This window comes from Mya arenaria, chromosome 9 (genome assembly GCF_026914265.1).
Source record: "Mya arenaria isolate MELC-2E11 chromosome 9, ASM2691426v1".
NCBI classification, from domain to species: domain Eukaryota; kingdom Metazoa; phylum Mollusca; class Bivalvia; order Myida; family Myidae; genus Mya; species Mya arenaria.
Window position 1 is genome coordinate 52446156 of NC_069130.1, and position 55240 is coordinate 52501395.

The following is a 55240-nucleotide window of genomic DNA, read 5'->3' on the forward strand; positions in this document are numbered from 1 at the left end:
TAAAGAACAAAGTGAGAGGATATTTCAGTGCATTTTACGACATTCAGTTCCGAAGTATGGCATTATGGCGTGTGTGTTACGTCCCGTAAATTGTTATTGAAAATATGTCTAACACAATATCATTATAAAAGCTAGCAGGCTAACGTTGAATTGCGTTTTCTGTTCGAAAATTAATATAAATAGAATCTGACCGGTTTACGCAATGTCATTATGTACGCTAAAGTATGTTGAGAATAAGGCTAACATATGATATGCTAGATTTGATGGTAGACTGTTATGATTCTATCAAAGTAATAACTTTTCGGTTTAAAATGTTGTAAAACTGACAGTATTCCTTATACAAAAGGCTAAATAATATAGTATATAAACATCGGTATTAATCAGTATCCAAAATGGTTAAAGCCCACACGTGAATATCATTCTATTACAAAGATCTTTGCCTAATACTATCAACAGTTCACCAGCAATAATCTCATATTCATCTCTGATTTGTATTGCCATCTGTTAAGCACAAACGTTTGTTCTCCTCTCGTGGCGGTAGATGTTTTCATTCATTAAATTTCCTCTGGCAGCTTGCAAAACTTTATTGCATTGAACAACAGTGTACCTGGCATTATATCACGGCCGCCTTATTGGTGTTGTGCTTATATTACATTGTATCTGATTAATAAATACAAATATTTGTTTTATCATATCGGATAGAAATACTCAATTAAAATTGTTTCATACGGCTCCACAAAAGCTTTTGAAATAGTATAGATTAACTTCCGTCTTCCCAGTAGCATACACATGATACATCAAACGATCAATCACGGCCGTTAATTATAGTGTTGTATACGGACATAAATTATATTCATCTCTTTTAATTTGGATTTGCTTCTGAATTATCACATTTCTTGAAGTAATAGCAATATTTGTATTGTCCACATTCTACAAACCGCTTAGAACGCGACGACACTCAGCGGAGCATAATATGCTAACTAATTCCGTTATACAAACCGTTCAAATCTGTGCAGTTTGCTCAAGAATAAACTGTATAAAATGGTGACGTATGCTTTTGATGCCTGTCATCTTAGCAACCTTAACGGACACACCTCCTGTATTATCTGTAAGCCTTGTTTGGATTGCGTATAAACTTCGCATTAAATGTATGATAATAAGGAGTTGATAAGAACTATCAGTTAGCAAAACACTGTCTACTGCACTTGTTCTTTACTGATAATTTCTATACTTTTCGAAAGAAGAGAGTGCATTATACAGTAATCAAACTTAATGAAACAACGAATACTACAAGGTCAGGGATAACTTTATATGAATTGAGATACGCATTTAAATCATCATTATCAAATTTCGGTAAACAGCTAACGGAAACGTATCAAAAAGTACATTAACTATGGTGTGACTCTTTTCTGTGTAATCTGTGTGTAAGCATATTATCCATATAAGCATTTTTTTGTTCATATGTATATAAGAGTTATTTGGATATACCATGTCAAATATTTACTTTATTTTCCAAGTGTACGATGGATATATGTTTATGGTTATGAAATTATATGACCTCAATTTATTTTGAGTGTAATGATCGGTGTTTGACCTCACTTTGACTTACCAATCGCGCAAAGTGAAAGTAAGTTAAAACACATGCAACCGTATAAAATTGTAAATTATGAAATGGATTCCAAAAATCAAAAGAAATGTTTTATTCTGAACTTAGTCGGCATGCTAACAAAAATATTTGTTTGTAACTATTGGTGCGTGTTGAAAAAAAATCAGAAACTAAAAGACGGAACAAATTACATAAATAACTCTTATAGCGACGACTGAAATAGATGGACTTGTTGTAACACATCCTAATAGAGTTTCCATAACATCGTTAAAGGAACACTGACATATTTATACATACAGCAAGATTGATAAATTCATTTCCTCACAAAATTGATATGTCGCGCGGAGTAACTGATTTGATTTAACTGTATGAAAGAAATATCCCCGATGAGATTCTGCTTGAATATAATGTTATTAACATCTAAACTGTAATAAAAAATGCCCCTTGTTTTGTGTGTCATTGTTGTATGGCGACAACGGACGTCGTATTTTTTTAACTCGATTAATTCTATAGAAAAGTAATGATGTTGTTCAATTACTGCACTGTTTACCGTCATAAAAATCATCTTAGTAATTCAAGAGTTGTCGTTGTTTTCGGTTGATCTTGTATGGGTTGGAAAAATGATAAATCACAAAAATATGCAGAATATATACTGCCTTATATTCGGTCATTTTATACAAGCGTTGTTGATGTGTCAGCATACAAGTGATTATGGCATGTACTTATGACGTATGCCGTGATGTTTATTATTATTGACGTAGGCGTCAATGTTCATTTATAAATCATACTTTAAAATATATGGTTTTTATCCAAAATCTTATTTCTTAAATGAACGAGAAGAGTTGGGAACAACATTTTACATATTACTTTTGTGTCTCAAGCGTCTGATCGTCTGTAAACCTGTCAAAAAATATTAAATCTGTCTGAAGTTGTGCGCATCTTCGCTAAAAGCGTTGAAATATTTATGCAGAAATACAACGGAAGAGATCTTAAAGCCTGTATCGATGCTTTTATCTGGGGACAGACTGATTACTTCTTCTTGTATCGTCTTAATTCTTTGTGAGCAAATAAATCATATTTATGCATCATCTAAAAAAAGGATGCATCAACCTCGTAAACTATAAAATAAACAGAGTTTCAACAGTTTACACAATATAAATAAAGATTTCTGCGATTTCTGTCACGCAACGTATTAAGAGCTTGGAAATCACGTGTCTATTTATTATGTGCGACAAGACGTAGTTTTTGTAGTGGTTTGCGCCGCATTACATTCAGTGTTTTTATTTTATGTTGCATCATTTAAGGGATAAATTGCGGGATTGCTATTAGTATCGGGGTATACATGCAGTGTGTGTTGTTAAAATGTGTGTAGACGGAGTCCAAGCGTACTCTGACCACCCCACTTGCGTGTATATACCCGACAATGATATCAATCCCGCAATTCATTACTTATATTTACACGAATAGTTCATTATTTCATTCAATAATTGTTTAAAAAATACTTTTCATTTCGTTTAAGAAAACCTAACTTTATAACCCGTCCTGTAAATATAATGACCCGACCTTTACCGGCTAAACAAATCACATCGACAAATATTTTAACAATATACAATAATATTTATTTAAAGTTGGTTAAGTGATAGTCAATAATATAAAGGCTTTTGTATTTAACAAGATAAGTTTGCGTAACCTTTCTTTTCAATTGTAAAAAATATATGGAACGACAGCATCCAATTTCCTGTTGAAGCTCTCTTATAAAACGCCTTAATGGTATTAGTGGGGCGCAAAAACGCCATAACGACAAAAACAGGGAGCCAATACAACAAATAAATGGTTTTTGTCGAAAAAGGTATCACAGAAAGGGGATATCATACAGAATTGTTTGACGGTTATAATATTACATAATGCCCAATTAATGATAAAAAAATTGATACTTAACGACGAAAATAAAAGACGTTACGGCCCACCATCGTATTTCTTTGTTATGAAGTCTAGTATGTTTGTATTTGTCTTTCCTTTTACATTGCACAAATTGCTGATAACCGCAAACATATTGAACTTAAATTCACATTTTTTTTATATTTGGGTACATATTGCAATAGCTCGGTTAGAAACGGAATGAATTTGAAGTAGACTGCATGTTTCCATTGAGTTTTATGCCCTACTTTCTTTCTCATAATGCCTAACTTAGTCACTTTTATTTCTCTTTTATTAGTATTACATACAGATACCTACATGTTTGACAATATAAAACAACAATGTAGTGTTTATTTGTGGAGAGGTCGTCTAAAATAGGTCGGATAGTGCCAATTTACCGGTCATCATTTCTGTGTTGATTCAATGTTTTGTTTATTTTTACATGATTACAATTTTAAAATGCTGAACACATTTCATCAAGGAAATAACTGAAGGCAATTCACCTTCAAACATCGTATGAAAAAAATATAATTTATTATCGAAAATAACCAATTTGTCAAATAAATTGAAATAAAACCATGATTGACGATCTAATTTTCAAAAGATAAACATGAAATATGAATTGATGCCTAGAAGATATCTGCAGTGTAACGTTCGTTTAATAATTTCACGAGCACTGGCTAACTTATTTACATTCCATGTGACCTTATTATATGATATGCGATTTAATGAACAATTTTGAAAATATTCATGCTCTGGTTATAAGGCTATTCGTATCCTGCAAATGGTAATCCATCACTTTAATATCCTTATTAGTACACAATTATTTCTAGGATATTGATATAGTAAGTGATTATCATGTCTCAATATTAAAGTTTCTTTTAATAAATTGGCAAATTTGGCAACAACGTTTGAAAAAACTGGCATTTGACACTGTTAACGCCCGTACCACTGATCATGATAATATTTTAGCTCAGGAAATGTTCAATTACCTTTAAAGAGCAAAATATAAAACATATTGCTCTTGTACTGCATCGAACAATTAAACAATTATTCACTTGGCAAAAACATGTGTCTGTCAATTTATAATGTTACTCTTACAAAGCAGCCGTTGTTATGGTGGTTTTTATCAAGAATACAGTTAAGTTATTTAACTTATCATCGATAAAGACAATAAAACTAATAGTTTACTACTCTTATGTAAAGGATCAGATAATGACATATCTCAATTTTGCGTTTATTAAATAGTGGTAACACACACGAGAGATGTTTACAAATCTAGATATTCAAATAAAAAGCACATTAGCTTACATAGTCGTCAGACTGAAAGGTTAAGTCAACCGCACGTCTAGGCTTAAGCAACAAAAAACTGAACGTAACGAGTTTACAAACCTATTTCAAATCAGCTCATAAAACGTAATCAGCGATGTCGCGTCAAACATTATAATGATACATGGCCGTGGACATTCTAGTTTAAACATAATGTGTACAATTGTATATAAGTAGGACCTTTAAAATTAAATATAATTTGCAACTGTAATGATGGTGTATACTTAATATCTTTAACAACACCCAGGAAGTATTTATACACGCAAAATCATAACTCTTAACGTTTTTATATTTCTTAAATGGGAAAATTGTCTAGGAGAGGAAAGCAAATAATGACCTTCATGACACTCCTCGAATGGTCGTATTTAATGTACATTTAATCATGAATTCTTTCTAGGATGCATTTGAATAGAAATAATAATAATAAGACTTTGTCCAAAAGTATTCGAAACTTCAATATTTGTTAAGTGTTTAATTATATGTGACTCAATCAATCGCATGTTTTGTCGATGATAATGCCTTATAGAAATGATGCGTCGGAGTACATATAATTTTAGGCTGATTGAGGGAATATTTTAGCCCTGAATTTCTCACCTATCCCCAAATCTCTGATAATATCGGAAAAGACATATAGTTCGAACATCATAAATTTTCAAGAACTGTGAAATTATTAAAACAAAAATATATTAATTTAAATTAAACTCGTGGTCATTGAATACTTATAATTCCACTCATGGCTATGCCACTCGAGAAAAAGTGTTTTTCTATGACACTCGTGAAATAAAAAACGATCTTACACTGTAATCAACAACTATCCTGTAAACATGTGAGCTTTCTTCTTGTTCATGTCAGAACGGCAGCCAGATGTACTGTGCGAATTGAAGAGTGGTGATAATACCGATATATAAATTACACGAGCAACCTTTTTGAACGTTTTCCTTGAAAATAGGGTTCATTATTTCGCTTCAACAAAACCAAATCTGTTAATGTTTCAATTACTGGTGTAAAGGGTGTTGTAATGTAGACCCATTACTTGTACTTGTACCATACGATGTACAAAAAAATCTGAAGCCTTAAACCTTGGCTTGGACCAGATTTATATACCAGCCAAATAGCGTTATATAATCACTTTTTTGTATTCAGTTAAAATTTGTAAACATTTTTAACGAGCGCCATTATAAAGACACTTGGACGCTAATTTGAATCATCCTTGAGTTCGTTTTCTGGGTAGAAACCAGTGTATTGATGAACAGATGAATATACCATGAGAACGTTCTCGTATTGGGATCATATCATCAACTGTTTTCAAGCCTTGTCGTACGTGAGTTTAGTTTGTGTCACAAAGCCGGACATGTGAATTTACTCCGAGAAGTCTACTTTCCCCAACAATGCAAGATCACATTATAGCAGTAAATATAATGTTGTAATAACTTGTTTCACAATCTTTATCAAATAAAAACATTTGAACTTAACTGTTTTAGTGAAAGGCTGACATATAACTCCATTAAATTGGATTATAAAAGTAGAAACAACAATATTTGTACCTCTGAGTCGTTCGGGATTTTTCATTAAACATTGTGTGGTTTACACCATTTGCCAGAATTTATTTAAAGTGCAATGCTTGATTGATGAAAACCGTATATTCAGTACAAAACATAATTTAATTTAGTTTAATATGTATTTATTTATTTGCAGAGTCTGACAAGTGAGATGTCTGAAAGCATTTACAGCGTTCGCTGATGCAGAAAAAAGACTCAAGGAAGTTTATATAAAAATATCAGACTGACGTTGTTGATCTCAGATCTCAACAATGAAAATCTCGGCGATGGTTTCAGATATGGAAATGCTTTCGCTGTTTTCTATTTGAGAAACAATTAAAAATTCACTCGTTCTTTACGTTTACTCGCATAAAAAAGTCGACCGCGGGTATATTCATCATGAGCCTTGCAGGAACTAACATACTAACTTGTTTGTTAGTTATGCCCTTTACAAGAGCTGTCGTTTACCTAAATGAGAGGGTTCGATTTGACGTTGCTAGGAAAATTTACATGTTCTTTATAAAATGCAATGTCAAAATCGCTTTGTTCAAAACGATGGCAATTGCAATTGACAGATATGTCGTCGTTATCGTGTCGTGCATCTACATTTGGAATTATCGCATCAAACTGTCATACGGTACTCATACGCGCTGAGTGCATCTTATCAAATCCTTGCTAGCCGAAGTGCAACTATGATTTTAAAGTGAAAACTATATCCAAAACGACACATTTACTGCTGGTAAGAACCGTGTGTGTAAAAATTGCCCAATGGAATTATGGACAATCATGGGGAGGTTCATGTACATAACAACAACACAACAGACACACTGGATACAACCTTTTTCATACTGTGATAACAGAATGGGCGCGAAAGTATTACTGTAAGATTTTGTTAAACTGAGTATTTTTTAGCAATTATGAAATGAAAAGATTAGCTATTGGTTAAAAAATGAGTAATGAATTGTGGGATTGTTGGCATTTTCGGGCATATGAACGCAGTTGGGCTTTTAAATGTACGCCTGGAGTCCTTCAAACACTATTGCCAGCACAGCCGCGATCATACCCCGATAAAAACACCAATCCCAGAATTAATTTCTTAAATGTACCGGTAAATACACAAATACCCATCTATAAGAAGCAAGAGAAAGCGTTCCAGTCTTAATCCGTCTTTTGTTAGTCATGTAACCAACCTGTTTCCTACTTGTGAAAGTCAGTTAACATTCTGTCCTTTATTGCATTAAATCTATTAACCATCTTTGCATAGACGAATAATAGAGATGAATACGACTTTTGTATCTTATTCGAAAATAACTGGCTCCGTACGTCTGATGCAAGTCAATAATTACAATAATCATGTCAGAGTTTGCAGACTAAATTGTGAATGCTATCTTATTATATATTAATCAGCATCATTCAATTCAAAACACATTTGACCGTATTCCACCTAGTGCAATACGGTTGTTTTACGACCTATCAAGTATCTTTGAACAGAGTTACTTTACGTCATTAATTTTGATTTATTTTTATTTCACCGGTCTAGCGCCTTGTGCAATCCGAATCAGTATAATTTCACTCGAAATTTATTAAACCATCTGTATGCAAAATAAATATAAATTGTACTTAATTTGTCTCACAACGTCTGATATAAGCTATGTTTATCCGCTGTAATTAATATTTTAAATTATATTTAACCAGTTCTTGCCTGTCTTACCTGAATAACGTGTACTATTAGTTACACTGTTAGTAGCTGGGAGGGCTCTCGCATGGTATGAATCCACTGGGGGTGTACATCACATACCCCCCCCCTCCAGCTTCTTACAGTGTAACGAATATATCTCACCGAGTACCTTTAATAATAAGAGTATATTAAGATATAATGTATTTGTTTTGAAAATGTTCAGTAACGCTTAAATAATTATTGTCTCAAAATAATATTTTAAGAAATACAAAACGTGTATGTAATCAAGTTTATTTGGAATAAATACAGTAACAATGTAAATACAGTAATAACATTGTTTGACAACATGTATATTTTCTCAGTAAAGTTAAATTAAATTATAACTGTACAAGAAAGATGTATCACAGTCAATAAATGTAATACTATGAAAAACAACAACAGTTTACTGTTTTTAAAACTTATTTTTTAACAATTTCTTGAAGGTATCCCTAAGCACATTTGCAGATTTCTTGTTGCATCGAAGCGTCTCTTCTGAATTTAATTTAATTTTAATCTTTTCTGAGAGATTCGTCACTCGTTGTGCTTTTAAACCGTTTTTAGTCGCCATTTTGTAACCATTATCTCATGTAAACAGTCGGTTACACACAACAGATTGCTTTAATACAATGGATATTCACTAACGTGCATGAGTTAGCTCCCCTACAGTGAAAAGATAATTTGAGAGAGAAGTTATAAATTTTTCGGCCGCCATTTTATTATGTCTTTTGCGGAGTATCACAGTTACAGGGGTGGTATGAAACATACTGGAAATAACAGGGGCGGGAGGGGGGGGGGTGATGAATTATACACGTTGTGCACGTGACCGATCTAGGCCAATCGAATAGCGTCATCTAGGAGGTGAGATATACATCTATACTATATATATATATATGTGAAGCTATTTCCAGTCATAACATCAAGAAGCTAGTCAAAATTAATAATATTGGTGGTATGTTTTATAATAATTAGAAATGCGACAGCTAGTTCTATTTTAGTATTTATTTAAGATGTTCTTATTTGACATATATTTAGAGAGTTATTTTTAAAAAAAAAAACACGGATGGTAATACAAAGTTGGATGGTAGGTGTCGCAAAAACAGACGGGAATGTAAATCAGTTTGCCGATATTGTCTTAAAGTCTGCACGGGAAAAGAGGTATTGCTATTTTTTAATAATAATATGATGAAAATGTGAAATGAGGAGAGAAATATAATTTGACTTCATGTTGAGTTCTCGAACAAAAACATTACGTTTACTGCCGTGACTCACGTTAATCCTTACAGTGACAGGCGGAGAGATTCAAATCTTGAAAATGATGGAATTACGATAATAACGTCGAAACGACAGAGGGATGCAGCCAATGAGACAAAAACCATTGAAGCGACCGTGGACAATACCAATCAAAGTGAATACGTGATTGACAAATATTCAGACAGCTGTCATGTTGTTTGTTGTTACCGTTGTTTTCTTCTTGTTGCGCTTTGTCTGGTTGGCTCATGGGGTTGTAAGCGATAGAGTTTTACCTCGTGATGTTCTGCATGCATTTTGTATTCATACTGCGAATCTTTTCATTTACGCATTCATGAACAAGTCATTTAGAGACGACATTGGATAGGTTCTCAAGTGCCAGAGCATACCCTTGGTCCGTTGAACATTCTACAAAAAATTCAGCACTTGTTTCTGCATAACAATCATGTAACATAATACATTGAAACACAAATAAACGAATATTTAAATTATTAAATTTCAATACAATATCATTAAATATCATATGCATATTATGTTTATTACTTTTTCAAACCCAGACATGATGTATTTCCATCTCAAAAGATGCCCTTCATACCTAATGCTTTTGTTTAATGGATAACTACATTGACAATTATCTGTCTTTTTAGTATATGCATATGTTTCATAACACAACCACTAAATGAAGTTTAATGTTTTTTTGCTCCAGAATTAAGGGAAATGAAGTCATCCAATATAAAACAAACTGTTCTGCATTGTTTGCGTTCACATTTTTATAGATAAAAGGGTTTAAGACAGTATAGACAATGAAATAATATTTTGACAAACTCCATGTTTATAAGAAAATATTATTTTTCTATACGGTGCTGCAAACTGCATAGACTGAACAGATTTCATGGAAGTAGACGGGTTATTCTCACGGTATTGCAAGATTTTCCATGTGTCTGAGTGTAGATTTATGTGGCTATAGCTGTAAATTGCGGCAAAGTTATTGTCTGCATTAACAGGTTCGCAGGAATAGTGGGGTTATTTAATTTCTGGACGAGGTATTTTAAAGCGCTAGATTAAGCCCAGATTTCTACGCCGTTTATTTCGTCGTGGAGTTGAGTTTGTTGACACAGACAGGATTTTAAACTCGGTCAACAGCACTTTTGCCGTATATTGACTTCTACAAATATATCAACCGACGGCACGTGTCTTTACGCTTTTGACAGCGCGTATGAATACATTTTCTGCAATGCCGAAACCTTATTTGCCTATTTACTTCATTTGTTATAAATAAACACATATATTGCATGGGTTTTATTTCACTTCAGCGTCGTAAGTTATGTTTTAAAAGTTTTAAATAATAAATTTCCCCAACAAATCTTCAATCAAAACCTGATTCAATAATACTAGTTTTGAATGAATACACTTTGTTTAGGAGAGCATTACGTTAAAACTAAGTTAAGGGTGTTTATCCGATGCTATATTTGCATCAGTAAGCAATATATCAGTATATACTGTTATTAAACGGATATCTCTGTGTTACGTAAAACATTAATATGACTGTATCGATGGTGATAAGTCTAATTTATGATAACATATATGTGATGTATTGTAACAGAACATAAAACCTCACAAAATGTTCTGACAACTGTCAGACTTGAAGCACTACGATGTCAAAGGTCGTAAAAGATTATCACAAGAAATCACGGTAAATATCTAGTAACCTCACAGCAAGTGGCCTGGATCAAACGTTTCAAACGGTATTATTTGGGTTGTTCCATACGTTACCTTGCCTCATGGTTTGTAGAACAACTTCTTGTTATTTGTTGTATCCATCAATCTAACAAGATTTGTTCTTGTGTATTTAAGCACATGGAATGTACGAAAACGACATAAATATATTGATTGCCATCCCGGTTGAAACCCGCTAGTGGTCATCCGACATTATGTTAAGTGTTAAATGTCTTATCATTTTAAAGATACGTTTATTAAATCCACGTCAATAAACAATGTTATCCGGAATAGAAATGAAAGTAATGCTCACTCCAACCTCTACCCGAATGGTTTTAAATATGCACCGCTTGAACATTCTATGCAAGATTTATTTCACGAGGGTTGTTTGAGCAATTGCAAAATCAAGATCGATGATGCGAGAGCTTTTATTTATTGTAGCAGAACAGGTCATTTAACATTACATTCTATCAAGTAGCAGGCTAAAAACAGTAATTGTAGTTATCGCAGAAAAATTTAATGATACGAATCTGCAGATCGTGGCCATTGCCAAGAGTGTTGGCAATAACTGTTTGAATGATTTGATAGGGCAGCATTAAAACGGATGGGATTTCTAGTTCGAATTACATTCTGTTAACGCACCTTGTACTTAAATTGCACATCAGTGTTGGAGAACAAAGAGCATGTCATTGTATTATTGAAAATATCACTGCCATTACATTATAAATACATGCATTGTGTTATGAATTCGACTGTTATGCACACACAGTGTTTTCACACCACGAGAATTATAATACACTCTGATTGTAAATCACATAAACTCTCTTCTTCTCCCTGTGCAAATATAGCATTTCACCTTCTTTCTTTGAACTTGAAGGCACAACCGTGCTTGCTTAAACTTTCATCGTGAAATAATTTTACTTAAGTTCTAATATAATCTTTAGGCCCCAATTCTACTTAATATCCAAAAATTGGAAAAACTAAAAGTCAGTATATAAATATGATAAAGCATCATATAATGTATGATGAACTCCGGGTGTTCACACGATGCTTAATGAAAATGAAATGTATGGGAAATAACAACGAAATTCTTAACAGGACCACTGACTCACTATACGTCTATGAGGTAGATCAGTGGGCGGAGCATTGCTTGAACAATGCTTGAAAAAAGACAGGATTAGACTGGTGAAAAAAACTCGGGAATTACTGAACATTTCCAAATGCTATTTCACACAAAATATAATTTTAGGCTGATTGAAGAAGGACAATTTTTGGATTAAATACTTCACCTTTCCCCAAATCACTGATGATACAGGCAAAAAATTCGAACTTCCTAATTAACAAGGACTGTGAAATCACTTAAACAAAAATATATTAATCGCTCTCGTTAGTAAGGGTTTGTCTTTTTATTGAGTACTTGGAGTTATCCTGCTTGTCCAGTTTGATGACCACACACCAAATGCTCATCCTTCATGGCTAGGAATCCAAGGCGTCCGTGTCATGCAAAAACTTTATACAAAGAAAGTATTATAAAGATTAAAAATTGAAAGAAATGTTACAAACGTAATTGAATTTAGGAATATAAAATAAAGATATTCGTCCTCCATGATATTTCAGGAATGTGATTCTTATTAGACAAATTTCATGATATATTTAATAAGACCAGATACATTTACGTCATTGAATTGTTTATTTATTTTAAATCGCTCCCGGATGTTCATTAACTATTTCGAAAACAATACGACCTGCATGTAAGTCAATGTTAATCATATCATCTTACTTCAATTCAATGCATTCATTTACTAAACTATATCTAAATTACAATTATACTTTGGCCTTTTCATGTTCGTGTTTTTTATAGCGTTAAAGTCTCTTTAATAACCATTCATACAGGAGAAATAAGCATATGCCATATAAGGTTGTTTGCGTAGAGTTTTGTTTCCGCAAGTAGTATGCATAACCAGCATAACAATGAATGATAAACATATATAGCAACTTTTGTATTCATTCCAAAAGCGTTAACTTTTTATATTTCTTCAAGCGAAAAACATACTCGATAGCGCCACCACTAGGGCAACAGCGCCACCACTTTTATAAATATGTGCGTTTTTCTTTTTAAGAAGTGCTTATCAGTTTTGTTGTGTTCGGCATAGGTACTATACATAACAGTTGTGTTTGCATGCGTGAGAATGTTCTTACGGGGTGTGAAAGCACCGAAATGTACTTGCTTTGCAATCAGATCTCACAATATGCACAAGTCCGATTCGGGAGAAAAGCTGCTGGCACCACAGTTTGCACAATGTTTAAACGAAATAGTAACCAGCCTGCAGTAGAAGTGTTTTTACACGGTACCACATTCTCCGATTGTCGAAATATGTCCGTTAAATGAAATTATCAAATAAAATATAAATCATACTCACGTTTGTTCATGTAAACATAGGGCACAGCTCCACCACGGAAGTGTCGACAGCTCTTTTTCTTTGCACCACCGTAAGGTGGTGGAGCTGGCGTTTAGAGGCCGTGCACCAAGCTGGACAACTGAATTTCCTCCCTGTATTTTGTTCCCCTACAGCACATGACCACATTCTAGCAATTAATATAATGTTTTATTAAGTTTTTTAAACAATCTTTTTAAAATATATTAATATCAACTGAACTGTTTTGGTGAAATGCGAACACATAACTCAAATAAATTGGATTATAGAAATAGAAACAACACTTGTTATATAGTTCGTAATTGTATGCGCTGCGCCGATAGTGAAAGGGAGGAAGACTGCGTATATATGTTTGACAAAAGTTTTACTTTGTTCCAAACCTCTAAGTCTTTGATTTGTTATTAAAACTTTAGTGGTTTAGACAATTTGCCAGATTTAATTTTATGTGCAATATGTGATTGATGAAAACCGTATTTCAAGACATAATATAATATGATATAATTTAATTTAAAATGTATCGATTTATTTCAGAGTCTGACAAGCGAAATGTCTGAAAGCATTCACAGCGCTCGCTGATGCAAACAAACGTCTCAGGGAAGTTTATATATATATATATATATATATATATTAAGCAAACGTTATTGATCGCACATCTCAACATTGAACGAACCTGCAATGGTAACAGTTATGATGATGTTTTCTATTTGCGGAACACTCGGAAAATCACTCGTTTATTACATCTACTCGCATAAAAAAGAGAAGTCGACCGCGGGGATATTCATTATGAGCCTTGCAGGAACGGACAGGTTCACTTGTTTGTTAGTTATGTCCTTTACAGAGGCTGTTGTGTTACCTGAATTAAATGGATCGATATAGCGATGCCTGCAAAATTTACATGTTCTTTATAAAATACAATATCCCAATCGCTGCGTTCATAATGATGGCAATTACAATTGACAGTTACTTGTGCATATGACATCCATTTCTACACGTGGTCAATGTATTTCGGCCAAAAGTTATCGTGTTTTGCTTACTGCTGTTTGCATCTACATTTGGAGTATCTCTGTCATATGTTGTTAACACCTACGAGTGCATCCTCAAGAAAACCAAGCTAGCGAAGTGCAACTAACGACACAATTGTAGCTGGTGAAAACCGTGTGCGTACAAATTGCTCAAAGGTATTATGAACAATGGATGATGCGGGGGAGGGGGGGGGGGGGGGGTCAGGTATATAACGTCAACACAGTAGACAGGCACACTGGATACAACCTTTATTATAGAGGGATATACGCTCTAATGATGCACGCAATTTCCTCGTATATGTTTGGCTCGCGGGTCATCACATACCAATATACTTGTAATTTGAAAATTGTTGATCTTGTTATTAATTGAACTGTGTTAGTTGCTCCGAAAAAAAAATTAACATGTTAAACTGTTGATCTATCATATCTTAAATGTATTGTTGTCATTAGTGGCTCAATTTGATATATAACAGATATTTGAAATGATTGATTTTCCGCGTTTTTTTTTACGTCATTTGATAAACTGTTATCGGTTATAGTCCTTTTGTTCATTTGCAAAAATGGGTGAAAAAAAATTACTGTACGTTTTTTTAAATGAAATGAAGTATATATTTTAACGATTTTGGAATGAAAAAATAAACTACTGGTGAAAATATAAGTAATGAATTGTGGTATTGATGTCATTATCGGGGATCTGAACGCAGTTGGACTGGTTTAAGTACGCGTGGAGTCCTTCAAACACTATTACCAGCACAACTGCATTCATACCCCGATAATAATATCAATCCCAGAATTTATTCCGGAAGTATACCGATCTATACACAAACACCCATCTATAAGAAGTAAGAGAAAACGTTCCAGTCTTTATCAGTCTGGTGTTAGTCATGTAATTAGTCTGTTTCCCACTTGTGAAAGTCGGTTAACATTCTATCGTTAATTGCTTTAGATTTATTAACCAGCTTTGCATAGACGAATAATAGGGTTGAATACGACTTGAGTGTCTTATTCTAATTTTACTGGCTCTGTACGACTAATGGAAGTAAATAATTACAATAATCATGTCAGCGTTTGCAGACGAAATTGTGAATGCTATCGTCTTATATATTACTCATCAATCAATTCAAAAAACAATAGACCGTATTCCATCTAGTGCAATACTGTTGTTTTACGCCCTATCAATACCATTGAACAGAGTTAATTTACGTCATTAATTTTGATTCATTTTTATTTCACTGGTCTAGGGCCTTGTGCAATCCGAATTCGTATGATTTCACTCGAAATTTATTAAACCATCTGTATGCAAACGCAATATAAATTCTACTAAATAATTGTCAGAAGCCATTCGTATATGGGTATATATGTACCAATATCCTTTAGTTTTATACATACTTTCACGAAAATATTCACTTATGTGCCATGCAAGTAGGATATATGAACGCTGACATTTTAAAGAGCAAAGTATGAGCACAAATATGAAAGGTAAATACAAGATAGTGTTGTTTTCAATTTAGTGTGTTGGGCATAATCGAATATGTCTTTGTGTGGACATATAACAAAGTACGATATATTTTGCGAAGATTCAGCAGGTTAATTTTGGTTAATGGTTAAGGTAAACGTGTTTATCATGTTAACCTATCGAAGTCATATTCACTGTCAGATATTACTGTTGTAATGATCCAGTTAAGGTCAATGCAATAAAAACCAACCTAAATGTCTATCTACTGGTCATGGCCAATCCGATTCACAAATTATTGCAATTAATTGGTCGAAAACCGTTGGACAGACGGATAGATTGTCCGATATAAATATGGCAAAAAATGCCTCCCTTTGTTGACATAAATATAAGAAACTTTCGTTCAAACCTCTCGGGAACTAAAAAGAACTAAAAAGAATAAATAATAATAAACGAACCATGCGAAGCGTCATGAAATTTGCATTCCAACATATAATTATGATAACAATAACAATGATAACAATGATAACAACAATAATAATAATAATAATAATAATAATAATAATAATAATAATAATAATAATAATAATAATAATATTAATAATAAGATTAATAACAAAGATAATAATAATAATAATAATAATAATAATAATAACAATAATAATTATAATAATAATAATAATAATAATAATAATAATAATAATAATAATAATAATAATAATAATTATAATAATAAAAATAATAATAATAATAATAATAATAATAATAATAATAATAATAATAATAATAATAATTATAATAATAAAAATAATAAAAAATAATAAAAAATACAATATTAATAATAATATTAGTTATAAAATAATAAGGACAAAAAATAATAAGGATTTTAATGATTAAATAATTTTTATTAATTTCTGATACTTTCATAATTGAATCGACTTGAACTTTAAAAAATACAAAGCTTTTTGGGTTTTTTAAAGACCTAAAATATAGCAAAAAATCGCATATTTATAATTTTGCAAACTGTTTGGTAGTACAGGTTTAGAAAACATACGCATACGTTATACTAACATATACGTATAAGGCATGAGTTATTTAAGTGGGAAAAGGAATTCGTAATATATTTTGCGACCCCTATATCGTAAAAAATCTTGCAGGGCTTTTCATGTATTTTGTAATTAGCTAAAACGATAATGTTTGGAATCAAGTAAATGTTTCCCCCGACATATGTTTCGAATCTTATTAATCATTTTATGCATTTCTTTATAAGCTTAATGTTTGTTATAATGTTTGGAATCCAGTAAATATTGATCCTCTGACATATGTTACAATTGCATTAGTACCGCCCCTGTGTTTGTTTCATCAGCAAGTGCTTGTTAATGGATATACCAACATAAACTTATAACAAAGTTTCAGCCTTAGTGTTATTTGTCTGAGGCATACTGTGGCGTTGTGTGTCTCGTAACTTGTTTGATATTTAACTGTTAAAATCATCACTGTTGTTCCGATTGGTCTATATATAGTTTTGCTTGAATATGTATACATTTTGCACACGACACTTTGTTAAAACTAGTTTCGTTTGCCAGTTGGCCTGTCCTTAAACCTACATCATTGCATTTTACTTGTAGTCCTTTGGTATTGAAAGTAATCTTTTTGCTCTGAGTTGTATAGTGATTTTTTCACTGTATTACATATTTCATACCTATTGAAGTGTGCATTGTTTCCTGACCTACTGGTTTTAATTATGCCCTTCGTTTAATCTTTGTTTTAATCTTCAAATGTCTACAGGCGTGCGTTAGCCCAACTGGAAAGTTCACAGGCAGTGAATTTGATTTATCTGTTTCATTGCTTATTAATGTTGTTTTCTGTATTAATCCTTGTGTGATCATCAGACAATGAGATAAGTAATATAAACACGAACTAACGGATGTTATACTTTATAACTTTATCCAAAGAGCATAATAGAAACATTAGCATTTTGAGGTTATTTCTTTTTTTAAATTGATAATGATACCAATTGGTATGGTCACGTAATCGTGTGTAAATGAAACTACGCTTTTAACCTTTTGTTTCGTTTAATATTTGAACAACGCATTAGATTGCTAATTCACATATTTGTATTTGGGTCTAAGTGTTCATGACTTTGTCTGAGCTTTATTTGTTTTGTTTTTTAAATTTATTTTCTTATAAACATATCATGTAATAAGGGATTTTAACAACCCAGAAATACATTCGATATGATCTTCGGAAGAAACGTGTTGTTGGAAAATATGCCCAACAACAAATACCAGGTTTCAATATCGGTCGGGATATGCATTTGGCCGATGAAAAACGAAAACATAGAAAATACAAATATAACATCAATTTACTAATACATATAAATGCCTTTACATTATATAAGAAAAAAACCTCTATTTATGGAAGTAACACAATGACATGAGTGCATCGTTCAAAAGCTTTATGCAGTCATCAACTTTGTCTTAATCCCTAAACATAAGCGAATTAGCAAACCGAGAGTGTGGTTTTTTTTTTGTATATTTTCAAATTGATGTTGACATTGATTAAGCTTCTTCTGTCTCTGTACTTCTTCAATAAAAAGACAGTGGATGCACGTGAACATTTTGGTCTTTAAACAAAGTAGTTTTCCAAGGTACCTCATTTAATGGACTATATTATACTACCATCGAGTTCCACATAACCAAATTTATTTTCTTATATGAGTGCGAAGAAATGTTAAAGCAAATTGGATTATTCGAGCAAGCTGTAAGCAATAACCAAACAAAATAAGCCAAAGCTAGCATCCAAGTTCAAAGCATTCAACATGATAATTCCTAAGATGGTGGACATCCCTGTAAATTCACATAGAACCCGTTTGTTGGACAAACACATTTTTGCCGAAGATTGTTTTAATACTTATGTACATGTTAGACATTATTTCGGGAGATTACAGTTGACTGTTGGCACTTCGTTGTATTGCAGGTATTTGGCATTGAATACTTGTAGCAAAACGAAGACTTTTAAAAAGCCTGGACTACTGTGGTGCAACTCAAAACGGATGAGTTTGTGATTTAACAAGTAAATAAAATAAGTATATGAGAGTATGCAAGTCCTCCAATTGACGCTGTTGTACCTTTAATTCAAACAAACGCTTGACGTAAGCAAACATCGCATTCGGGAAAAAGGTTAACAAACAGTGTGTAGAAAAGTATTGATTATTACTGAGTGCTTAGTTTAAAGTTTATTTGGCTTATTTTCGGACTGTGTAAATACCCCTTCTCGACTAGTCAAGGGCTTATGGCCTATTACCATGGTTAAACAAGCAATCAGCAAGTAAATGACTGATTTGCAAACTCATTACAAAATATCAAATATTAATATCATTCATTTCAATATAATTATATTTTGTCACGAATTGCCCTTTCAGTAGTATCAGACCAGGAAAATGATTGATCATGTATTCACTTAACATAATATAAGCATCCTATCATGCGAAATGAAACTGAATATTATTTACTGAATTTGACTACCGTTCAACAGAAATGGCACGTACGCACTTAATAAAAGTTGAATGTAAAGGTATGTATGTGTTATATATGATATTCATACCCTTAGGTACATTGTGTTTGGCATTGAACATGAGACTAACGACACGCATGGATGAATATGTTTTTCAGACATAACACACAAATATACAAAATACCCAGTGAAAAATATATTGTACGAGTAATAATCGCCTGGCAGCAAGTACAGTGCAAAAACGAACTGACGCGAAATATCGAGCCACCCGTCGTATTTCATCGATGTTCTGTGGGATTCATTCTGTAAACAACTTGGTTTCTGCAATGAGTCCCGAGACAAACATTACGTCCAGTTCATCCTGAGAGGTGCATTTTAATAACCCGTATTGTATTTAAAACTAGGCACACTCCGATGTGGTATGATCTTGGAAGTGGCAATTGAAAAGAGCCACGAAATATATGCGTATCTTTTCCAGTTTTTGCAAAAGTTTGACCATAGAGTGATTTATACCTAGACAAAAAAATAACAGCAGACCTTTGAAATATATTGTCATGATCAAGAATAAAAATACTAACTACACATATGCAATGAACTTGACCTGATAATCTGCCCCTTTTCAGGTACAAATATACATCCTGACCATCCAGGAGACAGGTATTCTGATAAAAGAGTTGGTAAGAAGCAGATTTGTTTAATTTTTAGCTTCTCATGCGCTGTAAAATTAAACGACAGCAAAAGAATCACGTAACGATCAAAAGGCGATTTACATGTTGTGTAACACATTTTCTCATGCAATGAGTAAAGTATTGTTTTTCCGCGTTTTCACTAAGTAAATGAGTAACTTCAAATTAATATTAAATTCGTGGCACATCTGGGTTTGCTGCTGTACTTTTTTATGCGCTGACGAATGCTGAAAGTACTATGTGTTAATCTATGGTAACAATTCCAAGACTAATCGCTCGTTCTATCGTTCTATTACTGGAAACAATCATAATTAACAAACAAACAAAAAACAGCAACATAACGTCGTCTAATAAAAGAATTATAGAAGGTTACAGAAACGGGAAGTAGTATAAGCAGGGAAATATAGGCGCTCCGATGTTTTACCCATTATATATCCAAACGTACATAGCTTATCCACTAGCTCTTTGATATTCATGCCCAGCAAAAAATGGTGGTCGTTCAAGTAAATTTATATTCTCGAAGACAGATGGTATAAAGACTTCAAGTAAACAGGTGCAAAAGTTGAAATATAATGTAAAAGAAACGTATGTTTGACGTAATTTTCTGTTGTGTTCCCAAATTGTACAAATTTGGTAGCACGCGTGCTTGTTTGCACCATGTTGTTGTGGGTTATTTGTGTACTGCCTAGCTTGATCCTTTACAAATTTTGACATGTTTGAGACACTACCCAAGTATAATTTTGATTCAGATACTTTTGTGAAAAACTACAGAATCAAGCTCAGTAGCCTAAAGATTAAACATAAACCCTGTTTAATGGCACAGGGTAAACGCGAAAGACACAAAAACAAAAAGTCAGAGACAATAAACATGGAACAACAGCACAAATCTCCACAAATAACATAGTGCAAATATACTATATAAAAATCAAGGTATGTTAATCAAGGATTGTTAGGTACCGCCGTCACAGTTGTTGTTTCTCAGTTTGTTCGTTAACCACATTTCGGTAATTATACTCGTATTTGGTGGTTGATTATTTTCAATTCTTTTTTTCAAATTATTTGAAGAAATACGAGGCAATCGAATACGAGCCAACGCGAATGTACTTTATTGCCGTGTACAGTTTTGTCTAAAAATGAAAAAAAAAATATTGTTTTTTTTTATAAATATAAGTAAGGAGTGTATCGTTTTGCATCATGTTTACCAATACTCAACATAAAGGTATACATTTTAAATATTGAAAGATTCATAAAGTTATGCAAAGCTTAGATAAATATTGTTCTTGGAAATAATTCGTATATTTCATATAAATCTAGACAAAGGCATCAGTATTGAATGCAATATCTGATATCAATAAGCGTTGGTAAAATTATGCAAATTTCCTATATAACCATTTCTCACAATCTTCAAACTACACTCTCGAACACAAAAATCTTTAAAATGACAAATGAACTTTTTTTAAGAAAATTAAACAGAAATGGGCTCTGAGAGCAAAGTGTTATCGGCAATAAATTAAAGGTTTTTAAATACAGCGTAAATAGTGGTACCTTTGCTGTGAAAAGAACTGTTCAATGTAAAAGATAAGATAAGCCGTACTGACCTTCTTGTTACCATTACCACGGTTAAGCATGTAAAATTGAATGTGTTTTATCGGTATTGATAATGTTTTTATGACTGTTTTACAAATGCAACGTAAACTCTTACATCATAGTTTTTGAATATTCAACTTTACTATCATACTGGATGTTTGTGTGTTTTGACAGATTGGTACTTCTGAAACAGTTACGTTTGTTGGTGCAATATAAATGTTATTTGGATTACCGCGCAATTTAGATATATTAAACTTAGATAAATATAATCGTTAATGTTGAAAACTGTAGCTTTACTTTATAGCTCGTTTTCAAATGATTTGGAAATATATTTCTTTAAATGCATACAAATCTCGATATTCTTAGAATAATCAAGCTAGATTCAGTATTTTTAAAAATCTTCTTCTTAAACGACAAAGCAGTATTTTTTTATTCTGATGTCTTATCTTCGCGAGTTTTGTTGTTTTATATTTGATTTGATTTTCTCACGAAAAATGGTCAAATTAACTGCGAGACAATAACAATAAATCTTTTGTATGATTATTTACAAGCTGTACACATACGTGAAAGAAATGCAAAAAAATCGATCATTAAACATTTGTAAGTTGGGTATATTTGATATTAAGGAAAACAATTATGTGCGATATTTTAGTCATATTGATAACAACCACACCAACCATGTATATTGTAGCCCATTGGCAAAGATATAACCAGGTAGCTAATTCAACAGTGTAATTAACTTCATCTTAACTAAAATTTAATTAATATATGTCAAATATCTAACAAATTATCATTATAGTGGGGTACTAATTGACGTAAAATATGTACTTAGAATAGCTGTTGATATTGTATTACGTTATTTTTTGTTATAAAACGGAATTAAACACTATGCAATAAATAGTTGAGGTTTCCAATCCTTAAATAATAAAACAATCGTAAGCTGTTGTTTTTCCGTTTTAACGTAAATTTATCCGATAACGTTTGGAATAAAATAAATGATCTTAATCTGACATATATTTTTAAATGTACAAGTTAGGCCCCTGTTTTTGCTGCATCATCAGACGCTAATTCATGTATAGGTCAAATTAATTTAATGTTTAATTTTATATGCATGTGTCATGTTGTTTTGTTGTGTGTCTCCCGACTCGTTTACTTTGTGACCGCCAGACGTCGTAAAGCTTGTATCATGTTGTGACCTTTGGATATATTTGCATCTAAGACATTATTTTGTCTTAAAACCATGCTGTACTTTTGCTCTATAGTTTGTCACTACACATTCCTTTAAGACTATAATCTAGTGGTCCTTTTGTGTTGAAGCTGGTCTTTACTTGGTGACCTTGGCATAAGGATTTCTAGATGTACTTGTTTCATAATTTGTTTTAATTATCTATTTTGCCTGCACTTCTGTTTTCATTACGACGTTCATTAATATTCTAATGAATACGAACGTTCACTATCTCCACAGGGATTTTACATCCCGTGCATTTCATTGCTTGTTTATTTGATCGTTGAATGAATCTCTTTGTTGTAAGCAGACTGTAAAGTTGTTACCAGAAACAAGATCTAATGTGTTTGTTATGTGCACAATTGATTACTAAGGACCGAAACCATCGCAAAATGATCATCGTAATGAAGAGTTGAGCGACGGAAGATTTTATCCAATGTTGGCTCATTAGAAATTAACATTCTTTCTGAAAATAATGTCGTCAATATAAAAAAAATTTAAAGTTAAAGAACAGAATTCATATGTCACTGTTTTTATCCTGTACCTTGCATACCAAGCGATTAATTAAAAACGCCGTGTCAAATTTGCTTCAAGAGAATAGTTGACAACGTGTTGTTTATCTAAAATTAGTTGGTCACATGTCCGCGAAAACGGACTTCTTGTCTATTCCGAAATGTCAGAGAAAAAGCGCAAAACGTCCTGCTGAATCGTATCAATAGTTCATAAACAATCGACATTAACAGTCACTCGCCAAGTACGTCCTATCACTTTTCATGAAAATGACACTCGCAAAGAAAATATGCATAGAAATATGCATGTGTACCTACCCCTACCAAATACTGAACATATTGCAAAATTCAACGCAGTTAATTCCATTTATCTAGTGAATGACAACATCTCACTTGCAACATAATTGAACAAAAGCTTTACCAGTGCAGTTTTGAACATTCATCACGTTGTTCTCATATGAACACGAATAAAATATACTGAAAAAGTCGATTGTTTGTAAATATACTCGTGTCCTTGAACTTGAACCATGTCCCTGACCTGCGGAAGGATTGATACACGAATCAATTATTTAAATTTAATTTAATTAAAATCGATCAACATCGGTTAACAATAATGTTTGAAACACTACAGCGGATTAAAGATACTATAGCTTATCGCAGTTACTTTCGCCAATTGAAAAGAAAATGTATTACACTCAAATCTTTAAATAATTTCTAACAATTAATTAATTATCTTTATTTTTGATGAAAATTGACCATTGTCTTTTTGAATCCATATTCACAAAAAAACAAATAATCAAATAGTTTGAAGGCAAACCCCAACATTTCATTGATAACGAATTTTGGTGTATGTAACCTATTCTATGTGTTATAATAGTGAATCGGGCGTCTCGTTGAATGCTTTGTTCCTCAAGTACGCAAGAAACCTCAAAGGTTACAGCATTTGCTTCTTCCCTGTAGTTTCAATGGTTGTTGAATTCAAAGCGGAACAAAGATACATAGCAACTTAGTTGTACCTTTATTGTCTCTTTTAAAGATATTTCGTTATAACACATGTTGCTTCTTTGTAACTTGTATGATCTATAACTGACCGATTTGTTTTATGGTGTTGTAGTCACGTAGGTAACTACAAGGTTTGCAAACAGTGCAATATTCATTATAATATGAACATCTCTAGTTTATCATGGTTTAGTGCTTATTTCCTTTTTGATGTCATTTCAAAGCAAATTCTCTGTAAATAACCGCACTCGGATAGGATTTTAGCGCATTTATTTGGGTTTTTTGTTGTTGTTTTAACATACCTCACCTATTCCGTTAAACCGCATGAATGCATGTTAGATCGTGATGAAATAAAATATCATGAATTTGTGTTACTCGTACTAGCAACCGTAATAAAGAAGCGCCACTGAAAAAAAATCGCTTGTTTTTCGCGAACATAAGTTATATGTGTACATTAAATAATGTGTAAAAATACCAGTTTTGGAACTATTTGCCTTGTCAGATATTATTGTTTAATGAATATATCGTAAAACATATATCCGCAATATATTAATTGTAATTATTTAACTACAATGCATGAGTTCAAATATATAAAAACCAACTTAACAAATACTAACATTTCATCGCATATTGAATATATTAAGAGTAAAAACATACTTGTGCAACTAAAGCAAACCATCTGCGATAGATATATGCAGCTATAGCATAGCTATTAAGAAAAAAATGTTGTAGTATCATAATTGAATAAACATATGGACATGAACTTTTTGTACAAACAATACTTCGAAGTAATAAGGAGTCCAAGGACGTGTCGTTTAATTGTTCTAATTATAACCTCTACCTATCGATTAAAAAAAGAAACCGGAGGTATGGACGAAATCGTATTCCGTGACATGAACGTTTATACCAAGTTTTCAACTCAACTGGCTTTTGAGATGATTCATAGTTATGTCGAACTTACATAAAGACATGTTGTTGTTTTTAGAAAACTTCATAATCTTTCTACTAACAGATGGACATATATTCAAAAATAATTTATTAAACAACACTCTGTATGTTACTCTTAATATATTCAATATGCGATGAAATGTTAGTATTTGTTAAGTTGGTTTTCATATATTTAAACTCATGCATTGTTTAATATTGAATTGTTATTCTGTTGATATGTCATATTTACCAACTGATACTCTTGATTTGCTTATTGTTATACAAATGAATTTCTCTATTTGTATATCTTTTCAATGAGAACCCGTAAGGGCTTAAGTCGAACAAATTGCGAGTAAGCTTATAAATACAACCGCTATCGAGGGTTAGATTTTAAGGAAACCTTTGTATAGTAATTTGAAGTTCGATTATTCTGACGGCACAATAGTTAAATGGTGTTCTTATTATTGTGTGGCCGGAAATGACTCACTGATTTATCAATTAATAATATCAGAGTGTCTTTTCTATTAATACAAAATTGCTTTTGAAGATATTTGGAAGTTATTTTTATCTTTCTAACACCATATGAACTTAAATAAAGAACAGCTTTTGACATATACATGTGGGTTTTAGGCTTCTTTATGAATGTAATTGTTTATTGAGTAAGCAGACAATATACACCAACATAAATGTCCCTTATGGACCACACCTCTGATAGCCCAAGGAAAAACCAGCTGCGGTAAATGTCACAACACTATACGTGTAAACCATTGCAACATTTACAGCCACCGTCCAATGTCCTCAAACCAAATAGTATATATTTTTTGGTATTAGTCTAGTGGGTACAACAGACCGGCTATTTATTTATTAAGAATAACATACATGTATATTCTGTCAAGTTCATGAACATTGCAAACACATAAAATGAACTAACTATATTTATTATGTATGAATAACAGCTTACATGACACAACATGTTTAATAAACTTGATATATACATGTTATACAAACATGAATACCAGTATGTTGAACATTTATGAAAAATAAATTTGTACAACAAAAAGAAGAGAACGTAGTATGCCAAATTACATATATTAAAATGCAAGTCATATTCTCAAATCTTTCACTCGTCATTAGCAACTACCGGACAAATAATGACAAATATCTACTAAACTTATAAAGGGAACAACATTTTTTTTACTTCAAGATATATCTTCAATATAAGATTTTACATTTATAATGATAAAATACACAATACAGGTGAAACCACTCGTCTTTTAACTTAAAATTTAAGAAATAAATAATTAACGTCTGTATACGGCTGTACCCAAAGGCTGAATGGAGATAACACGCTACAAATGCACGAAATCCTCGTGCTTTTCCTGTATAAAACTAGCGACACATATCAGAGGCATACAAACAAGGGAAATAAATATTTGTCTAATTCGTAAACTTAAACGACAAAAATTACATTTCCCTTATGGACCACACCTCTGATAGCCCAAGGACAAACCAGCTGCGATAAATGCCACAACACTATAAGTGTAAACCATTGCAACATTTACCGCCACCGTCCAATGTCCTCAAACCAAAAACAAAACAAAAAAAGTATATATTTTTTGGTATTAGCCTAGGGGGTGCAACAGATCGGCTGAACATAAAAGAACGGGCAAATGTAGTATGAATGAATCAAACTATATGTAATACTAAAAATCTTTGCCCTTATAGTCCTAATGACTTAGACACTCTTACGGCATTCTCAGACCGCCATCTGCCATGGCGCTTAAACAATCTATCAGGTATACCACGATTAGAAGCAGATGTAGCACCTGCACTCCTTAGAGAATGTAAACAATATTGACTTGTATCCTTAACATGAGGTCTAAATGCATCTTAAAATAAGCTTCTAAGGTTACTGTATGGCAAATGTTAACTATCATTTCTAACTTTGTAACCCGATTTAGTTGCTGTTAAGTGACAAAAAATAAACGTATCGGAATCACAATGAATGTTCGCCCATGAAAAATATCTTTCTAGATTCATAACTGGGCACAAAATAGTATCAGTTCTAGCAATAAGAATACACGCACCATCGTGATATTCATCGGTTTTACTAGACTCTATGAACAAACTCATGTAAACAGGATTAAACACAACATCGTGTCTACGTAACTGTAACAGCGCTACGTAAAATGCCAGCATACGCTAAAAGAAATGCACAAATTGTCCTCTGATTTTTAACATTGCCCTCCACAAATAATGTTTCATAAATCTTAGTTAACAAATCAATAGTAACCGGCTCTTTGTTAATAACTGGTTTAGCAAGCTTCCTCTTTGCTGCTTCTAGGATGTTTTTTACTAAGCTAGAATCCGTTGGAGAATGGAAATCAAACAGATCATGAAACCATTTTATACTATAGTATGCTTGAACAATCGGACTAGGTGTATTTGCTGACTGAACTAGAGAAGCTAAATACAAAGCCACATGAAACGTCTTAGCAGGCAAGGTCTTCTTACTGTTAAGTCCGTTACTCAAAGCCCATTTTGTCCAGCGTTTAAAACCTCTAGTGTAATGGGAACACGTATTTCTTGCTCGAGACTCTTTGAGTAAATCCGGCAGCAAGGAGATCTTGTCCACCAAGACGTCAGGTAACCCTTCAATATCTTCAGCATAACACTGAAAAAATAAATGTAAAAAAGAAAAGAAACAAATAAGTATTTCATAGACGAAATTAAGAGTTATACATTATGTGTACAAAAGGTAATAATATCCAATTAAACAACTGTTTCGCTTTATTACATTCATTACTTTATGAATAATTCATTATCTCAATACAATACATAGATATCCACTCATAATAACCAATGTGCCGATACCAGCTCATGGTAATAATTTAGCAAACGCCCTGATTTATAAAACGAATTGATTCATACATCTCATAAAAAGTATATACATGTACATCTCAGCATATAATAATCCAACAAAATACACTAGATTCACAATATGTGCAGATACCCGCTCATAGTAAACCAATGTGCCGATACCAGCTCATTGCAAAAATTTCGACATACATCTTTCAGAAAAGTTCACTAAACTTGATTAGGTAACTGTATTGTATCTATAAAAGCCAGAGCAGCCTTACAAGTCACGTTTAAACTGGTAACTGATCACGTGAATTTAATTTTCAGGGCCAACATATTGAACTTTAGGTTTTCATTCCCGAAAATACCTACTCCGTTTCTACAAGGAGTATAATATGTCTTATCAGTGGGCAAGAACATCCAATGCTGGACAATTGACCTGAAAATCCCGGACTTATCACATATCAAAGGCCAGTAACTTGCCGATTTCCATGCAGGGACAATCAGAACACCACTTGCTTTGCAACTGCGCATTTTTGTAAGCACCCTGGCAACAATTATGACAGGTGGAACAAATAAGCCAAAAACCGAGCCCCAGTCATAAGTAAATGCATCAACACCTGATGATTTATAACACCAAAATCTAGAATAAAAGACTGGCAACTTTGTATTCGAAGGCGAACAAATCTACATCTAACATTCCCCACCTAGCCTGAATCATAGATAAAATGGTATAACTGATACCCCAATCATCTTTCTCGATAACCCTTGACAAATAATCGGCCCTTTCATTCTCATTACGGGGAATCCATTCTAATTCTAAGTGAATAAAATGCCTTGAAGTGATGTTAAAAATCTTCATTTCCAAATCTTGCAAATCTTCTTTCATGGACCCCTTCTGAACTATACTGCAAACGCTAGTATTATCAGTGAGCCATTTAATTATCTGATTACTGAAATTATGTGCCCTTGATCTAAGCACCCTGTAAACAGCACACAATTCTCTCCATGTCGAAGATCGAACACTCTCCTCTACAGACCATGTACCATGGGATACCCCATTTACTGTGCCAACTTCAAAACCGGCATAACCTGTTCCTGACGAATCACTATATACAATTTTCAAACATACACCCGAATGATCAAGACTTTTAGTATTCAAAACCTTAATGGTATTCTCCCAAAATTCTAACTGTAAAATGCTATCCAGCGATAATTTGATGTATGAATTCCAGGTTCGAGCTTGCAAAACATTCATGCTTAAATACCTGGTCATAATTTGAGACACCGGACCAATTACTATGGTCATGGAAATTATCTGGCCTATAAAACTAGCAACAGTCCGAACAGGGACACGTGACCGATGATTAATCTCATTTAGTGTGACCAAGGCTTTATCTATTCTCCGACGCGGAACACAGATTGTATATTCAATCATGTTAAAAATTGCATCTAACCATTCAAGAATCTGCACTGGTTCCCAGATCGACTTATCAGATCTGGGCACAAGGCCGGAGTCCAGCAGATCTTGTTTTATATCAAAAGCTAACTGTCTAGTACTACCCAAACTACCTGAAGTTCCAAAACCGTCATCTTAGAACATAATCACCTTTTTTCCCTCGCCCCGCCATTTTGCTATTAGGGGACGAGTAAATTTTGTATATGAATAGGGTGCCACACCTAATCCAAATGGTAAAACTAAAAATTGTAGTATGAGGTATCACCATTTATGCTCAGAATAAATATCTAAAAAGTGATATGCAGAATGTATATCAAATTTAATCTTCCAGCTACCCTTTTCTAAATACATCAAAGCAAGCCTGAGATCTTCATATTTGATAGATTGTTTCCATACATGTTTATTCACCATTCTTAAATCAAGAATTAAACGTTTTTTACCGTTATTTTGAACGGATACAGAAAGAGGGTTTTCAACAGTAGGTACATGCAAGGATTTTTCAATCGAATTCATATCCAATAAATCATTAATTGCTTGTGCAACAAACGCACTCTCTTTCAATGCCGACGCATTATTTCTCATTATTGATTTTATAGGTAAAGAATAAATGGAATTTTGTGACCAAACAATATAGTGTCTAGAATAAACTGGCTTGCTCCTATACTCTCCCATAATTTAAAATGCTCTTTTAACCTATTTCTAACTATGATTTCTTTTTGACCTTTCTCGTAAACAAAAAAGTCATCCGTGAAACGGTCCCGATCATAAGTAAAAGTTCTTAAAATAGAAAACTCATCTTGAATCTCACTGTCAGGATTTCTTGGTATATGGGACGTCTCACTTTCTAGCGGGTAGTTCAGGTTGGCTGCTCCTATTGGTGTATGGACAATTTCGTCTTATGTGGTTGGCTTCTCCGCAAGCGAAACAGGGTCCGTAGGAGCCTCGAAAGGAATAAGGCTTCCCCCCGTACTGCTGTGTAGACTGTTGAAGAAACGGATGCCCGGTTCCGGTGACCTGTGAACCAAGCACTCTACTAGACCCAGTGCTATCAGAATAACCATAAGCAACAGCAGGTTTGGATCTTCTTGATGGACATGTTCTTCCTCTTTTTGATGGCTCGAGATTCAGCTTTAGTGAGACGGGATTCATCTTCCGTGTCACTTGCGAGAGGGTGCGACTCGTATTCACACACGGTCGTCCAACCGCCCTCACTTCCGTCGACAATGCGAATGTGTTTGTTCCGGACACGAAGTTTCTCAAGTACCTCAGAAAGCAGTTCCGAAGCATATTCGAGTTAAATATTTTTAACAGACCAATCCAACTGCTTCAAGTAATCGTCAATTGCCGAGTTAAATTCGTACTGCAAACGGTTTCCTTCAAACCTCCAATTAATGTCTTTTTCGGTTTTCAACGTTTTTAAATCACTTGCTGAGACAGAATTTTCACGTACCTCGTCTTTCAATGACGAAAGGTCCCTTTTAAGTCATCGTAACTCTATCAAAATTCCGTGTGAACTATCGTTTCTACCACGTGTTGGAGTTTCACCACCGTCTTGCTCCATTATCGATACGCAAAACATTAACGTCTGTATACGGCTGTACCCAAAGGGTGAATGGAGATAACACGCTACAAATGCACAAAATTCTCGTGCTTTTCCTGTACAAAACTAGCGAAACCTATCAGAGGCATACAAACACGGGAAATAATTTTTTGTCTAATTCTTAAACTTAAACGACAAAAATTTTCATATGTATATGTGTGTATGTGACATCAGATACGTATGTTTGCGAATTGCTCTTTGTTATTAGTCAATATGTCAGAAAATCAATTATGGCGTCATTGTATAAAGATACTGTCAATAGTATAACCAATTGAGGAAAGTCAACATGGTTTTTCTACCTAGCCATCTTTTCCTGAGCGTATCCACAAAAAAACATGATTGTTTTTGCCTCAATTTCAAACAATAAGACAATATTTTCATTATTCGTGTGGATAGTAATGAAATCAAAATGAATTCCTGCAAAAAATTGGAAACAATTTGTATTGTTCAGATACACAAATTGACGAATTGTATATTGGAACTAATTTATTTTGCAAATAAATGCGACCAAATGTGATTGAATTTGATCAATAAAGGCTAATGTTGTTAGCATACAGACCACCGGAAGAGATAATTTTCCTTTAGGAATATAATGTCAGACAATAAAACAAAACATAAAACATGTGTTATATTATCAATTAGCGTTTTAGGACTCTCAAACCATAAGGATCGCGGCAAAAGGGAGGATGCCCAGGATCTTCAACTATATTGACTTAAGACAGAGAAGTAAAGACAATCTGTTTCAACATAATGACGAGAACAAGAACGAAATGTCTGCAAATTTGGACACAATAGTCACTGGTAAAAAGAGTGCTTTCATCGCATTTTAGAACATATGACCCCAAGCTTAAATGTAGTAGAAAACAGAAAACCAAACAACACACTAACTGAGGATACGAAAGAGTTAAACAGGGCAATTAGAACATCATAAACAATTTTGGGCAACAAAGTCAGGGAAACATAAATATCTGGGGAACGTTTTGTTGCACTGAGCAAAGAAACTTTGAGTAGAAATGCAGACTATGACAGAGTTTCGGAGAAATTGAAATGGCAGGAAAACCACAATGCAAGAGAAGCTACAGGAAGCATACTTATCTAATCCAGAGTCTTAATCGGTCTGCTGAAACCAGGAGAAACCTTATCAAGAAAAAATAAAGAAAAACTGAAGATGCTGAGTGCTGACAGTGTTATTGACAAGATGTTTCAAGAATATATAACAAATTCAGGAAATATCTGTTGTAAGAAAATGTGGCAGGACTGACAAACATCAGGATAAAAATACAAATGTCCAGCCAATGACACTACTTGTGAATGCTGTAAAACGACTGCGGAGTTGATACTTCACAACATTGTGTTCTCAAATTAAAAAGCTGTTTAAATTGATAAGCAAAACAAAGATTATTGTGATTTTTAGGGAGGAACACATTTCTGTAAACTCTGATTCATTATGAATTGCTGCCAAAATATATATGTATAAAGCTATTGTCAAGTTTCCGTTTCTATCCATTTAATTAATATCTTATAACATATGTTCTCAATAAGTTTCATTACCTTGATTCAGGTGTCAAAATAGTTTAGGATATTAATAACCGTATTGTTAAAGTTGTAATGTAAAAATCCGTCATGATTTGCATCAATATTTAACCCCAACTTTATGTTTACGGCATAAATCAGGTCTGATAGTTTAATTATATAGAGAAAATATTTTAATTGCGAAGAATTGTAGAATTAAATTCGCTACAAACTATGAAAGGAACTTTTGTGCATATTTTACATAAATATATATAAAGTACCAAAAATACGTATTTGTTAATCCTATCTATACCTGCAAACAGGAATAAAGGGAATCAGGGACTTGTATAGCAACGACTGTGCATAACCGTACACTGTGCTAAAACAACCATATTGTTGTTCAATTGAAATATACGCAACGGTGTTTAAGGTTTAAAAGCGAAATTTACATATAAAACAAGACGGTAGACTCCATTTCCTGATGTAATTGATAAATCTCGTATATGATATATTCAATTCAATAATGGAAAATGAATATTCTACCATGGAAGTCTACTATAATAATAATACAATTAAACATTTAGTGAACAAAAAGCATAATGGACTAAAGTTAAATTAAGATTAATCGACTAAGTTGATATAAACAATAAAATTAAATTACAATTTGATATGATATTATATTATTTAGTGAAACATATATGTTCAATGCATTATTAAGAAACACAAAAGGAAGCGGCATTTGATTTTCAATTACATTACACGTTCAAAGTATATTTGACAGCATGATTGATTTGTTATAAAAATGTTTAGATAATGATATACGAGGTGGAAACACAAACATTTAATTATTGATCAATTGTTTGATTGCAACGCCAAATGTGTGTGTTGAATGGAGTTAAATAAAATTATGCAAATATATTAATCTTACTATATTCTGATCGTGTCAACAACAATTAAAATACCGATGATCTTCCTTTTTGGAATACGTATATATGTATATAATTAATTGTATAATGGTCAATGGACAGCCCTCCTTTGTAAAATAAATAAATTGTCTTAGTACTATTATCTGGGGACAACATTCAATATTTCAAGATTCTCACTCAAAAAGCGATACATTACCAGCATGCGATCAGTTATTTATGTGCGAATGGGGTACAAAAAGTATTCATAACGTCAAACCAACGTTTTCTACAAAACAAATCAACTATGCTACCTCTTAACTTGACCTATTTTCCCATCTGCCGCCGAAAAATGCAATTAAAAACTGTAATTTAAGTTGATATGTACATTTGATTGTATTAAGGGTAATTAAACTGAATGCAAAAATGCAAGGAATTCAAAATGGTGAACGAGATGGCCGCTATAAATTGGCCGCTTCGGTTGTCCGGTTAGCGCAGTGGTTAGCGCACTCGCTTCTCACCTAGGCGACCTGGGTTCGATTCCCGGCTTGGTCGCATGTGAGTTTGGTTTGTGGTCACCAAGCCGGACAAGTGGGTTTTCTCCGGGTTCTCCGGTTTCCCCCACAACACAAGACCACACTCTCGCGTAAAATCGTGCCAACGAGAGTGATAAATATAATGTTGTAATAACTTGTTTCACAATCGTTGTAAAATTAATATGTTTAAACTAAACTATAAATTGTAAATTATATTTTTGAATGTGGCAATTATAAATAAAGATATGGTTGAATATTAACAAAGATATTGCTTCTCCAAAATTTACTTAAGATTTACATAAAACAATGACCACATAAAGTTCAAGGTCAATGTGAATACAACGTTAAGGGACGACAATTACCTTAAATTTTGATTTTTTCCTTTGTCTTTATTCAAAGTTGATTTATGTTTATTTTGTGTGAAACATACCGAAATAATTATTAATAGTAAGTTCTTCATTTAGAATAAAAGTAAAGGTTTATTAATTTGTCTTCAACCACTATGGTATCCTACCATTAGGAGGTTGCAAAGACATGAGCACGATTTCATGAAACACAGATGGGATTTCCTAGTTTATTGTGTATTACGGCATTTTCCTTTACAACATGTTTACATAACATTATCATATTTCAGTTTTCAGAGAAACGTGTCAGGTTTAATTGCAACAACTTGGTTTAATACAGCTTACCAAATGTAAGTGCCAGTTTGCGTTACTTTTTTGTTTTAATGTTCAAACGAGATTTTTGGAATCAAATAATTGACACATCAATGATTTTTTAATCAAACTTTAAAGTACTTAATAAACTTTATAGTCTACTTCATTTTTTGAAGAAGATAGCATAATGAATATAACTTAAAGAACTGTGCTTTCTTAATGGAATACTGCATTATTTATGTAAAGATGTGCAATCTACTGTTTCTCAAACAGCATGATTTCGAAACAACATCATCTAGCAATAAAAAAAAAATCAAATGAGTAGCCTGCTAACTCACTGCTGAATGCACGCCTAAAGTCATAAGAATATTAAATGAAGGATATAATGAACAACAATAACTTCCTGACGTTTTGCATTAATCGTTTAATTTCATTATAGTTATTGTTTGTCCTGTTTTAACGATGCTATTATATGAATTGTTTTGTACGCGACGGTATGATTATACATCCCAAGGGAGGCATATATTAACCTAACCGTCTGTCCGTATCACCAAAGGTTTATTTTTTAAGCAGTCCAGTCATGACAAACAGGTCACCCTTTTGAGTTTGCGGTCATTTTGTCAAACTTCAAGGTCGTGGGACCTTGATATGAAAAGCCGTTTTCCATAACAAAAATGAAGAACGCTGCGGACGTGGAACACAAACTTCGTAGGCATGTTGGTTTTGACCATCATATAAACTGTATTGACTTTGGGAGCAGTTGTCCAACGGTTGATGTCAACTGATGAACGCTTGGCCTTTAGCTTACTTCGTACGCAGTCTTGACACTGCAAGCTGATGAAAACTTCCCAATAATTCTGAGGAAAGCAAGCGGAGCCTTCATTGTCTTCTTAAAACAGTTGCCTTAATTTGCAATTTAATAGAATCATCACAACAGTCATACTTGACATTTAATGCTTAGTACAATGTACTTATATTTCAATACGGTAAACATGATCAAAGTAGTTTACCTACATTATTTACTTATGATTTATCAAGTGCAGGATTTCTGCAGATACATACCTAATATAGTGTAAAATGTCCACGTAAATGAATAATCAGTTATGTCAAACAATCGCATATAATAGTTCATGAATTAACATCCACTACATTATGTGGTCATTTGATATATTCGTTTTCATACTTTGCTCTTTAAAATTCTAAGCTATCGATATGTCCAACATGCATGGCACCTTAGGGAACGTTGTCGTAAACACATGTAATATACCAGAGGCTGAATGACCATATCCGTCCAAATACGAATTGTTATCTGTCCAACGAGGCCTTTCAAATTCTCCTATGATATATCAAATACCAAATTTATGTTCCTAAATGAATCATGGATGGAATCAGCAATAAAGGCAACAAAAAAACATCCAATCGCGGCTGTTTAGCGGCTTCAATTGAAATACAAGACGTAATAAATATTCAATAATTTCCACACCATTTCATTTTTTCAATTAAATTTGAAATAAATAGTTGTAACATATTATATGAAGAATTAGTCGGCTCTTCAGGGATGCACTTTAATTGCAATATCATCCGGGCGAATATTTCAACATCAAACTTTAATGTCATACTATTTCTCCAGTTGATAAGTCCTGCGATTGATTTTCATATATTTTAATATTACATTTGATCTCGTACTTCTAAATTTACCATTTTGTATGTTGGTCATTTGGAATCGAAGAATAGTAATGGCGCTCCCCTTTCTTTGATCAAATATGTGGAAATGCGTTTACGGATGAACGTTCGTTTTCAATTGTAAATATTTCCCTAAATACTGAGCGTATCACATCTACAACTGTATTCCTATACATCATTAGAAAAAGTAGAAACTGTGTTTTGACTTTATTCTGTTGTAAGTGAAAACATTCAGTTTAACAAGTTTCAATTTAGGTATAAAATTTGTTCTATTGCAATATTGGTTTAAATACATTGATTTTGAGTACTCAAAAGTATCATTTAAAATTAAAAACAAATCTCAGCTGGTTGTGATTAAAGATATTTTCATTCTGCATGAGGATTGTAAGACGCTGAATTTTGTTTTGTAGTTATCTACTGTATCGACTCTGATTTCTTTCTGATAAAATTTCACAAGCCTCTGAGTTTTTCACGAAGGTATCCTGTTAAAAGCGTCACAGTGGGTAATAACTGCATCAGAGGGATCATCATCAATGACAATGACAAACAAACGTACCAAATATATGCGTTACTTTTGGAAATAAACAATAAACTAATACATAAAGTAGAAATAACAAGTGACATAGAATTATAAACTGAATGATGAAATGTAAATAATCTCATGGGCCTGCCTATGCAATTCTAGACAAAAAACTTACTTCTGGAACCAACCAGTCATACCAAAAAGCTATTTAAAGAATAATATGAATACAACAAAAGTATGGCGAATTGTGTATTCCAGAAAATAAATAACTACAGTGCATTTTGATTGGCGAAAGAAGGTGTTAGAATTAACAAATGTTGTAAAGTATGAATAAAGTTTCAAAACATTTAAATGGCAAGAGCACTATAGAGATTCAACAAACAAATTCATAAAATGACCACTATTTTACTATTGACATTAAATTGATTTTAAAACGATATTGTCCATAATTGAGTCACTTGTTGTACTTGTTATTATGCATGGCTTCGAAGTATTGAAGTATCTGACAAAGTTAATATGCTGCACTAAAGTGTTTGGAAATTGCTCTTAGGTTCGCCCCAGACGTGCATCTGTTTTGGTCGAGCTGGGTTGATTCCCATGATTTTGTATATGTAAAGAAGGGTTTTGAGCAGATAATAAAAAAAAACGCAATATTTACTTATGTACAGCAATAACATTGAATGATGCAATTTGTATAAGGAAATATAAAACATTGTCATTGACGACCGTTGGGGTTTTACCGCTACATTCATCACATCAAGTCAAGTCAACATTTGTTAATTGTTGGATGTCAAATAAACAACATAATACGCATATGCATTGTGGTTTAAACCCTTTAACCGAAACGAGTGCATACTATAGTGAAGCGAATATCACATTTGTCCAACTATACTACGTACAATTAATGATTTAAAAAAACCCAACTAAAACACAGTAGTTTTATTACCGATACAATAAAAACAATGCCAATTAAATTGTTTGAAATAAAAAACATTTTTAAGTCAACATTTTACATTGGTTTGCATCGCATCTCGTATAATTATGTTTAAGGAATAAACATATCAGTTTTATAAGATAATATTTCCAAATACCACACATAATAGTATATATACTCTTTAATCAATTCCGAAATTATCAGTTTTCTACCGGTTCCTTGTATACCACATTGAATCGCTATCATATTATGAGACAACCCTGATATTGTCTATAATTAAATAACAAACAACAAACTCTCGAAACTCTGACATCAGGATAAATGTAAAGGCGTCGTCGTTTCTGTGGATAATGCTTAAAAGCTTTCGTAAAAAGTGTTATTTGAAAGAATAAGACACATAAAAAATATGGATAATTACATTACCTTACTAAATTGATACGTTGTATAGCGTGATTCCTTTGAAACAGCTGTAGCAATAGTGAAATACAATCATTAATTCTAAGGTCTACTAGAAACAGCACAAAGAAATTTACCAGACTGCTGTTACTGAAAACAGAACCTTTATTTCGAGAGACATAGCAAATGAGAAACTTGCTGAAATAATACAATACCGTGTGGTTGACACATTTAAAGAAAATCACGCTGTCAGTCTGCATCTTGGCTATTCTTTAGTATTGACACTTAGTGCTTAAACAATACGAAACAAATAGAACAGCATCACTAACCTTTATTATTGAATACCTTAAAAGGATAATTGATTATAATATTATCATCACATACACACAATAGATCGGCCACACAATACATACAGGCAAGGTCGAATGATTGCTATTCGTGCATACACATGGTTACAGTAGGACAACATTATTATTTTTCCTTGGTACGAATATATGGATACCATTTTATCTTGATAGCTTGAAGGAAATATAACAAATATATGAGTCAAGTGTTTTGTGTGATGTTACAATAAGCACATTTGAAATATATCTGATCGTCGTGTATATAGGAGTTTCTTGTTTTAAAATCAAGTAAGTTTGGTCATTGGGTAATTCTGATGCAACAAAAAACGGCACAAAAAACTAGGATTGCACAAACGAGGACATCTAGACATATGGTTGATCACACATATTGCGTATATTCTAAATGTTGACTTTTGGAGAAACAATTGATAAAATTTGTGTACTTTTTTGACAAAATTGCACATTGACCATCTCACAGATGTCAAAATAAAAATAAAACTTACTGCAATACACCATTACCCTAATATTCTGAAATGTTCAAATATTAAAGCAAATAGCATTAGCACCTAACACGTGCAAAAGTTGCTTTCAAATCACGATTAAAATTGAATTGGAATTTGTGAAAAGCTCCAACAGTATCACAGAATAATTAGGATGTTTTAAAATACTTTCTCATACACTTTCTATTTTCCAGATTTTACTCAAAAAACATAAATGAATTATATCCAGAATTGTTGTATGCCATTGTAGTTAATCTGTTTTATTTATTTTTTATTTCATTATATTCTCAGAAGTCAATTGTTTGTGCGAACACTTTCACCTGGTAAAGCAAAGAAACTGTTTCTTTCTGTCGATATATCCAATGAATATCAAGACATTAAGACGGTTATTGCGAGTCCTTTGAAACCGAATACACTAAAGACCTTAACTCGTTTTCTGATTAACGTTTAAATGAGTTAAGTATGATGCATATTACAAAAGTGTATTCATTTGACTTTAAAGGCGAGAATACTGCTCAGTTTGTATTGCATTCATCACTGGAATAGATATGTTTCTGAATTTGCTAAAGATATTATGTTCCTTAGCTCCCGTTTTGTTTTGCAAAATGCATTCCTGTAGCGAAATGTTGAAATAAAGTGTTTTATAGATCTAAAATGAATATTGGTAGATTTGAGCAGAGTATGAACTTTCCGGTAGTTTATATGTTGATCTTTCTCAAGGGATTCTATTCAGCCTTGTTTCGAGAGCTGTGTGAAACTTGCATATAATTCGCTGTTTAAGTTTTACATATTTCTCAAGGAAATTGCTAGTATTGGTTATATGCTGATTATGTTTAAACTTTCGGTTGCTGTGCTTGCTTGGTGAGTTTATTTTTATATAATATTGATCAATCATTCGACAAGCAAGCGATATTTTAAAATAATAGCGTGTTCATTATTTTAAATGCTACAGTCTGTTGTTTCTGCTTCATTACATACATACGTTCAGTTTTTTACTGTTTTTGTTACCAGCGTACGAGTGCAAAGCTTGTTCTTGTTGAAGACTGTGAGTTGTATCGATTCCGGACAATATTAAAACCAGAATGACTTAATCCACTGTGTATAGGTAGTTTACGCCATTTACCTTTTTTTTTGGCTCCACATTCAGAGGCCTGTTTGAATATTTGTGATTTGTCATAGCATGGAAAATAAAATGCACCTCTTGTTGACCCACCTACATTGAATTGCATTTTTTGTTTTTTTAGTTGGTTTTTAAAATAAAATAGTGTTAGAGACTGAATATATTATGTTTGGTATAAAAGAAATAAAATCAACAGCATAACATTATTAAGGCTTTATGTAACCAAATTAATTTTCATCTAACTAAACGTCGTTTTACAACATTGTAGACTGATTCATTGCTTAATGGTTTAAGGTCTAGCGGAATATGATGAGACTTAATTTTAATAATTATTTTAAGACTTATTTTGAAATACCAATCATTCTAAAGATTCTTGTGGAACTTGATATTTTGTTTGATAAAAGGTTGTTTGAAGATATTATATTACATTGTTCTAAGATACAGCGCAGATGTAACATCAAACACATTCGTTGACAACTTAGTGTCGGCTTCTCCCAGAAAATGTAAAATACTATTTGCGTTATATTGCGACAACAATTTCAGTAATAAATAAAGTCGCGTTAACAACATTATATTTTAGCCTAATACAAAGACAAAAAGGTAGCAACACAGTTCCCAAAGTTTTCATATAAAGAAAATATAAATCCTAGAAAGGCTACGAGACATAATGGCGGCTGTATGGAATCCTTATTCTTAACAATCAGGGCAGGCCTGCTCTCCATGTCTCAGTCGAGGTATAACAAATGCACGCTTTATCGTAGCTGACACTATCTGAATTACTAATGTACTTAAAATTGTTAAAGCAAAAGTTTTCATACGTTAAGGCAGAAATCAGAAAAAGTAGAAAAATGAAAATATTTCACATAATACAATACTTATATGTCAAAAACACAAATGATGCATTAAATGCTTATTTGAGAAACAGCCCTGTGAATATATGAAATACTCTTACTAAGTTAAAGTTCCGTTCTTTTGAATTTGAACTCTGAGATATAATTAATAAGGACATGCCTGACTCGGTGAAGTTCTGATCATATTGATTCAGAGTTGAATGAAATAATTTCAATAGGATGAGATCATCATGTTAACACGCAGAAAGTACTTATACAATTTAAAACATAGTTATACACGAATAAACGACATAAAAGTGCAATTATCTGCACCAGGCCTCCCATAGTGCTTGCGCGCACATGAAGCTTTCGCGTTGTCCCCTTCAAGTAATCGGACCTTATCATACGAACATCTGTATAGTACAGCTGCTCCTCCACTTTACCGCAAACAATATTATAGTGTATGTGTACAATGAAAAGTCAACGTTCCTGTCAAATTGTTTGCCCTCCTGTTATCAGTATTAGGACTTTAAATGTCAGGTTGAATGTTTCAGTATAAGTTATGCAAACGCATATTCGGTGTAATGGTTTTTGTCATGGCTTTAAATGAGATATGAAACGTGAAAAGGGACACTAAATTGAGTTTCAATATCTTCCAAATCTAACTTCCTGATTCAGAGACAGAAATTGCAAATAGCATGTATGTATTATTTATTTTCTCTCGACAAGTTCAACACTTGTTTCTTCTTTGTTGATGTTCGGCACCTTGCATATGCATTATGAGAGCAACCAGCGTTTTTCTTCATTCCTTCATGGTCATTCCTTGCAAACTGAAATATTTCATCCATACTCTCTTTTTTAGCACGTTCAGTAAACGTCAATCTTATTGTACTTTATTATTTCGTTTGATTGAGTTAACATTCGCAAATGATATGAGTCTAATCCGGTAACACAAACTCATTCACAGTTTGGAAGTAAAGCGCCGATGTGTATGCGAAATGTTATGGAGACATTTGTTTTGTTTTTCAGTTTACGACTTGATTATTGAGCTGTTATGGAAGCTACCTATTAATCATTGATATGACATAAAGGCATTTGATTAGCAATATTGAAATGGATTACGGTGTAAAGAAGCGATTATCACCTATCAATGTTCTTGAAATCGACGTGTCTCGTAATCGATGTTATCAGGACCATTACCTTTGTACATATGGACAATCAGAAAACGGGTGTGCAACATCTGTAAAACGATGAAAACGGGATTATTTGACAGTGATTAATAGTACGGATTATAATCAGTATCATTGATGTTAAACTCAACTCATGGCAGAGCAGGAAAAATGCATATCTATAAAATTCAATATATATCAAGAGGTTGCTTAACTGTATTGTATTAGTTCAATACTACTCAGGCATGACCAGTAGGCGAACACACAAACTAATGACTTGATTAAACTTCATTAAACCGGATCACACTAATGCGTATGCCAAAAGCTGTAAAAGTGTATCAATAAAGCATTCTACATGGAAAGTACTTCTTCTGACTCGGATGCAAAAGTTAACACTCGCTTGAACTAGTTTAAAATCGTTGTGTTATTTTGCTATGGAAGTATCATAAGTTGTATATCATTGTGATTGGATGTTTTTATAAAATGTTTAATTATTAGTTTTGTGTTGGAAGACCTCAATTAAAATAACGTTTCTCTAACAAAACTGTAGTATATACGAATAATTACTGAGTTAAACACATTGTCACTGTCTTCAAAATCGAATGAAATAAATTTAAATGAACCTAAACTCTGAATTCTAAACCAGACCTTCAGATGGAGCTGATTTTGCGTGTATTTATGTTTGTAGGACTAATCGAAAGTGTTTTGCATACAAAATGAAAGGACGGGTTTACTTGACTGGTTTCTCAAAATCAAATCACCGAAAGTGCTGATAAATTAGAAAAATGGTAATGGTGTCGAGACTGATCCCGCATGGCATTGAATAGGTTCGAAAACGGTTTTTAATACATACATGATATCCAATTAATTTCATTCGATGTGGTTATATAACTAATTGCTCTGAATTAAATTTTGTAATGAATAGTACTTCACATTCTGGAAGTGAAACGGTGACAATAAATTCTCGTTAACGATTTGGTTATTGATTTGAATTGGAATATACATATTAATATTTTATATCAAGAGACAATCACCTGATAAGCAGTCGTGTAGTGCATTTAAGTGTTAATAGACGATACATTGATATTACATGTTTTTGAAGTTGGCGTGTTTTGAAATCGATGTTGTCAGTGCCAAGGGCTAGCTCTTTACATATTCGCGACTGTTCTCCAGAAATAAAAACACTAGAAGTGCGCAGAGACATAGGAAATGGTAAAGGACTTGTCGAGACTGACTTTGATGACGCAAAACATTGATTGCGTGATGCAAGTGCTTTCCACTGACAAAATGTGCTAAGGAGATGGTAAAGTGCATAGCGATCATATCAACATTAAACCAAAAAAATAAATGTACAAATCGACGCGAAAAACCGTTGCTCGTGAGAGTCATTGTGGTTTCGCGACTAGGACAGAAACTTTACTGTTACTATAATTGCAGAGCATCTCTATTTAATATCAAGACAACAACAAAACACAAAAATCAACCGTTAAAGACACGTTTATTCAATAACATCAAGCATAAAGCACAACATTTATAAGCGAATGATATGTATTAGAATACATCACCTACTGTTTCTAAATACAAAATTAGTAAAGTTTGTTATATTATACACAGTACTTATATATAAAACGTTAAGTAAATTTGAATTGGATCAGTACGTACGTGAAAAGAAATTTGGATATTTTTATTATAAATACGTATCATACATAACACTTATGATAACTTGTGCCAATATATAATAGTAATATGGAAAACCAGGAATGAATTAATTCACGATGTTCAAACCGACCTTGATACGTATAATATTCCATTTACCGTTTGCCTTTTGCCTTTGGTTTGCAATATATAAACCTTTTATATCAAATCACATTGAATACAAAGTACATTCATTATTTCGGGCATTTATTTTATGAGAAAGAAAGACAATGTTGAAAGAGTAATAAACAAGATGTGTATTTCTCAGTTATTGAAAATGTGTTGAATGTTTATAACAATATATATGCGTTATCGCTTGTTCTTTGTGTATTCTATCAAAGTCGATAGCAGATTGCAGAAAACGTGTAAAAAAGATTAAAAAAATGTTTACCGAACAAGAGGTATACTCTGGCACTTGAGAACTTTTCCAAGGTCGTCTCGAAAAGACTTGTTCATGAATGCGTAAATGAAAGGATTTGCAGTATGATATACAAAATACATGTAGAAAATCACGGCGTTAAACTCCATTGCTTGTAATCCCATAAGCCAAGCAGGCAAAAATGCAATCAGAAAAACAACGGTAACAACAAACAACATGACAGCTGTTCGAATATTGGCCAATAATGTTTTCTCCTTGATTGATATTGCCCGCGGTCCCTTTCTCGGCTTTGGTCTCATTGGCTGCAGCTCAACATTCGTTTCGACGTCAAAGTCATCATTTTCACCATTTTCAAGATTTAAATCTCTCCGTCGGCCAATGTGAGGATTAACGTGTGTCACCGCTGTAAATTGGGTTTCAACATTCGAGAACTCAATCTGAAGATAAATTAGAAAAAAAATAAAAGATACTAAATTACATGAAATGATGCGAAATATAACGAAGCTATATCCAGACATTCAGCTCATTACTAAATGGCTTACAGTGACAAATTAGCATTGGCAGTTCATAACCAATCCCATCTTTTCAGTTATTTTACCGATAGTCCTATAATATGCAAAGAAGGTTATGTAAATCAGGACGCTGTTGGGCGAACGCCAACGCACGTATTTTGTATTAATTTTGAGAAGTACTTAGTATATTTCAATACATATGTTGTTTTCAAAAATGGCCATGGTTTACATTGCACTTTGACGACACCGATGACGTCACCGACGAAACCATAAAAACACAAAGGTAATGACAATACATGGATTTTTCCTGAAAACCAGAAGACCTAAAAAATGAATTTTAATTATAACTGTTTCAATGAGACACTTCTCTCATGTTTCGCTCATGTTTCTGCTACTACCTTATGATAGAGGAATACTCATATTCTAAAATATCACTATTGATTAAAATATAATGGCACATGTATTATACTTAGCCTTATTTTGATATGCTTTAACACGTTTGTTTCCAATCCGTGGTGACACGTGTCATAATGTGTTCAATGTACAATACAATTTTATTCATGTGTTATGATAGAGTATTTGCCGTTAAGCCCTAATTTGGTTAACTAGTAGTCGATTATAAATGCATATAAGAAGTATTAAAAGGAAACCTAGATATGTCACTGCAAACCACACTTTAGCAAGCATCGTAACATTTCACAACATTCTGGTTTTATTCTTAGAGTTGTCTTTCGATAGCTTACTGTGCTATTATTTGAGAAAAAACAATAACAGTATATGAAATCACACAATAATAAAAATTACATTTATAATACATACTTTTATCATTCATGTACATTGTGGAGTTACATTTCAGTTTTTAAGCCTTACATTTCTAGAACGATACGAAATGCCTACCAAACCAATTATACGCAAATTTAACAAGATTGAAATTACAATATAAAAATATTCCATTTTACTCAATATTGATGTCTTTCTAGGTGTTTACAATTTTTCGATATAGTATAAAATTATAAAAAAATAAAATTTTATAAATTTATAAAAAAAATGAACTCATGCTACTCTGCATATGTATTTGAATTTAAGAGAAGGACTAGCCCGGTAGCATAATAACCTATATTATCTTTCAAGTGGCATTTGATAGACATATTCCCTTCTGCATTAAATTAAACCTATGATGTGTGCTCATGAAATAAATTTAAATACGCAAACAATATTTAAACTCATCGGAAATAACTAAAAATTTCTCTCTAAGCATGTTTCAAATGAAAAAAAATTATTAAGAACTCCTATTCAGCTGCCGGTTATTGTAATACGTATGAAACATTTAACTGGCATTGTAAACGTTGCCTTGCTTTTTGATATAATGATGAAGATTGGACACGCCTCTACTTGAACTATTTTCTTGCGTTGTATAAGTATACCAGCTTTGTAAGAGACAGTCACGAATGGGTAACTTTTAATTTAACAGATAAATAACACGGGTAAACACCTATATAAACAACCCACTTAAATCGAAATCTTCGATAACATCTGCAAACGTCGAAGTTTACATTCTTGATCAAAATGCAACACTATTATTCTGTTTAATCGGTAACAATTATTTGGGAAAAACGTACTTACATTGATGTATTATTGCTATTTCGTTTTATGAACTTTTATTAACATTTCTTAATGATAATTGAATACAACCGTATTGTATTAAGTTTACTTAAGACAATTTCTTTGGCAATTTGAATTGATTACTAATTCGTATGCAATCAAATAGCTTACACAATTTAATCGTCATAATTTTACTTAGGAAATGATTTCTTTTCAATGATGATATACCTTTAGTATTTTACAACGGACGGAGCCAGTTATATTTGACTCAGTCAAGCAAGACGGTTTGATCCCTTTGTCCATACCAAGCTGTTTAGAATACTTGAAGCAGTAAGATACAGAATGTTCACCGACTTACACAAGGTTGATCGAGATTGGTAACATGACTTACGCCAGACGGATAAAGACTGGAACGTTTTCTCTTGCTTCTTTTCGCTCGATGCTTGTATATTGACCGGTAAATTAGGCCATATAGAACGAACACGATGACAAAAGATAGCAGGTATGTCCCAGCGTACACACGTTGATAGATATTTAGAAACTGAGGGCCAGTCAGAATATAACTTGGAGCGCATAGACCTGTATACAGTAGGTCGTATCCAGCGTGCACTTCTGTTTTGTTGTTGTATACATGAAGCTTCCCTAATAATTCCTTTGAGCAATTTGCACACACGCGGTGGCCGACGGCAATAAATGTTACATTTTGGCCATAGTTTTCACTTTCGTTATACATCATTGTTTCACTTAGACTGGCAAGGGTTTTATTAGTAGGCACTATCTGTTCGTAGGAGTAAACACCGTATGACAGAGATGTGATAACTCCAAATGTAGATGCAACCAGCAGTAAGCACACCACGATAACTTTTGCCCGAAATATATTGAGCAAATGTAGAAATGGATGGCAAATACAAAAGTACCTGTCAATTGCAATTGCCACCATTATAAACGCGGCGAACGGTACATTGCATGTGATGAAGAACATATAAATCTTGCAGACAACGTCATATCTAACCATGTAATTCAGGTACACTACAGCCTCTGTGAAGGGCATAACTAACACACAGGTGAAAAGGTCAGTTTCTGCAAGGCTCATAATGAAAATTCCCGCGGTCGACTTTTCCTTTTTATGTGAATAGATGTAAAGAACGAGTGAATTTCCGATTGTTCCGCAAATAGAAAACAGTGATAGCATCATCATAACGGTAACTACTGCCGGATCTTCCATTGTTGAGATTCTAAGATTATGGCCGTCTGTCTGATATTGTTATATCTTTTTTCTTGCGTCGGTTGTCTGCATTAGCGATAACTATCAATTATTTAAGATACCTCGCTTTTCAGACTCTGAAAATAAATAAATGCGACCGTTATGCATTGAATAACAGTTTATTTTACAAACTATCATCCATCAAGTATTTAACATTTAATTCCTTTCTTGCAAATTGTGTAAATTACTCAAGGCGGTAGACGAATATCCCGGAAGATTTAATAAAAGCAATTCAGTACAATTCAAACACGCTGATATTTTGCAACCAGACGCACTTAGTAATACGATAACAACATATTTTCATTTTCAGAACGAAGTAAAGCTTTTGTCAGTAATTAAATCCCCCAGCCCACCTCTCTCTCACCCTCGTCGCAACGCATGCAATAATTAAATATTTTTATTAGTGTGTTTCTACTCTTAAAATTAATTAAATCGAACTTTGTCTCCGACTCTCGCCAGAACAATTGCTGCTTTGATCCCATCCAGGGGTACTTCCTTATGATGTATCTAATGGGTGACCAGTACTGGTCTTTACTCAAGACACGCATTCATGACTGATTCATATCAGCGCCCGGGCATACTCACAATGGAGCTTACATAAAGTAGTAAATGAATTGAACGCAAATTATTCACTCCATGGCGTTATTTTGCTGGTAAATGTATAAGTCTAGCCAATGGTTTCAATCTCTAACTTTACACCTTCTGTGAAGTTTGTTATAGAACGATGTTTTAATAATATTCTTTGACATTTGCAATTTTTTCCTCATATTTTTAAATATGGATAGTATGCATGATATTTCGACTTACATTTGTTCTTTTGTAAGACCATTCAAATCTCATTATTTCAACAATTGACAGAGCTAGAGAAACAATATATCAGAAAAAATATTTTCTAAGGCAAACCAGTAGCCATACAAATAATAATTGCTGTAGGAACCTCAAGGAAAATTATCCGCACTTTATCTAGTGCACAATACACTTGGCTACTGTTCTGATATGAAAATAAAGAGAAAAGAAATATACGTAAAATATATATATAGCATTGCTGTTGTTATGTAAAATAAACACTATGGATTATCGGCCATCAGATAGGATTGTGTTCTACATCTAAAAAATAATTAATAAAGAAAAAATAAAATTACTCCTTTTGAATTAATAGCTATAGAAATATCACTAACATATTATTTGAGATTAAATCCAACAGCTAATTAATAAAGCAAAGATCAAATTACTTCTTTAGACCTAATAGCTGTAGAAATATCACCAACAGATTATTAGAGATTATATCCAACAAAGTATGCACGTAATTACAAGCTATTAAATAAACACATTATACATGGCCTAAGTATCTGATGACATGTAAGGCAGTTATTAATCGCTGATTAAATGATAACAAATAATGATATGCTCCATGATAAGATACGTTAACAAATATGTACCTAATATATTCGTTTTCAGGATGTTATAGGTCCAAGAATGTTAAATAATAGTTGAAACCGGCAAATGTAAGATTTTACTGACTGTCGTAAAGGTTGTCACATTAACAATAAATATCGAGGCACCATTTGTCCTCCAGTTACGCAGACAATAGAAATATAAAGCAGAATAAAAAAAACTGAATGACTTGAAAACGTTACAAGCACATCTACGGATCGCTTTGCATGTAGAAAATCATGTTTTCTATGTATGTAAATATGTACATATGTTATATGAAGCAATAAAAGAACCAACTAAATTTGCTATTTTGTTGTGTTATGTCACTTGCGTAATATAAAATTTCTTGTTAAACTGTTTTACTTTCTTGCAACACATTCTAATTAAGTTTTACAGTTTGCCCGTAACTGTTTGCAAATGAAGTCACTTCATTGCGTTAATTGACTTTTCATAAAATACCCAGACGCTTTGATGTGGGGGAAAATAAGTCATTTTATTATTTAAGTTATTTTCCTGTATACGGTCTACATGTTCAGACTCATTTGCGTATGTGACGAAGTATGTCAAACTGTAAATTTCTCATCGTCAATTGTTTTAGTTCTATTAAACATAACACGGCGCTAGCTACGCTATTGATATACACGAACACTGAAAACTTATGAAAAGACCCCTATTTTTTAGATAGTTTAGAAACAGAATCCATAAAACTTAAATATATCATTAACTGTACTTTTACCATTCTGAAGGCCATGGTATTATCGAACACGTGTGCGGACATCTTGGAATGTGTTTGCATAACCAATTTAATGAAGAAATTGTATATGGCATTTACTAAAATAACATAAAATGTAGTTAAGTAGGAAACTACATTCCTGAAATATTATGAGTTGGTGCAGATCCATATTTTCTTTTCTATAATCAATTTTCATCGGTTACGCTTGCAATTATTGTGTCTGTTTTCATCTTTTTATGTGTATTTATGTTATATGTCGTCCACAGTCACGGACGGCTTCGATTCCTAACCTTCAATGTTGTTTTGCCTAATAAATAATGTTGCAATAACGTTTTTACAATCGTTGTAAAAATACAAAAAAATAATAAACCTTTGTCGGTACCATCAGTGGTTCGAGTTTAGGTGAACAATTTAGGGCTTAAATAGTTCTTTTGAAATCAGCCTTTAATCCAATTTTTATATACAGTGACACATAATTCATTACTATGAAGGCATTGTCATAGACACAACATGGGATTGATTGAGTCATATATAACCAAACACTTTACATATATTGAGGTTTCGTATACTTTTGGACAGCGTCTAATAATGTATTATTTCAATGGGAATGCATCTGTAGATGCTATTTAGGTTTTAAAACGTATAAACTACTAATTTAGACTTTTCCAGGAGTCAATTTAGGCCTTTATTTGCTGTGTCCTATCTTCCAATCACTTTCTTTTACAGAACGTTAAGACTAATGGTTCAACGTGTATAAATACTCCTCAAAAGTTGTTTTTAATATACAGTAAACATCATCATTACAATTAAATTTAATTTTAACATTCACTTGAATTTTTTGTTTTAAATAAATGCAGATTTAACTAAAAAGTCCACATTCTTGTATCGGCCTTGCTAAAACGGCAATCGTCTCACCTGACGACTTTGATCTCCACACCTTTGCAATACCATTTTATGAAATATCCTGACCTCTGAAGGTTCTCATTTGTAGTTGGTGTTTCCAAGCAACAGGTTATCAGCTAACGCACATTTTATATTTGTCATTACTTGTTGAAGAATAATTCAGTGCTTGATTTGGTCGCCTTCTCAAGCTGCAAAATAATTTAAAAAACATGGCCGACAACCACTTCTCGCATACCTTCTAAATATATTTTGGACAGTCCTTAACACACACCCCCCACAATTTGTTCCTTAGGAATATTTTATATTCTAGATTCAAATTCCACAAGGACCTTATCTAGAACAAGACTAAAGTATGAAATATATAATGCAGTAATGTTGTTGTTTCTGGCCTGTCAGAATTATTCAAATAAAAAATGTTATTGACATCTCGCCTATTTTACACGCGAGTAATGACACCGCTTTAAAACGTTTATTTTGTTCATTTCCATATTAATATGAAAACTTTAGATAGTGAAACAGATGCTATTGTAGCGACTATTTTTGTGATGTTGCGGCAATAGAGTAATTATTACAATGTATTGATAGCTTCTAATGTTATGTATATGTTGTATTTAGTCTGTCTAATAGAAAGACAGTAAACAGTAACCAAACTATGTATCGCTTGCAATGCAAAGTATATAATCAGATTCCTTGGAATGTAATAAAGCGTACCAGTGTTTCGATTGCAAGACTGCAAATATAATATTTTCAACGTGAGGATTTTATTTTAATGAGCATTTATTTATTGTTCTTATTATCCTTAACAACGTTAGATATTTTTTTTTTAAATATTTCAATTTATTAAGTAACTGTCCTAAACATATTTGTTTATTCATACATTTTTTGAACTTGTTAATTTTTAGTGATTTTATATAGCGTTCATACTTTTAAACATTTTCACCATGTTCAAATAAATTAAACCAAATATTAGCACATAATTTACAAAAATAATTCCTACGAAAACGTATAAATTTGAAAACGAACATGTTATTTATATAATACACACGTTTTGCGATTTCTAATTCATAAATACAAATGAAATTTGTGTTACCGTCATAAATTAATCCAAGGCAAAATCCATAAGCTCTCTGAAATTGACGGCATATAGCCACAGTTATTAAACCCAAGTGTTGAAGCATTCCACGTCACTGCTGTGCATTTATCCGACAACCACTAGAACAGTAAAACATGCTTGTTCCCAGGCACTGCTAGGAACCGATTTTCAATATCTGCCAACCGCAACGCTGTCGCGCTAGGTAAATGATTCTGGTCCAATACAGAAAACACTACATTGTGACTGCAAGGAATTTTCAAAAAGGTTAGTCTCTAAATGATATTAGTAATGATATTATCGGAATGAAACAAACATTTCTTTGTATCATTTCAAAAAAGGATTGCTTTAGCTAAGATTTTGTATTTAACTGTAAAAAGCAAGCCAATACAAACAGAATCGCAAAAGTATTTTGGCTGCTATCCATTTTTTTACATTGCGTAATTGTTATTTATTAGCTAAAGGAAATAATGGTCCTTAACGAATCAATATCGTTAATCAAATGCAATATACTCTCAGATAGATTAATTTAATTCTAAACTAATACCGGTTTAATCTAAAACAAAGTAGTTTATGAACAATAACATTACATACATATGCGAATTGAAATAGTTTAGATGTGGGATGCCTGTCTTGCTGTGTATGTTGTGGGTTGTGCGATTAAATCAAGCACCAACATTGGGATTTTAGAGCTGTGGCAAATGTGTACATCAGTATGTAGCTACAAATATACCATATAGAATTTCATTTGAACTTAAAATTCGTGTCCAAAACAATGCTTTTATAACGTGTACGTTTAGGCGTAATACTATTTGCAGAGAAACTTGCTCACGTGCTTTTGAACATATCTTTTGATACATGAACAATCTTCAAGTAAATTAATTATGTATTGCTTACCAAACCCTCTTTCTCTCTCTCTTTTTCTCTTAGAAGTGTTGGTCCCGGCACCGTTTAAGGCCTTCCACAATACTGAGTGAGCGGTTAACGGAAATATTTTCAATAAAGCATTTTAATTTTTGGGCTTAGGGTTAATCCTCTTCTTTGCCTCATGCTTCGAAGTATTTAGAAGTTTAGCTACATTACGAAGACATTAAACATAGCTGAATTGACTGTATCTGCATTCAAAGCTAAATATCAACACTTGTAACATTTCGGCACCTGCATGTATAACTAATATTGTATCATCCTGCGTTCGTATGCAACTACTTTTGGAACCAACTTATATTAATTTGTCTATATATTTTCAAATGTGTTTTTTTACTTAAAACGTTGCAAATAAGTATAAATCCTTTGACTATTTGGCTCACAGGAAATGACGAAGGAAAGGGAGCAAACGTTTACATGACTGCTTTGATTATCGTTAAAGATAAAGAAAATTAATGATATGCACTTTATTTCTCGTCAAAACAGGTAAGCATTTTGATTTTAATTTGAAATATTATTGTTCTATCAAAAACTGCGTCTCAAAAACTGTATTTTAGCCAACGTCCCATTATCATTGTTGGTTTAAGACTTTAAATAGTTCTCTTTTCTATGGTGTTGAATTGTCTTTTTTAGATTATGCAAGGCCACAAAAGTCCATTTGTAAATAGGCAGTAAATTCAAATATTGAGGGGTTTATACTGACAGCGTTTTGTACAACTGACACAATTGTTAATACATATGTTAACGATTAAATTCCATAAGCCTTCCGAAGACACCTTTGAAGATGTAAATCACGTAGTTTAGACAGGATATAATTATAATTGTAATTAAAGTCTTTGAAAATAAGAAAGTTCTCTACAACTGAGACAAAATAACACCTTTCCGTTAAGCGTCGAATTATTTATCCAATCAATAAGTAATAGATTTGCGAAAGGAGTAATAAATTTAATTATTTTACGATTTTCCGGACATGACAAAATTGGTAGGAATTTAGAAGCAACACAGAAAACAGACGCTGCGGGCGGCAAACACAGACAAACAGTCACATACTTCGACAACAAAGGCGCATGGATCCACTTGTTCAGCAGAAAAAAAATGTTAGTAGTTACCATAGCATCATACTGTCATCATGGCTCAGCGACCCAAGCATGTTTGTCATAACAACAAGAACCAATAAGAGGCCTGAGAAGAAGACTCCTCAGCGGACCAAATATCTGGTCGTCACTCTCGGACAAGAAGTGACGTGTGCGGTACACGTGACAAGCGCAAATCGTCTAAATACCAATCACAGTGTATACTTAAATCAGTTTCAGAGCTCTGCTATATAAGGTGCTCATTCTTGGAAAGAAAAGTGTACTGAAGGATTTCGAACGGTACACAATTGTGTGCATTAATAGTTGCAAATCCCATGCCGAGCGCCTCTTACAACGAAACGCCAGAACGCTCCTATGTCAATATTTGCAAGGTAGTAACGATAACTTGATGCCTATAGCACGGACCGGGCATGCTGCAGCCTGCAGCGACTTTATAGAAGAAATTTTACACTAGTACAATACCTTCAGAGTGGCTCAGATCAATAAACTGCATTCTCTAACGCGGATAGTTGAATATAGAGGATAAAGCATTATTATTGTATGCACTCCGATAGTCTATAGATATCTACCAGTGAAATAAAAAAATGGTACAAAATAAAATAAAATTATAAAATTATTTGGTACACTAATGATTAGTATTGTTTCAACCAGTTTTGTTAAAATATTACATTTATATTGTTTTGTGAAGGCGTTCAGCCGTGCAGTTTTTAGTATTACTGTTTAAAGAAGTTTTGATTAAACATAAAACGGTCAATGAAAATAAACATAACACAATACAAGAATATTTTAACAAATAGAGCAATCTTTTATCAAATATATATTGCAGCATAGAATAGTGTAAGTTTTCTTAAAGATACATTTTGCGTTAACTTGCTGTACCGTAATGTGAATGGTTGATGTATTTCCTTTGAGAGACAAATACATACAACGCTTGTTAATTGTTTAAGAAGATGCAGAGAAAATCGTTATTACAAATCGTGTCATTTTTAAACTTCATAGGTCGAAGCAATTTAGAGATGTTGCTTTTATATCCATGCAAAATGGTATTTGAATTTGACTAGACAACGGACTGAAGACACAGAGCGATTTTGTTGCATCAACAATATAGCACACCCCTGCTCGGGATGTGGTGGAGGCGAACCGTCACGTGAAAACGT

At 32.9% G+C, this 55240-nt stretch overlaps 1 protein-coding gene across 4 annotated transcripts; it reads right to left on the minus strand.

Annotated features, from left to right (window-relative positions):
- Window positions 1–43954: 43954 nt before the first annotated feature.
- On the minus strand, window positions 43955–52163 carry LOC128203608 (cholecystokinin receptor-like). 4 transcript variants are annotated; one of them, XM_052905094.1, is made up of 3 exons: window positions 52066–52163; window positions 47033–47982; window positions 43955–44964 (listed from the first exon to the last, which is right to left on the minus strand). In XM_052905094.1, exons 2-3 carry the CDS (start codon window positions 47864–47866, stop codon window positions 44536–44538), a joined length of 1263 nt encoding a protein of 420 aa, XP_052761054.1. In that variant the 5' UTR covers window positions 47867–47982; window positions 52066–52163; the 3' UTR covers window positions 43955–44535. The 4 variants fall into 4 exon arrangements, with proteins under 4 accessions (XP_052761054.1, XP_052761053.1, XP_052761056.1 ...); XM_052905093.1 differs by having other exon boundaries at window positions 47000–47982; XM_052905096.1 differs by lacking the exon at window positions 47033–47982.
- Window positions 52164–55240: the final 3077 nt, after the last annotated feature.

Coding starts and splice junctions, on each gene's coding strand:
- LOC128203608 (XM_052905093.1), bottom strand. CDS start 47,866: ATGGAAGATCCGGCAGTAGTTACCGTTATGATGATGCTATCACTGTTT. Junction 44,965..46,999: donor CCAATCTCGATCAACCTTGT/GTAAGTCGGTGA, acceptor ATTTATCTTCAG/ATTGAGTTCTCGAATGTTGA.